This window comes from Drosophila mojavensis, unplaced genomic scaffold (assembly GCF_018153725.1).
Source record: "Drosophila mojavensis isolate 15081-1352.22 unplaced genomic scaffold, ASM1815372v1 contig_36, whole genome shotgun sequence".
Taxonomy (NCBI): Eukaryota; Metazoa; Arthropoda; class Insecta; order Diptera; family Drosophilidae; genus Drosophila; species Drosophila mojavensis.
Window position 1 is genome coordinate 9,609,383 of NW_025318858.1, and position 72,089 is coordinate 9,681,471.

At 34.8% G+C, this 72,089-nt stretch overlaps 3 protein-coding genes and 3 long non-coding RNA genes across 12 annotated transcripts in view; 5 read left to right on the forward strand and 1 right to left on the reverse strand.

Annotated features, from left to right (window-relative positions):
• The first annotated feature begins 8,385 nt into the window (after positions 1-8,385).
• Positions 8,386-10,229, forward strand: LOC6576425 (protein CDV3 homolog). The gene has a single exon (XM_002002379.4). It carries the CDS (start codon positions 8,832-8,834, stop codon positions 9,696-9,698), a length of 867 nt encoding a protein of 288 aa, XP_002002415.1. The 5' UTR covers positions 8,386-8,831; the 3' UTR covers positions 9,699-10,229.
• Positions 10,230-10,977: 748 nt separating this feature from the next.
• On the reverse strand, positions 10,978-11,908 carry LOC26528282. The gene is made up of 2 exons (XR_001449389.3): positions 11,447-11,908; positions 10,978-11,379 (listed from the first exon to the last, which is right to left on the reverse strand). It is a non-coding gene; the product is annotated as an uncharacterized LOC26528282 (long non-coding RNA).
• Positions 11,909-17,172: 5,264 nt separating this feature from the next.
• On the forward strand, positions 17,173-18,100 carry LOC116803938. The gene is made up of 3 exons (XR_004363965.2): positions 17,173-17,227; positions 17,418-17,541; positions 17,713-18,100. It is a non-coding gene; the product is annotated as an uncharacterized LOC116803938 (long non-coding RNA).
• Positions 18,101-46,464: 28,364 nt separating this feature from the next.
• Positions 46,465-47,693, forward strand: LOC122757131. Its single transcript, XR_006357047.1, has 2 exons — positions 46,465-46,565; positions 47,463-47,693. It is a non-coding gene; the product is annotated as an uncharacterized LOC122757131 (long non-coding RNA).
• A 71-nt stretch (positions 47,694-47,764) lies between these two features.
• LOC122757295 (voltage-dependent calcium channel type D subunit alpha-1-like) lies at positions 47,765-53,375 on the forward strand. Its single transcript, XM_044009080.1, has 5 exons — positions 47,765-48,118; positions 49,556-50,489; positions 52,153-52,526; positions 52,557-53,307; positions 53,372-53,375. Exons 1-5 carry the CDS (start codon positions 48,109-48,111, stop codon positions 53,373-53,375), a joined length of 2,073 nt encoding a protein of 690 aa, XP_043865015.1. The 5' UTR covers positions 47,765-48,108.
• The window catches only part of LOC6576426 (voltage-dependent calcium channel type D subunit alpha-1), a 22,905-nt gene continuing 3,344 nt past the window's right edge, over positions 52,529-72,089 (forward strand). For 2 of the 7 annotated variants that reach the window (XM_044008483.1, XM_044008484.1), the window contains exons 1-27: positions 52,529-53,552; positions 53,665-53,878; positions 55,239-55,344; positions 55,592-55,731; positions 55,893-55,999; positions 56,773-56,925; positions 57,568-57,749; positions 57,818-58,337; positions 59,145-59,370; positions 59,460-59,667; positions 59,730-59,939; positions 59,997-60,118; positions 60,179-60,237; positions 60,543-60,669; positions 62,012-62,141; positions 62,292-62,458; positions 62,563-62,650; positions 63,329-63,436; positions 66,369-66,421; positions 66,490-66,636; positions 66,705-67,176; positions 67,272-67,355; positions 67,775-67,837; positions 67,902-68,090; positions 68,180-68,428; positions 68,489-69,148; positions 69,219-69,643. In XM_044008483.1, the coding sequence (XP_043864418.1) occupies positions 53,417-53,552; positions 53,665-53,878; positions 55,239-55,344; positions 55,592-55,731; positions 55,893-55,999; positions 56,773-56,925; positions 57,568-57,749; positions 57,818-58,337; positions 59,145-59,370; positions 59,460-59,667; positions 59,730-59,939; positions 59,997-60,118; positions 60,179-60,237; positions 60,543-60,669; positions 62,012-62,141; positions 62,292-62,458; positions 62,563-62,650; positions 63,329-63,436; positions 66,369-66,421; positions 66,490-66,636; positions 66,705-67,176; positions 67,272-67,355; positions 67,775-67,837; positions 67,902-68,090; positions 68,180-68,428; positions 68,489-69,148; positions 69,219-69,643 (5,345 nt within the window). In that variant the 5' untranslated portion in view covers positions 52,529-53,416. Of the gene's footprint in view, positions 53,553-53,664; positions 53,879-55,238; positions 55,345-55,591; positions 55,732-55,892; positions 56,000-56,772; positions 56,926-57,567; positions 57,750-57,817; positions 58,338-59,144; positions 59,371-59,459; positions 59,668-59,729; positions 59,940-59,996; positions 60,119-60,178; positions 60,238-60,542; positions 60,670-61,418; positions 61,537-62,011; positions 62,142-62,291; positions 62,459-62,562; positions 62,651-63,328; positions 63,437-65,231; positions 65,340-66,368; positions 66,422-66,489; positions 66,637-66,704; positions 67,177-67,271; positions 67,356-67,774; positions 67,838-67,901; positions 68,091-68,179; positions 68,429-68,488; positions 69,149-69,218; positions 69,644-70,292; positions 70,334-72,089 lie in introns of all 7 variants that reach the window. The other 5 variants (XM_044008482.1, XM_044008479.1, XM_044008480.1 and 2 more) reach the window with 5 other exon arrangements.

Sequence of the window (72,089 nt, forward strand, 5' to 3'; positions counted from 1 at the left end):
CTGCCCTTCCTCGCTCACTCTCATGCGCTCTAACACACTTATGCTATCTCAGATAAAAAGTGGAAATATGCAGCATTGGCAAAAATTTTTGCACAGCAACGAAAACTATGGAAAACACCATAAATTTTCCACAGACTGACACAGGCAAAAAGTTTTTAGCGCTGACTCACACACACAGACAGACACACACACATGTATGCTGGGCTTGTGTGTCGGTTGGCAGAGAATTATCCAAATGATGCATTCGCAAGTCAAAGCTGCAAATTGAAAGGTCTGCCCGCCTTTAACAATTAATGCTCTAATGCTGCCAACGGCAACAGCTGCAGCAAGTGCAACAACAACAACAACAACTACAGCAACTGCAACAAGTTCGTCCGCCAATTCGACATAAACCTCTCGATGAATCTGCTGCTCTGCAGAGCATTTGAACTTTACTCGTTCGAACACTCGCAATTGAAGAGCAGCGACCCCATCTTTGACACAAAGGTCAAAATTACAGCACTCATTAGGGTCGCTAGCAATTTGTGCTCTATATGTGCACCACCAATGCCCCACTGCCACGGCCGCCTCCACTCACATGTGGTTCATTCGAGCTGAGTGAGCGAGCCCCTTAATCGTACTTTAATTATGCACAGCCAAGATTCCAGCATTTAGATAGTGTCGATTGGGTGCGAGAGTTCAATTGGATCAAAACTACAAAAAATAGAGAATGAAGAGAACTCACTAGAAATGTACCGACAGTCAAATTACATAATAATTGTGCTGTTCAAGCTGGGATTGAAAACGAATTGTATTGAAATGAAGAGTGTTTTTAGACTTGCTTAAAGTGTGAGCATATACAATTGTAAAATATTATATAAATCAGTTTAATCTGTTGTAGAGTAGCAGCAACAATTGAGTGTATTCGTGCTTGGACTTCTGTATATATTAATTATTTTATTATATTTAAAAAATAAATAAATAAATATATAGATCTAGATTACTAGTCTAACAAAATAAAAATCTCCCTTATAAAAATTGCAATAAAATGCATATTCATGAAAAAAATTTGTTAAATTTTTACAATTATTATAAATTATTTAATATATTTAAAAAATAATAATAATAATAATAAATAATAGCAATAAGAAGGGAAATTATTTTAAATTAAATTATTAAATTATTTTGGCACTTTCGTTTAAAGACAAGTAATTATCATGTAAATAATGCTAATATATTGATTAAATCTGCTTACATAAAATTTGCTGTAATAAATTATGTAATACATTATTCCATCCAATTATAAATATGCATATTTATTTATTTTCTCAACCACTCATCTTAGTTTCTCTCAATATTTTCTTCTACATGTACAAGCTTAAGTTTAATAAACGCCATTGATCAAATACTTATCCACTTAAAATGAGCTTGCAATATTATTTATTTATTCATGTTCATCAAGCGTATCATTTAAATAACATCGACTACGGTTGCACTCACTCTTCAAAAAATGAAATGCGAATGGTAATCAGGTTAGTTGGCCCATTGAAACAACAACAATTTGCATTTACTTTATGCAATTTCCGTATTTGCGTTCATTTTATTTGATTTAATCAAATGTAAATCTCTCTCTTTCGCCGCTCTTCCCCTCCCTCTCTTACTCATTTGCGCTTCAAGCTTTATTTATTTGTATTGACTTTCGCTCTGTCTGTGTTTGTGTGCAGAGCGCGAAGGAAACGGCAATAGCAACAAAGGCAAATACAATTACACTGAGTGCTACAGTTCCTGTATGCCACGCCCACGCCCCCAGCCAGCGCCCGACAACAGACCCTACAGGAATGGCCCCTTTTGGCTAGCAAATTGGCTGGCGCAACAAAATATTCCGCACAGATAAATGTAAATACATAAGCAAACAAATCATTTGGAAAATATTTCTTGCAAAAATCACATCAAGGTGCAAAATATTTACGCATAATATATACACGTATAGAGAAATCGCGAGAGATAGAAAAAAAAAATGACAAACTGCCAAAAAATAAGAAAACGCACAAGTAGAGAGAGAGAGAGAAAGAGAGGGAGAGAGACAGAGAGAGAGAAAGAGAGAGAGATAGAGCATGAAATGTGTAAATATTGCCACAGACATAATATTTGTAAAGCAATTTTTGATTTTTCGCTTGCATTCTGTTGATGAATATAAGCTTCGCTGAGCATGTCCTTAGACTTAAGCAAAGACTTGACTGACTGATTGATTGACTGACTGAACGAATGGCAGACTGTGTGTGTACGTGTGCTGTAGTCTGCTAGAGCTTCAGCTACTTAAAGCTAAAAAAGTCTTGAGGGAATTTTGCTTCAACATTTAATAAACATTAAGCGGATCAACTTGGTTGACTTTTCAGATACTCGGAAAAGAGATTCAATGTGTGTATTCAATATTTAACTTTAGAATTTCCTTACTTTTCAATTTTATTAATATCTGTTTAATACGAATATTTTTTTATTATTTTTTATTAAAATATATTAGTATGTTAAGCTTTTAGTAAAAATAAATAGCTGCATTTAAATTCGTAAGCCACGATAAGAAATCTAAAGTTATATACTTATATATATATATATATTTTTTTTTTTTTTTTTTTTTTTTTTTTACTAAAAACATAGCATAGTAATATAAAATAATATATATTAATATATAATAATAAAAATTAATATTATTAAATTCTATCAAGGAAATGTAAATTCCTAAATTCTTATTTAAAAACTAAAAATAAATATTTAGAAAGAAAATTTTTTGTTTTTTATATTTAAAATACAAAAAATACAGATCTTTTTTTTTATTTATTTATTTTATTTTTTACCTGATATGTATTTTAAAAACAATCAATAACATTTTATATATTTAATATAATATTTACTTGTGCATTGTTATATTATATTTGTAAAACAGTTTATAATTAAGTTAACGTTAAATAAAAATCAGATTAAATTAAACCGGCAGACGCAGTTTAAATATTTTAACATCGGTTATGAATTCTTATTAGCATTTATGATATCTAACAAAATATATAAATGACAGCTCAAAGCAAACCAAACACAGCCAAACAGGTAACAAACAGGTAGCATTTGCGAGCCGCCTTTGGTATCGGCAGCATTCTATCAATAAGCCTATCAATTATGTACATTAATATTAATCTGTTATAAAAGTATGGCTTAAGCCTTTAATTGATCATAATTCTATTAGCCAATTAGACGGCATTTGCGCATACAATCAGGTCAAGGCTCCCACATACACACACACACACACACACACACACATATATATATATATATATATATATATATATATATATATATATACCGGCCTTTAGTTTGCATAAATATTGTTAATAATAATAAAGCAAACAAAAAATAAGGAAATAAAAACAATATTTATGCGGACTGTAAAGCGCAAATTATTTACACAGGGCACAGAAATAACAACGTTGCAAGTTCTTTTTACTGCTGGCACAGATTATTATAATAAAACAAATAAATACACAAAGGACGAGCGCGCTCAGGCTGTGGCTCTCGCTCTGGGCGTCCTCATGTACAACGGGGCGTATGCGTATGTGTGTGTGTGTGTGTGTGTGCCAGCGCGTATTTATGGCAAAAAGTTGCGAGGGTCACAAAATACGCGCAAGGCACAAAATTTTGCAAGTTTTGCTCTACGTGCCGTGTGTGCATGTGTGCATGTGTGACTGCCTTTTCGACTGGCTCTGTGTGTTGTTCCATTGTGGCATGGAAATCCATGCCGCTAATAATGTTTATGTAAAAACTCTTTGGAGTACGAGCTTTCGCAATAATTGCATTGTTTGCCCCCCACCCTTTACCCACAACCGTTCACACTATTTGAATGATAATTAAGTGTGCATTACGTGTGTTGGCTTGAAAAGCCAACAGAAAATGCCCTCAGGACGAAAAACTACCAGTTCGAATTGTGTTTTTTAGCTGGTTGGAGAAACGAAATAAAAAAGGGTGTGGAGTGTATGTGTGTGTGTATGTGTGCAAGAGAAGACTTTCTTTTGAACTGGAAGTGTGTATGCCTTTACGTTTTTCGAGCGAACTCGCAGGCGAATAATAAATTTTTACAATGATAAATAAGAAGGGTAGATTTCTTGGTATTTCCTACGAAAATTCATTATTAAAAGCAATAATATGGAAAATACTAGAAATTAAAAATAACAAGACAAAATTTTTGAATAAATAATTGGGTTGCTTACAAGTGTTGTATATCTTGGTATTCGAAAATTTAGAAAAATGTAAGCAAAATGCTGATTTTCGGCTAAAATTCATTTAAATATATAATAGAAGTATTTCTTAAGTTCAATTTTTTTTTAATTTTGCATAAATAAATAAAAATATAATTTTAATAAATCAAATTTTTAAAATTAAAATATTTAATTTCTCTATATTTAAATTAAAATATAGGAACATATTAAATTTAGAAAACAAAATGTATACAGAATGTTCTTGAACATAAATTATTAAGTTTTAATATAATTCTTATTTCCTCATTGTCTCAATTATATCGTCAAGCGTGTTTCTCCTAATATACTCTTAATTTATATATACATAAAAAGATAACTGTTTACTACGCTATATTTACCGCTTTTAGCCCACTAAACTCGCTGAACGTGTTCGCCGGCAGTTAGCATTAAAAATATGACAAAAGAAATTTCCATTGCATACAAACAGGCGCAGTGCGGCGCGTGTTGTAAAATGTGTTGTAAAACGCGCGTGTCGCGGCACGACAACTATAATTTAAATGCTGCTGTAACACTTTAATTTAATGGATTTACATGCGCCGTTAGCGCACAAGGGGTTCGAGCTGCTCGAAGACAAGCCACAAAATGTGTAAAGCCAAATAGCTTCAAAGTTACGTCCCATAATGAGCATAAAAATATAATGCCCAAATAAATAAATATATATATATATATATATGCATGCATGTATGCATTTACAATGTAAGCTGAGCAAACAACACCAACCCCTGGCAGTCCCTCGATGAGTAAACTGCTGAAAATTGTTTACCAAAGCATCGGGCTGATGATGTCATCAGCTGAGCGTCAGATATCGGAGGAGGGTTGTTTGCCAAATTATGCATCCTGAGTTTACGAACAAGATGATGAAAAGAGGAACAAAAATGAAACCCATTGCAGAATCAATAACAATAAACAGAGCAGCGCAACTCCAGAAACTTCAAGATGCGAGTCAGACGTCGCCTTTCGCTACGGCCAGACGTCCCGTCCAACTGGCGCCAATATGTGCAGACATACATATATACCATATCTATATATGTATATATTTACTTTTCTTTTTCGAGGGTGGCTCTGGTTGGTGTTGCTGCTGCTGCGATAGTTTTGCCCGCTCACTGAACTCCACTTGGCAACAAATTTGAAACAATTTTTTAAAAATATCTCCCAACTTTGCAATTTCGATTTCATTAATTAGAAAAATATCCTCAGGCTTGTGGCGTTAATTGAATTTTGGAATTTTATATAAGTAACAGAAAAAAATCCAGCAAAATATGTAAGCAGTGACTTTTCACAGTTTGTTAATTGGAAAACAACAAAAAGAACAACAAAGGAGTTTTGTTAGAGTTAGGCCGCTGGCCCGCTGGCGTTAAATTCAATTTTCGCTTTCATCTTTTAATCAATTGCGTGTTAATTAGATAATTTTTTAAGTAATTAACAGCCGACAGTTGCAGTTGAAACAGAAGTTCCCAAAGCATTTCTGCTGCAGGTTCGGAAGAACCTAGCCTGGAGGCCTAGAAAAAGTTGGATGCCTCAAAATTGAGCTAATTTAGCTGATTGTGATTACAGCAGCTAACCAGATTGCCACATTTATAAGAATGTGTTGAGCTCAGCGAAAAGGACTTCCTTCCCGGAGAAGCAAAATTATCGCATGAAAGAAGCGAAGGGAAGGGCAGTGTTTTTTAGACTTTTTTATATTTTTAACCACTTCTAATTAAGGTAGGATAAGCGCTAAGCTAACAGAAAAGTGTTTGTTGTTAAGGACTAGTTGAGAGTTCTGATGCAGATAGGAAAACAATAAGACTATTGGCACAATATGATAATAACAATTGGTTGCAGATAAGCTATTAGCCTTGGAGTATAGGAATATATTTTAGCTAGGCGATAAGAATAAGCTAGTGAGCCACACAATAGAGAAATGGTAGATGGCATTGAAGACAGAATGAGAGGAGAAGGAAATGTGAGAAGAAATGAGAGAAATTTAGAAGAAAATGAGAGAGAAGATAAAAGAGGGCAAAAGGAACAGGAAATGAGAAATGATTGAAAGAGATGATGTGAGGATGAGAGACTGAGAGAGAGAGAGAGCGAGAGAGAAAGTCAGCGATACGATAATACAGTACTAAAGGTGGAATATTGTAATGGATCGAGATCGAGAGAGAAAGAAAGTCAAGTACAGCTGGAGATGAATGTGAAATACACATAAGTAGAAAATACAAATAGGTAGAGAGAGTGAGAAAGAGAGAGAGAGAGAGAAAGAGATATTCAACTACAAGGAGAGATAAATTAAACAGAATTCTAATAAAAATTAAAATTCAACTGAAATGGTGCAATCTTTATCCTATGCAAAATTACAACAAATTTGTTTCTAGTGAAATTTGCTGTATACCAAAATATAAATATAAATATGAAAATCTCTACCATCTCAATTTCTGCCCCGACTATCTTTCATTTCTATGAATTCCCCCACTCAACGAGTATTTAGAGTAATTTCACTAAACTAAATATAGCCGAGGCTAGTCCAATTAAAAAACCCAAAGTTGAAGCTCCTCATACACAATATTAAGTTGATATTACTCAGAAAGCTATTAAAATAGTTGATATGAATTTTGTGGAAACCAAATACCTGTCTTTCATTTTAGACCAGAAAGTAAGCAAACTCTATATTGCACATAGATATGTACATTTATGTTTTCAGCTCTTCTCCATCTGCACTAATTAAATAATAAATTTAAGTTCAAGTTGTTTTAGTTGTTGTAGCTGTAATTTGTTTGTTTGTCTGGTTGTTTTTGTGGATAGGAGGAGCAAGAGAAGCGGGTGGGACACGCCTGCATTTGTGTTTTATGGGTGGGTACGACATCGTTGCGGTCGTCATCAGCGCCGTCAGCGTCGATTCATAAAAGCTCAGCGCACAAATACAGACAAGGACAACAAGGAGCGGGGCACCTGCATTGCATTGCATTGCGTTGCGATGCAATGCGTTGCGTTGAGTTCCGGTACTGCTAATTACTCAAGCAGACGGGCACGATGAGGACTCAAGGACCTTGTCCGCGGCAGCACCACATATAATGAACATATGCCAACTGTGCGACACAGTGGCATAAAAAGGTTTTTCCTCTGCTGCTACTCCCAGATTTTTTTTTTTTTTTTTTCGCCACTTCACAAGTTATTTACGACTACGCGGGATGGCGGTGAGCGGAAGGTGCGGGAGGCGTGGCACTTGCATATAATGCACACAACATAATTTTAATTAGTGGCATGTGAAAACCCATAAGAGAGATAGACCAAACAAACACACACACACAAATAGAAAGAGAGAGAGAGTGAGTGAGAAAGAGAGGGGGAGCGGGTGGTAAAGAGGGAGGGACAGAACTGTGCTTGCAACAAAAATTATTATGTTATTACGGCTTTTGAGCACAAGCCGCTTATGCGTGGGCGGCCACAGCGGACCAAAAAGGGCGTGTCCCAGGCAAGTTATGTGGGGATATATACATATATATATGTGTGTGTCTCTGGGTTTTATGCAAAATAAATTGACAACACAAGCAAAAACATATTTGGGTCAGAAAGTTTTTTTTTTTTTTTTTTTTTAAAGGGATCAAAATTTGAAGTTGAAGAAAATGCAAGTGGAATTAGATGATGTGAGTAAAGAGATTACAGTTTTTTTTTTTTTTTTAATTCAGATTTATAATTCTAGAATTAGAAAAATATGGTAAATTGACTAGTCTGCATTAAACTCCTGACGGACGGACGGACAGACAGACGGAAAGGGCTATATCGACTCAGCTCGTCTGCTAATCAAGAATATACATATATACTTTATGGGGTCTGCGATGATTCCTTCTGCCCGTTACATACTTTTTCACAAAACCATTATACCCTGATTTCCCATTTTCAATGGGTTCAGGGTATAAAAACTTAAATTAATTACTTAAATCCCAGTATATGCACTAAATAGTTTTTCACTAGTACACATACTAAATTAATATAATTTCAATCAAAATAAATCAACTCAGTTATGAACTATTGAGCTAACTAATCTAGTTAGCTACGCTAAATAACAACAGTCATTCAACAAATCGAGCTCCAAGTGAAAAGCGATCTAAACTTTCTTTTTTTTTTCAAAAAAAAAAAAAAAAAATTAAGCTAGTCCAAAATTTGTTCATCATTTCATCCGATGCTAGTCAAGTATTTCGTAGTACATTTCAGTCGAAATATGGTTCTACGGCAATAAACATTTGCGAGAGTTTTTCCAAATTCAAGCACTCCATGCTTTCTCATTCAATAAAATTTGTGTCAATATATTTATATATGTATTCGTTGTAAATGCTGCACCACGCGAGGCTCGTAGCAGTTGCTGTCAAAACTAAAAAAAAAAAAAAAAGGACTGCTTCAATGTTGAATGTTGCTCGAGTTTGCACAGTTCCATAAAATTTTTGGTTTCTAAAAGCACAGAACGAAATTCGTGATTTTCAAAAGCCAAGTTCCAAAAAAAATAAAAAAGAAAACGAAAATTCCGAAACAAAGACCACCTCAAAACATCGCAAACATTGTAAAGAGAAGAGCACCATGTGCAGTCTAGACGATTTCTTTGCTAAGAAGGACCGCAAAAAGTCCACAACAAAAACAAATCTCTTGGCCGCCGACGAGCTCTATCGCACACTGGAGGAGACCGCCAAGGCGCCCCAGGAGGTGGACAGCGCCGAGAAGCTGCAAGTGGAGGGGACCAACAATCAGCATCAGCTTGAATTCGGCATACGCTTCTCCGACGAGACCATCGATGAGGAGGATGAGTGGTGTGACTTCACCGAGGAGCACGATCAGCCATTTCCCAATCTCAAACGCAACTCCAAGCTGATATTGAGCGCAACGGCTGCGGCCGCCAACGAGGATGCGAATCTGACTGACGAGAACTGTCCCTACCAGGATACGGGTGGCGATGGCCTGGGCGTCGGCTCGGCCCAAGACGAGCTGGGCAAGCCAGCCTGTCCCTGGCTGAAGCTGGAGCCCACCGAGCTCACCAACATCTCAAGTCCAGCCAAGGAGGACGCTCTGGAGCCTGAGCCGGCACTCAATGCCTCGCAGTCGCAGTTGCCGCTGCTGCCTCGATCCCAATTGAAGGCACAGTCACAGTCTCAAGTACAAAACCAATCGCCGTTGCAGTCCCAGTCCCAGAGTCAGTCCCAGTTGCAGTCGCCGTCTGAGTCGCAGTCCCAATCACAGACAACACTCAAGACTCAGCCAAATAATGTGGTCAAGAAGCAGGTCTATGTGCCGCCGGCTCTGCGCCAGAGCCAAAGCGAGTTTAGTGTTCGTCCACGCAAGCAGGCGAATTCTGTGTCCATGAAGCTGGCCAAGGGCCAGGCGCCCGACATAAACAATGTCGATTTCTTTCCATCACTCTGTCAATCACGCAGCTCAAAGCGTGCCAAGTAGTTTTCGCATTCATCATTTTTTTTCTAACGTTTTTTTTCTAGTTAACAAATTTAAATTTGCAACGATTAAAGCTTGAGTCCCGATTAAAAAAAAAAAAAAAAAGATTAAGACAATCTAGCTTTCTTCACTTCCACTCCCACTCTCACTCACTCTCTCGCCCTCTGTCTATCTCTGCCTTGATCGAATCCCTGGCGTGTCATTAGCTGTAAACAAGCCAAATATTTACAGCCAAATCGTTTGAGCGCTAAATGCACCCCGCGGACTGTTTTACGCAACACGCGCCAAACTTTGCCAACAAAATATGTTCATTTCGGGCATTTATCATATCATTAGATTATCTTTTACGGCCTCATATGACCATGAATAAATAAGGCATAATCAATTTATGTGCCGCAGATTAAAGTATTCGAATGCTTAAGTCGCTTGGCCGAAATGTTATTAATTGTAAAGCCATTTGGTATAGACAATGGAAAATATAATTCATGTAAATTTAAATAATGTAAATTTAAAATAAAAATATTTATAAAAATATATTAGTATGTATACAAATGTATAATAGTTTAATTGATATAAATATATTTTTTGTACGATTTAAATTAGATAATACACACCGGGAATTCGTTGTTACGCACAGCTTCAATGAAAAACCAGAATGAGAAAAGCAACGCCCCGACATATATGTATTTAATATAACCATAATTTACCACATTGTAATTGTAATATGTGGCTACCAGAGTATACTAAATTCGTGAAATTTTTTAATTTTTATTTATTTTTATTTTTATTTTTTTATATAAATGTATTTAATATTTTACACCTTTTTCATATAAATAAAGAAATAAACAAAAGTTCTTACTCGTCCTTATATAAAGAAAATTTTTATTTTAGGCTTAAATTAAAGAAGAACTTCAAGTCACTTATTAATATTTATAGATGTATAATAAATAAATAGTAGAATTCCGAATAAGTCTTTTTTTTTTTTTTAGGTTTTTGTTTACCGAATTATCGAGACTCGACTGTATTTACAATAGCAAACTATGTGAACTATTATTATATCCTATATGAAATAAATTCAATAAATTGAATAAATTTCGCTTACAAGCATTGGAAATATTTAGTACATTCATTATTTCGTATTCTGAAATTGAGATAAGTGGCACCAAATGTCAATTTAAATGTATCAAATATCCCCGTCTTCCTAATATTTGATTGAAAGGACATTGAACATTGACATACTGAAATGCTAGTAGAAAGTAGACGGTTCAATTACGACCAATGCTTAAGAAATAACAGCTTTATATTTGTTTTTCTCCATTTAAAACTGACGTAAAATTTATTTGGACGAACATTTTGCATGTTGTAATAGATAATCCGTTAATGGTTTGCGAGTAACGGGTCACAAGTGAAAGCAGTGTCAGTCAGCGTGGAATTATTGCGATATACGTCCTCTGCCTCGACCAGTTTTTGAAACCTACTTTCCTTCTAACCAGGCTAGCAGTGGCCACCAAAGGGTCCATAGCAGGAGCAACATCCATATGGCCCTATTGGACCGCAGCAGTGGTTGACTGCCCTAAACCACTGTCCATTGTAGGGCCCGCAGAAGCCGCATGGGCCCAGCCCACCTGTTGGGCCGCAACAGGTGCCAGGCATTGAACGCAAGCAAGGATTACACATTTTCGTGCTAAGTAAAAGGAAAACCAAATTTACTTTTTTTTTTTCTTTTTTTTTTTTTTTTTCTTTATACTCACTATAGCCTGTTTACGGAAGCAGGTTATCAAAAAAGTTTGTGAAGGTTTTTTTTTTTTTTTTTTGTGCTGAAAGATGTTTACTCTTCAATAGCCGAGACGATTATGAGAATTTAGAGTTTTGGCTGTGAGCAAGGGGCTTCGTGGCTCAAAAATTGAATCTCAAAGCCTGCTGTGGCAACAATTTTTGAAAAACTAACCGTCTTTTTTTCTAGAAAATTGTTTGTTTGCTTGCCTACTCAGTTAGGCTTCCATTTCATGGGCTGCTATATAAGTGAACTGCAAAATGATCGATGGAATACCCAGTTTTACTCCTTGCTTTAGTCAGTATAGGAAATTGCAAAAACTAGGGATGCTGAAATTTGTGTTCATATGTTTAGAGACAGAGACTTTTTTTAAACTTTGTATAGACATATATTTGAGTAATTTTAAGAGGGTTTTCAATGTTTATTTGATATACGTAAGCTGTACAGGGACTGATTTTGAATTGCTTCAAGGTACAGCGTGTGGAAAAGATTAAAAATCTTTGGCTCAATAAGATACCAGCTACAGTCTTGCCTCTGGCATTCTCGCGCTCCCCAAGTGCCTCGTCAGCTCTTTAAATTCGATTTTACAGTATTTCGAAGCACTCACGGGCAAAAGCTCTCATCTGCATTTCGAGTCTCGTATGTTTTTTTAGCTAAGATAATGCTATTTAATATAGACCAGAGTGAATGGAAGAGCTACTAATTGAAATAACGCTCGAAACACTCTTTATTCACTCAAGTTATGTGGGGGAGCTGCTGATTCTTTGTCTGCTCATGGCTTCAAAATGACCTCCCAAAACATACTCACACACGGACACAACTTTATACCCTTAATACCTTTTTTTTTTTTTTTTTTTTCTTGGGCTAGAAACAGAGCAGCTCTCTTACCTCTTGACTTTACGTTGAGCCCTTAAGGGTGTTCGCTTGACACCTGCTGCTATATTCAGAGAATGCTCGAGTAGTTTTAACTCCCAAATGAACTACTTAAAAGTAGGCCAAGCAGTTGTTATAGCCCTTTGCTGCACTTGCAGCCTTCAACAAATAAGTCTGCGCAGATTTTTTCTTCTTCGGTTCTACATATAATTTGCTCTCGGAAATAAATTTAAGTATAATCTGTAAATGTCTGAGATTTAAGCATTTCTTTTACTTCATACATTTTTCACATTCACTTTCAATTCCCATCGAGTGCTGCCCATCCCCCATCCTCTCCAGTTGGCCAGACTTTGCATTCGCTTTGTTCTGATGGGTCCCCAGGCTAGCCATTAGCATTTGTGCTCTGTTAAGCTTTTGTGGAAATCAGCGCCCACAGACCCACAAATCTGTATAGTCCATGGCTGAAGCATAATATCAAATGGAAATTCACTTGACTGCACTTGTGAAATATTTGCAGTGTCGCTTGCCGCTTACCCCTGAGGGTTTGCCCCTCGTTCGAGCCATAACTCAGCGAGAGCCGAGCAACGCAACAAGTGTAGTTAAACTCCTTTTGCTATGCTCGGGTTTTTTTTTTTTTTTTTTTGCTGTTGCTTCTTTTGATTGTTTTAGCTATGTAGTTAAGATGGAAACCACTTTTCTTGACTGTGCATTTTATAGGAGAAATATACTGTTCCTTTACCGCGCTGCCTCGCCCACTAGAGTAGCTCTTGCTCTTGTTTACTCCAAGCCGGATTCACAGTCAAAGCGAAGTAAAGTCATTTGACAAGTTTTGTCACGTGCGTCACATGTTGGAATGTGCCCAGCTCAGCGAAGGCAGCGCTGCCTTCGTCCTGCCCTCTCTCTCTCTCTCTCTCTCTCTCTCTGGCCTCGCCCGGCCTCGTCCTGCCTTGTGCATTCATTCTGGCTTCAGCACATTTCAAGCAATTTTCCACACAGCAGTTGTCGTCATTGTTTCACAAAATTATTCTACTTGTTGTCGTTGTTGTTGTTGTTGCTGTTGTTGACCTGGTTTTTCTGCTTACACAGCGCCCAACACTTTTGTTGTTGCGCCGTTGTCCTGCTGTCGCCTTGAATCTGAGAGTGTTGCTCTTGTCGCTTCCGTTGTATGTTTAAATGTGTTTGTGATTATTTAGTTATGGCATCTAATTGAGTTTGCTGTTGTTATTTGTTTTAGTCATTGTCTGTGTGTGTGTGTGTGTGTTTGTGTGTGTGCTTGGCGGTCCTTGTGCTCTCTGGCTAATTGAGTTGATTACCTCAACATCTTGTCAGCTTGTCCATCGACAGAAAGAACTCAAAGTTTAAAGATTGAACAAGGCTGTTAATTAAGAGAATTTGTCAGTTTGAAAGGTCATTGAGCTGGAATAAGGACATTTCCTTCAAGGATCTGCTCTAGAATTACATTATATAACGAAATGTTGGAGACGATCGTAAAGCCAATCAAATTGTTTAATAAAATTCCATTGAACTAAAGTTTCCTATTATACCTATTATTATTCTTATAATATTCTTATACATCTGATATATCGATACACCCGCTCTAGCCATTGTGAATTGCCAAGGGTATGCCGCATAAATAAAAAACATAAATATAAACTTGTTTATCAACTTCAACTAACCCATACAAAAGCCAAGTACCAGCCCACGCACACACACACACACATACACATTCACATTGAGCGACTCACGTTAATGCTCCTTGAATCGTTCACAATAGACGATTGGCAATAGACAAACTCCATTTGAGCGTATAATTGCATGCAACGGCAACGACTTTATAAGTCAGCATCCGTTCGAATCGATGACGTCTTTACTCACTCTGGGGTTTTGTGCTTTTGATTGCTCAATTGCTGATGGACTCAATGACAGACTGACTGACTGACTGACTGACTGACTGACTGACTGAGTGATTGACTGGGCGCTGGACTGTATGGGCGAGTGACTGACTTGGCAGACTTGTTGTGCATTTCAATAAAACATTCACCGCATAACTACAATGGGCATAAGTTATGCTCCCCTGGCGTCGACATCGAAGTACTTGCTCGGATTTCAACGGCTCACGGCTCAGCAGCAGCTCCATGAAAGAGACGGCCATAGAGAGATAGCAATAGAGGCAAACAGACAGAGAGTTAGAGATGGCCACAGAGCACTTGACTCGCACTAATTCCCGCAGGATGATAGAACCTGCATTGACTGGACTGATTGATGGTATCCGCTCAAACTGCTTTGTGTGGCATTCAGCGGCTTATTTAAGTTGGCCTAAGCACGCCTTCAATGCATTCAAGTACATCCAACAATGGTCATAATCGATAACAATGATGTATAAGAACCTTTTAGATCCTACATCAACTTATGGAAAATAATTATTAGATTCACGTCGATCAAATAATTACTCATTTAAAAGTATTCCAAGTACTAAAAATAAATTAAAATGATTAAATTTTTATATATTTAATACTTATATATTTTTTAATATTTATATTTTTTCATTGAGTAATTATTTTACTTTTTTTTTCAAATACTTTTTATTATGTTGAAATCAACTGTTATCAATCAAAGTTTATATAATTATATGTAATTATTTTTTATAATTTTCTTGAATAATTGATCATTTCTGATATATTTCTCATTGAGTAATTATTTTATTTTAAATACTTTTCATTAAGTTAAAATTTCTTTTCTTGAATAATTGATAATTTACTTTTTTCTTATAGTTTTTCTAGCGGCTTTTCTCCCATTAATCAAAACGAAAAATTACAACAACAACAGCTAAAGAGTTATCGCTGGACTTCCGCTGCACGGTTGGCGCTTTGAATGGGGACATTGAACTTCCTCAATTTCGAGCAGCTTGAGGCATTCCATAGCACAGCTTTGATTCAAAAGAAAACTGCTGCAAGCACGTAACATTAAACAGGCAACAGTCACAACATGAGTTTATATATATATGTATATACTTGTGTATATTTTTTTAAAGCTCTTCAACTTAGCACCGCAACAATGCAACGAAATATGAAACCAACACGCGATGTACAAAATAAACAGAAATTGAAATCCGGCAAAGCTTTAAATATATTTAAAACATTTCTATAATGTGTATTGGAAATAAAAAATTCTCTTTTATATTTCACTTTCTCTTTGTCTGGCATATCAAAAGGCAAGTGCTATTCGGTCAATGGTTCTCAATGGCCGCTTCAAGTCTCGCATTTTCTCATTCATATTGCGATCAATTAATTAAATTGAGTTTTGCTCTTGCTGCAATTTGCAATTATACAAAAAGGTATTCAAGAACAGTAGCAACAGCAACAGCAGCAGAAGCAGCACCAACAGCACCAAACTACAAATCAATCAAAAATGCTTGTTATTTGAATTTAGAATTCGTGAATTACACTTGGCATTGGGGAAAGCTTTGAATACTTGCCATAAAATATGTAAGACATTGCCTTCTACGTCAAAACATTTGATGATTGGAAAGCATGAATTCAGATAAAATACCCTCGCAAAATTGATGCTTTATTATATAAATGTAATTATCATTTTTCGTATAAATACTAGGAAAAGAACCAATTAATAAACCTTTAGATAGAATAAACATTTTTTGTATATACATGAAATTACCAAAGAATTACAGATTTTTTTACGAAAACATATGGTATATTTTTTAAATATTTATTTTCTTAAATAAATCGTATTTCTGTATTCAACTTGCCATACTTCGTCCATTCATTTATCATTTCTATCAATGTATTTGAAATATCTCAAATTGGAACTCATTTTGCCGGCATTTAAGTAATTTAACTTTTCTATCTAGGCTGCTGCAATCAAATTGAATTAGATGTGCTTAAATTGCTCAGATCATTTGAAAGTTGTTTGGGCCTTTTCGGATTTTGCCATAAATCATTAAGCTAATTAATTTAAATACATGTGCCAAATTAGAAGCGTGTAACAGCTAACAGCTGTTCCACCTACAAACGCATAAATCTCGAAAGCAATTTGTCCTTAAAGTGTCATAAAATGCATGCAGCTCCAGCTAGTTAGCAAGAGTTGAAGAGAACTTCAAGTAAAAGTTTATAATTAAAACTTTACGCACGTTTTGTCTAAGTAAATACAACACACACACGCACACACAAAACAGATAGAGGGCGAGAGCGAGAGCGAGAGAGAGAGAGAGATCGAGTCAGTCTAACAACATGGCAACTATTTGGCTTTGGCCTTTTCGTATGCGTGATGCGCATAAAAATTTTGTGTTGCATACTTAAGTGGGCGAGCTGTTGCCCCAGGGCTGCATTCGCAATGCCGGACATCTGCTCAAAGCGCGAGCATATGTCCCATTTCCCAACGGGCTACGACTGACACTCATTACGTGGCAAGCTCACTAATTTCAACAGATAAAATGGTAAGCGAAAGAAATGAATATAAATGAATAAATACTATATACAAACTATAATTTTAAAAAAGAATAAAAAGAAAATATATATAGACATGGAGAAAAAATTTTGAAAATTCCACTCAGTTAAATGAGCTTTAAAATCGTCTTAAGTATAAGTAAATAAATTTTGAAATTCAATAAAATGATATATTAGTAATTTTAAAGAGTAATAATAATGCAGTTTATGTTCCTTAGAGCCAATTAAATATAAGAAGTCCAAAAACTTTAGCTTATATGAATTAATATAGCAAGCAGGAACCTTTGAGTAAAAACTCATATAAGCGATATCTAAAAAATATATATTTACGTAACAAGAAAAAAATCAATATAAGCCTGTATGAACTAAACTAAATTTTAAATTAATATATTTATAGTTAAAAAAAATAAATAAATTAAATACAGGTAAACAAAATTTGTTTAATTCAAGTGGAATATATATTATTAATATATGCATATATATTTATTGTTATTAATATTGAATATTCCGATATAAGCGTGAATATTTCAAATGTCAAATACTCGCTTGTTTTTCCATTACATAAAAATGCGCACATGCACACACATATGAATAATATTTATAAAATAATTCCAGGGACAACAGCAGAAAAGTGAAGCAAACAAGCACAACTAAACGAAAGTTTAAATGCAAATATTTGCCCAATGTTTGTGCTCTACTCCCATGAGGCTGGGCCAACAAAATTTGATATGAGTTTATGGTCAGTTGATTCAGTATTTTTATTTTTATTTTATTTTCCAGCTGCTGATTTACATAAAAGACAGTGTCCGTCGGACCACTAGTTTATTTGAATTTCATTAGCTACGAATTTTAAATTAATTTAATTAGCACTTTTGGCTCTTAATTTCTTATTTTACTTGGTTCTTTACAGGATAATAATTTAATGAAAAGTAATTGCAGCACGTGCGAACATATCCCAACATGGCTGTTGCAACTTAAAGCTGCCGCAAAATGTGGCACACAGATATTGGCCAACAGACCAGGACCAGGCATTCATTTGCGTGTTAATTGTCGAAATGATTCGTCGCCTGACGACTTTAAAAATTGCATGTAAAATATTGTAAATTGTTGCGGTTTGCAGTCAACTCTGAGGGAAATACCCTGCACGGATAGGCGACGCTTGCAAAGATGCTTTGAGTTGTAGAGCAAAGGATTGTTCAAAAGAAGTTTTTGTAAAATTCCAGTTACTATAGAGTAGCAAATGAAGAATGACGAATTTTGTTATAAAATTTTAAATATACATATATACATTTTTGTTATTTATTATTATTTATTACTTTTATTAATCTTAATTTCTATACAATTTATTGTAAATACATGTTTATTATAATTAATTTATTTTTTAAATAGATCAAATTAATTTACTATTTTTTATTTTTAATTATCATAAATAATTTTTATGTTTATCTATATTCTATATTATTTTAAGACCTATTTCCGCAATATGAGACCACACAAATTATTTTTATTTAATGACTCCCCACTGTAGAGCATTAAATATTCGTTGCCTTGCAACACAATGACCCAATTATTTTCTGGCATTAAATTTCACAAAAATGTCGCATACTGTTTTTATTACCATTATTGCCAGAGCTCTGTGGAGATTTTGTTGTTTTTTTTTCGCTCTGCCTCTTTTGCTTCTGTTGTTGTTAAAACATTCATTGAACAATTGTCGCGCGCCATGTTTATTTTTCCGCCATAGTTTTTCAATTTATTTGCATTATTGTCTGTGTATATATTATAATTACATAAATACATATTACATGTGTTTTCCTGATGGTTTTCTGGTTAAATTATGGTTTATATGATTGGCTGATTAGATTTAATGATTTTATAACAAAGCAAATAAATTTAATTATAATTTGAATTTTTAATCGTCAAAACTTATTAGTGGAACAGCATTTATTTCGCATTCATTTCAGCATCATAAATCCGCTCTGAACCCATTGAAATGATAAATCAAGGGTATATTAATTGTGCTCCAATTTATGTAACGGGCAGAAGTAAGCAGAGCCCATATTCTTGATCACAATGACGAACTGAGTCGGTCTTTCTATGAAGATCACTATTATTATAAATATGCTTTGTATTTTCCGTTCAATCTCTTATTTTTCTTAAACTGTCGTATTCATTCGCACAAAGTCCATTATACCCTTCGTTTTCCCCTGACTCTCAGGGTATAATAAAATTATCATTCAACTGTCATCAGCAGACGCGTCGTCGCCCGTGACAATGAAAAAAATGCTAATGCAAATAAAAGCCAGATAAAAAGATGGCTGAATCGCTTTCGGCCAGCAGCTGAATGTCATTATTCACATGGCAGAAGTGAGCATTATCGTGTCCAGCAGAAGTAACAAAAAATAAGAATAGATAAAATGCCAGAGAGTCAAAGCATTAAATAAGTGAAAGTGGACACACACAAAAAAGCAACGAATAATTATGGCAAAGTACGAATAAAACCAGGCACATACAAAAAAGGCAGAAAATGCTTTACCTGATGAAGCAGAGGAAGGTAGCTAAAGCCACTTGAGATAGCAAATGACAAGCCGCACTTTCATCACAATATATATATATATATATATATATATTTATTTTTTTGTAGTCGTCTTAAATGCGCTTTGTTTGTTTTTGTTGTTGCTGTGCATTCGAAACTTAAATGGCTTAGGTTGACACTTAAAGTCTTTGATAAATGATGTTTAGCTACTGCAAGATAAAATCAACTTGCTAAGGCTTGAGCCACAAAAATGAACAGAAAATATTGACTTAAATATCTTAAAATAATCTCATAGAATTTTTATTATAAGAATATTTAAAGAGATGAAAAGATTTGCATTTAATTTAGTTTTGAAAACATACTGTATCTGCTTGGAATTGATATGAAAACCAAAATATGTATATTTGTTCTTCAAATTTTACTCGGTATAGTACTCTATAATTATATATTTAATTTTTATTTATATATAGTTGTAGAGTTTATAAGAATTTCTCTTGAATTAGTTTTGCTGCTTGTAACAGACATATAAATATATATAAGGGAGTTATTTAAATTTTTTTTTTTTTTAAGGAATTGCTAGTCAAAGGGAGCTCGATATAGAATTTACAAATTTCCAACAAATATAAAATTATAAATACTGCAAATTGCAATTTATATGATTTCTAAAAGCGTTATCTTTCCCTCTTCTTTTATTTAGTTCGTATTTTGACATCACCAATAATTCGATATTTAAATTTTACCTCTTCAGATACTTTGATTATCTTGCCTTTAAGCTTATATAACTCCTAAGGCCATAAAGCAGCCTTAAGCCTAACTGGCGGCAACTTCAGCTAATACCAAGCCAAATAGGACAGCTACAATGCCAACAAATTATCAGTTTCACATTTCACTTTGTGCAATCAGTGAGTGACCACAACAACAACTCGAGGTTAACACTTGCACCAACAACAACAACAACTATCGTCCGGACAACATCGTAAATGACGCTCAGCGAAATTGTCGAGTTTGCAGTTGGCCAAGCCAAATGTAATGCAACTAATTGATATCATTAATATGGCTTAAGCGTGGCCAAGATGTACATACAGCTATAGCTATATATACCTATATACTATATACCGTAAACTACTATATAAGTGTATGCATATATCTCTGCCTTATCGGCTTGCGTGTTAGCTAAGCTGGCATAAGCGAAGTGAAACGCAAGGGAAAACTAAAGTTTTGGTATGCGACTGTTTCTTTTTTTTTTTATTTTTTTTTTTAAATTAATAAGTGCGTGCGTTAAAGTTTCGACCACAGAAATTTAAATGCAATTAAACTTTAATCAATCGCCAAGCAAGCTGCGATCAATGCATCAACACGAACCAGCGGCCACCCCGATTGCCCCTGGCCACTCCTCGGGCTGCTGCCAGCGAGCACAACAACTCACACTCGCTCGCTGGCTGACTGACAATGCGAGCGACGGCAACAAATAACCGCAGGATAACTTCATTTGCATGCAACACACACATGCCCACACACACACACACACATTATATGTGCGTATATGTATTTGTATTTACACGTTACATGCCCAACACATTTCATTGCATACTTTTGTGCGCTGCCGCGGCAACGCGCATAAAATGTTTTTCATCTGCATATAAGTATATGATATTTATATATCTATAAATTCACACATATGTAGTATAAACGTGTATATATACACATATATGTTTTATCTGTTGTCAAAGAATTTTTATTATTGTTGTTCACTGCGTGTATTACAAGCCGGCGCACATATGAGAAAAAAGTTGAGTCTTTTATTAACAGATAGTTAAATATGCAAAATGCAAAATGAAAAGTGCATCGAGGAAGACGAATATCAAATGCTCTATATAATCATAAAAATTACTTATAAATTTATAATGCTCTGAAATAGTAGGAAATTTATTATGAAAGAAGACGAATATCAAAAGTTCTTTAAAACTTTATTATTAATAAAGAGGAATATGAAATAATCCAAAAATATACAAATATATATACTATTCAAATAAAATTACTATTACCTTCAAATACTATTCAGCTTAAAATTACTACTATTGGCATTAAAAATAAAAAAAATAAAAAAAATAAATAAATTAATAAATAAAAATAAATAAAATATTTGTTTATTTTACTTTTAATTTATAAAATAAATTTAATAGTTTTTAATAAAGTATAATATAAATATAAATATTTGAAAAAGCGTAGTAACAAATTAAATCCACTTTTAATCGCTTTATTCACAAAGAGAAAATAATAATTAATATTTATATAATTTTTTTTAGGAAAATATATCCTTTAAAATGCCTTCAATATAAACCAAAACGTAGCCCAAATCTGTCTATACTCTGCTTCTCGCCTCCAATAAACTTGTTGTCCTCAATATTTTTCATAAACTTAATCACGTAACTAATCAACTTCATTTTGTTGTTCAGCCTCGAGTACTTATGCACTGGCACTGGCAGCAAATAAAATGCTTGCAAATGAATAAATAAATACAAATTAAATAAAAATTGTGAAATTTTTACAATAACAACACATAATTGATGTCCAGTTCATTCGTAGAGGATGTGCAAACATATAAGGAAAATAAATAAAAAGTAAGCAATGGCAAAAATTTAATGAATCAGCCGCGTAATGAAGCGTCTTAAAGAGGAAGTCCACATAAATATAATGTGAGCAGAAAATATGCATAAAATTGACCAAAAAAAGACCATTAATAAATAAACTGTTGTTGTATTTGGCATTTTCGAAAAAAAAAAAAAAAAAAAAAACGAAAAGGGTTTACGGGACTATTCGATTTGCATGGAACTCTCATAAATTAGAAACTAACTGCCTCTGTCGGTTGGGTTAATGGGCAACCACGTGCGATATATGGCCCAAGCGGACGTCAAATAAAGACAGAGACTGCAAACTCGAGTCCGTTGTCCTTAAACTTTGGCTTAAAGGCGAAGCGGGTTGCCGCCACTGTTGCTGCCACTGCCGCCTGTTATATGTCACATCATTATCGACATTCACAACAAAAAGCACTTTATTGCCTTCATCAGGCGGCAGGTGCAGCAGCAGACGCTGCTTGGCTGCCAGGGCAACCCAAGATGCAGCTGGGTGGGGTGGGGGTTAGCTTGAACTCAACTCAACTCAGCTCAGTTCAGTCCGGTTCTGCTCAGATCGGTTTACTCAAGCCTATAACGGTCTATTCGCAGAGATAACGGCTATGGAAGCCGCCTGCCAGCGGCTGAGTCACGGCAATCAATAGCAGCAGCAGCAGCAGCAGCAGAAACAACAATTCGCTGCAACTATACACTGATAATAATTGCCACGCCCATAACGCCTGTTGCGGTGAGTAGCTGGCGCTTGCAGTGTGTGGCTAAAGCAATATATCTCTGTGTGTGTGTGTGTGTGTGTGGCACATGCAACACTGTGTAATAGGGGTCCACTGCTCAAAAGCTTTGCGGTGTCTATGTGTCTGTCACTGTGTGTCTGTGTGTGTATGCGGCTGCTATATAGCAGCACGAATGACTTTCAATGTGATTAAACTTGAAGAGAGAGGGAGAGACTGAGCTCTAGAACTTGCCAGCATCAATAGCAACTATTTAAAGCAAATTACGAGACATCATTCGATGGCGACATCAGCTGATAGCAGCTCTATAAAGTATAAAGAAATGAAAATATGTTGCTTAACATTTAACTGGACATTAAGTATATTTAATTTTATAAACTTTACCTTTGATTTGTATACCAAGTGCACATCATTCGGAGTGGTTCAGGGTTGGTTAACTCAGTATGTGATAAGAGTGTGAATAAATGCTTCTATTTAAGGTATTACTTTTCAAATTATGCTTGCCAATATTACTGTTCATCTTCTTATTCTGTTTTTCCTATGTCTGTTTATAATATTGTATTTATTATATTATATTATATTTATTTCACAATATCTCTCTCTCTCTCTCTCTTTCAATCACACATCTACAATTATTTCGTTGCCTCTCTCTCCCTCTATTGCTCTCACAATCAATTTTTCTGCTTAATGCTCCCTCTCTCTATCTCTCATTCTCATACCATCACTATATCTCTCTCTCCATTCGGTCTTTCTTTCACTCTCTCTCTCCCTATCTCTCTCTTTCTCCCTATCTCTCTCTCTCTCTCTCTCTCTCTCTCTCACTCTCTCTCTGCCTATCCCTCTGTCTCTCTTCCTATCTCTATCTCTCTCCCTATCTCGCTCTCTCCCTATCTCTTTCTCTCTTGATGTCATTATCAATATTTCTGTTCATCTCTCTCTGTCGCCATTTTTCTCTCTCACTTTCTCTCTATGTCTTTCTCACTCTCTCTCTCTCTCTCCCACTCTGTTTCTTCGCGTTACCCTTTTACTCTCTCCCACAGGTTTTAATCGCTTAATTATTTTAAATAGATTTTTGTCTGTCCACTTGACCTCGACAAATTTAATATTCAATATTGTTTTTCTCAACCCAGGCATAGATTGCCTATTGAAAAATGATCTGGAAAAACCGGACGCGTTGTGCATATTAAAAACTCTTTTTCTACATTTAACCCAAGCGGCAAAAAAAAAAAAAAAAAAAAAAAGACTGTCTGCTGCACATGTTTGTAAATCAGTTTACAAAATGCTGCTAGCCTCCATATCAAAGCCATAAAAAGACAGAGAGAGAGAGAGAGAGAGAAAAGTAAAAATAAATAATAAAAAAAAAAAAAAAGAAATGTGCCCGAGTCATAAACGGAAATCAAGTGAAAAGGTCAAAATACAAAATACTCGTAATTTGCCAGGCTCGCTCACTCGCCATGCAAAATGCTGCCCACAATGCGACCTTTGGCCCCTGTCAGCCGCTTCAGCTCCGCCCGCTGCTGAGCCCCTGACCAGGCGTTAATTTATTTGTCGATTGATTACAACGCGCTTCCGGCAGACGACAGCGGCGGCAAAAAAGCAAATTAATTTTTATGTCTCTATGTTTGGGGCGCTGCAAACGTTTTGAGTAATGTGACGGGCACCTCCTAAGCGGAAGTGTATTAATTTCCGACCCACACAGCAAACGTGAGACCTGAACAAGAAAAAAAGTTGAGCATGAACGTAATATGCTTGCCAAATCGTCAACAACAACAAATCAGAATATTATAAATGAATGAAATGGATGAGCTGCACAGAATTTTCAAATGCAATTTGATAATATTTCAAATTTAAATAAAGAAAATCGATTGACAGATACCGAAAATAGCTGCCAAATGAGAATTATAAATATCTGTTTGAGATGAATGAGTTTGTGCATAAATTAGCAATGGCTGTGAGGAAATTACTACAAAAATCGAAAAGTATTTAATTAAATACAGATAATTGGAGTGGACAGAATAAGCTAAGGTAACTGTGGCTGGGATAAGACTTTCAATTACGTTAATTACTTTTACTAATCAAATGTATTGTAAATTGATAGATTTTGTTTAATACATTTACAAGTTTATGTTTTAATATAATAATGCACTCTGTTAATCAGGCTTAAATACAATAGGAATAAATAAATAAATATATATTGTTACAGATGTCAAAATTATTTATTCATTTATTTAAGTCAATTTAGATTTTTTATAGAAATTTATTGAATAAACTAAAGTGATTAATTTCTTAATAAAGATAGATAGAAACGAAAACAAATTATAAATTGATTTATAGAAAAAAAAAAATTATAGTAAGTCTGCATGCAAATATTTAGAGATACGACAGTGGCAGCCTACTCAGAAGATTAACATAGCTCGTCGTCCTGATAAAGGATATTTGTTAAAAGGATCCTGTCACGGCATATAATAAAAATAATATAGTAATAGATATTGTAATTAAAAATATTAATTATAACGAAACTTAAATAACTTATGATATATAAGATAATAATTTGCATAATAACATAAAACAAATAAATAGTATAAAATAATTGCTGAACGTTTTCTACATATATATAGCTTACGCCTTTATTTGTAAACAATTCTTAAATATAAATTTGTTAAGCAAAAAATAACTTTTAAATATTAACATAAAACTGAAATTCCTTCAAGAAATTTCCACTTAAAACATTACATTTTACAGGAAAGCCATAAAGCTTTTTAAAAAACATTCCCGAGTACTTAGTCTCTGTGGAGAATATTTGCTTACATCATATATAAGTGTATATGTGTATATATAAATTTTTTTATTCGGTAGAAATCAATCATTCGCTGTGATTAGCTACATACTGCTGTCTTTCCACATCGAATTCACAAAGGAATTGCACGTCTGCTCTTTACGATGCCCAAGGAGCCACGTAAAGTGACTTTATAACACACTCAAACGCAGGAGAACATACGCACACATACACACTCTCTCCCACTCTCACTGTCTCTCTGCTGAGACTTTTAACGCGCCAGCTATAAATGTCAAGTCCCGTGGGTAGAAGCTCATGACAAAGAGGCAAACGTTAAACCACAGCAGCGCGCAAAGCGCCAAAAGAAAACAATAATAAACAACAACAGCAATAGCGGCAGCAAATGACACACACACACACACGCATGCAGAGAGAGAGGCACAACAGCGCAACATTAAGAAATTTGTTGAAACGAATGCGTTTTATTTAATTTTTATTGCTGCCGACGACGCTTGAGCTAAGCATGTGTGTGTGTGTGCGCGCGCTAAGTATGTGTAAGAGTAGCTGTGTGTGTTTGTGTGTTTGCTATAAAGCATTTAAGAATTATGAGCAGCAACAAGCAACAAGCTGCAGCAACCGCAGCACCAGCAGCAGCAGAGCAGAGAAACAATTAGCTGCCGCCGCACAAAAGTATGCTACGAAAAATTAAAATGCCTGCAGGAGTGTGGGTATAAGAGGCTGCTAGTACATGAGTGTGTGTGTGGCAGTGCAAAGTGCGCAGATTGAGACGTGATGCCATTAAAGTGCATAAGCGTGACCTGCCAAAGCAGCAGCCACGCCTCCCTCGCCTCAAGCGTTAAGGCTTATGATTAATGTTTGCAATAAGGCGGACACAAACAATAAGTGGGCGAGACAAAGAGAGTAAAAGAACGAGATAGAGAGAGAGAGAGAGAGAGAGAGAGGTAGGGGTCAGCATGGGCTGACTTAGACTGCAACAGCGTGAAATACCGCACAGGATGCAAAGGATGTTGCGCATGTTGAGGCCAAGCCGACAAAGTTTTGCATGTGGCAATAGCAACAGCAACAACAGCAGCAATAGAGCAACAGCTACACCGACAACAACAGCAACAACAATACAATACCAACAGCAGGCAGCAAGTGCCAAATGCACATGAGCTGCAGCCGGTCTCTGCCGCTTGAAAATCCCTCAGCTCGCTGTGTGACCGTTGGGCTTCAAATTAAAGCGCAACATTTGCCACAACGCTGCGTCATGCAACTGAAGTATTTGGCCGCAACAGCAACAGTAGCTCTATCCCTCCCTTTGTGTGTGTGTGTGTGTGTGCGCCTCTCCTCTATGACATTGGTGGGCGTGGCGCTGTTGGCAGTTTTGGTCATTTCATTCGCTTGGTTTTGTCTGTTTGCTTCTAATTAAGCTTAATGTGCTCACATGCTGAACATTTAAAGCATGTATTTGTTGGCCAGCTTGTTGCCGCTCTTGTTGTTGTTGCTGGTGTTGCTGATGTTGGTCATGTTGTTGCGTGCAGGTTTTGCCCCACAGCACACAATTAACGCAAAACTTTAAAGCGGACCTAAACCAAAAAAAAGGCAAAAAAGGATTTCGCATACATTTTATGTGAGTCAGTGAGTTAGTCAAAGGGTTTGGCCACAGAGACTAGCCCAGTTACTAAACAACAAACAACAACAACAAATGAACTAGAGAACAGAAGTGAAAAACAGTGGAAATCTATCGCCAAAGAACTTTCCATGGAAATACTATCGTGAGGAGATGTAAATTAAAACAATTTAAAATGTAAGCAATAATATGAGAACTGAAATAAAATATCATGATTGATATTAATATTTCATTCATTATAATATTGCATGACTGTGATTTTTATAATATTTTTTATTAGCTCTTTATAATTATATATAATATAATAAAATATTTAATCTAATTTTTTATTTCTGTTTAATTTGAATAAAGGCTTTATGAATTTTATAAAATGATTTTTTACTTATTTATCTTTATTATTATTTTTTTATTATATATTTTCATGTGTATGTATATTCAACAGTATTAATACATATTTTTTATGTATTTATATACGAAATTATTATAATATTTATGTTTGCAGATTGTTAGCGAAAAAATCTATTATCCTTAGATTGATTTATTTTTAGCTTACGATACACACGAATATTTCATTAAAATAGTTTATTTATAAGAATGTTCCTGTTCATATAGAAATTAAAATAAATATTGTGTTAGAGTGTTGTTTCCCTTATACTATTATACTTATACTAATATATAAATTTTATGTATAATAATTTCGGCCATCACAGGGAAAAAAAATATTTAATACCTTTTATAACAAGGCTCATGGACACGTGCACTATAAATCTACTTCTCAAATATTATTTCTCTACAGTTCCTAATAAACTGTAACTTACTTTTTTTAGTATTTTCAAGCTGAAAGAACTTTTGCAGCGCAAATGATGCGGACAAAAAAAATAAACAGAAACAAAAACATTCCAGCATAAAACTTGAAGGCGTCACAACTTACGCGAATTTCACGCGAGTTCAGCAATGCCACGCCCTCCCCTACCGAAAAAGTTTCGTGTCTAAACAGCAGAAAGGCAACGCCGTCCAAAAAAATCTATCCGGAAAACAACGAGGGCGTGACAGCGGCGAAGAGCAGAAGAAAATAAAGAACAAACTCAAACAAGTCTCGAGTTGAAATTTTATTCTCTGTGCGACATGAAAACCTATTAAAAAATTGTGGTCTCATTTCTTGAGGTGCACCGGAATGGGCGGAACACGTTTTTTACGAGTGCACTGACCCGAAAGCAAAAGTTACACAATTGGCATAAACAAACGGAAGTATGCTCAACAAGATGACGTATAGGAAATTCAATTTTGATATATGACAAGGTCAGGGATCTGAAAAGTTAAGATACTAATGAATATAGAATGTGCGTAAAGCGAAAAGTTTAAATAATAATAAAGAATACAAAATAAAAGAAATTTATGTAGAAGATGAAATAAATAAGTCTATATTCGAGGTGTCCATCACGAGCGACAAATAGAGAGAGAAAGTATATGTGTGAGAGGGAGAGACAGAGAGAGAGAGAGAGAGAGAGAGAGAGAGAGAGAGAGAAATAGTGAGAGAGATAAAGAAAATAGAGAGAAGGAAGATAGGGGGAAGCCGCGTGTGTGAGATTGTGGGCGAAGTGGCGTGAGATATAACGACAATGAGGGGGAAATAACAAATAAAAAGAAAGTTAGATAAATAAATAAAAGATCACAGACGCGGTGACAGAGAAAGAAGGCAGAAAGAGCATGAGAGTGAAAGAGAGAGATAAAGAGATAAAGTTAGAGAGAGAGAGAGAGAGATATTTAGAGTGAGAGAGGGAGCGGCAGGACGAGATTGAGAGAAGAAATTATAAAGATCTAGAGAGAGTGAGATTGATAGAGAGTAAGAGTAAGAGAGAATGAACAATATTCATGGCCAGATTAAGGAAGAAAGGAAGCGTGCGAGAGACAGAAGTAGATGGCATCACGGAACAAGAAGAAGTAGAGAACAAATAAGCATGTATGGCAATAAATACTACAATTATAATGTAAGGATATTATTAAAGTAGGGCTCAAGTTAAGAGCACGCTTCTTATTGCCCTCCAATGGGTACGAGAGTGAGATGGCTGTGGCTGAACTTGATCTCGGGTGTTGCGGGGAGAGAATGAGATAGCAGGAAGACCTCTTGTCGAAAAGAAATCGTAAGTTGATATAATAATAAGGGAGCAAGTGAAGAACAGGAGAAGTACAGAAGCACTGGGAGCTCGCTATAGAGCGTAGCTATACAGGGGGATAAATATGGAATATCGTCAGAGCACGCCCCAACAAATTTGACTTCTTAGACTACACAAACTAATTGCAATTCAAATTTTAAAGATTCATAACTTATTCAAGTTTCTAAGATGTGTGTGTGTGTATGTGAATGAGTGAATGTGTGCGAGTGTCTGTGTGTGTGTGTTAATTAAAACCGAATGCGGCTTTTAATTGAAATTAACCTGGCGATGGATGCGATTGCACTGCGCATTTGTCTGACAAATGTGTATGCGGTTCAAAATGCAACACATAAATCACAAAATGGCGGTAATAATCAGACAATGCGCACACACACAATGACACATAGAATCGTGTGCATAAAGTGTGTGTAATGTGTGCTTGCGTGTGTTTGTGTGTGTGTGTATGTTTGGACTTCAATCTCTCAAGCCAATTGACAATTGCCGCAATTCAATTGAAAATCTGCGCGATTTCCGTTAACGAGAGTTGAAAAGGCGCCCGGCAACAAAACGCATAAATAACTTGGCATAAATGCTTAAAATTTATGCTGTGAGTACACACACACACGCACCCGCACCCGCACACACACATACACTGCCATACTCCCACACAAATTGCACACAATTACAAAATGCAATGGAAATTGATTTATCACGCAGACAACATTTACGGTCACGCATCCAACATAAATTTTCATTCGCTGTCTTTTTGGGGGGGCAGAACCGAAAATCTTTGTTGTTGTTGTTGCTGTTGTTGTGAAATTGTTTTGTGCCGAGCATTAAATGGCAATTTCATATAGAAACCTTGCTCGATATATATAAATAAATGTATATATGGCAGCTACTATATGGCCCTTACACTGCGAGAAAACAAAAAATAGACAGTTGTCTGTGCGTAACCCCAAATTAAATAACAATAAAATTTATCAAATATATGTATATTTCGAGTAATTTGCGGTCAAGCCCGGCAGCAATTAAAGTCACATAAATTGTTTGCTACACATTTTTTGCGTGACATTTAGTCAAGTATTTAGCAAATTTTGTGGCGAGCGCATTTTAAATTTATTATAATTAAAATATAATATTAAATTTAAATGGTGTTTGTAGGCAACTTTTTGGGATTTTTTTTTTTTGGCTTTGCTAATTGCTTTAGTTGCGGTAATAAATACTACATTCAAATGCAATCAACAATTATTATTTAGCATTTTTAGTATATTAAAATAAATAAATAAATTATTTTAAGCTAAATAAAATATTCAGAATTATTATTTTTTTAAAATTAATTTTAATATTTATTAGAAAGTCTACAAACTTCCTGATAATTAAAATTAAAGCTTCTTAATAATAATAGTTGGAGTTTTTATAATTCATAAGCTAGCATACGATTAATCTAATCAAGTATGGATTATTTAAGAGTAATAATTAGGACTAATTTATTATAATAAATGAAATTATAATTATATACTATTTTTCAAAGAGATAAATTGAGTCATCGCAGTTTTATTGTGTCTATGTAATATGAATAGTAATTTTAAACATAATATATATTCTACGTTGAGTATATAGAAGATAATGAACACATGAATATATAATCCACCCATGCCAAAAGTATTATTTTCCTAATAATATTTAAATATACGCCAAATCAGACTAGACTTTTCATTTAATTTAATGTGTTTTATATTTAGCAGAGGGTTGCATAATTTAAGATTTAAAATTTGCTCATAATTCTATTATATGCTTAACTGTATTTGCCAAAAATATTTAAGATAGTCAAGTTTTTTCACAATTTTGCTTAAAATTTTGAATTTTTCTTTTTTTTAGAGAAATGCGAATCTTTTTATGTACTAGTTTCAAAACTTAAAGTTCCGCACAATTTAAGTGTGGACCCCACTTAAAGTTTACGCTTCATTACAACTCGTTGACTCCTTCTGCAGTTGATTTTCGCAGCTCAAATTGAAAATTGACTACAAACATTTTGACTGTCGCTCAAACCTGTCGCAGCAACAACAACAACAACAGTGACAGCGCAGGTGAGAGAGAGAGAGACCCTCAATTGCGCACATTACATGCGAGATTTACATGCCGAAAATTCATTAGCACTTAAACAATGACAATTTATGTAATACATATATAAAGGCACGTCGTTTATTATTTCCGATGGGAGAAGGCCGACTCAACTAGGCCTCAATGAAGTTTACATATATGTATGTATGAGTGCATGCATATGTGTGTTTGTAAGACGTGTGTGTGTCTGGTGAATCTAGACGGATATTAGATTACATTCTGTTCATAATTATTGCATCCTGAGGTAACAATGCGCATTGCATTATGCATTTCAGATGGCCAAAACTGTGAGAATTCAATTTGAAGCAGTTGAATGATTCATTGTAAGATTCATACACACCAATTCGCTCAATCATTTATGCAGCTGCTTGTGTTTACATTGCTGACATTGCTGCCTGAGGTATGAATGCGCATTGTAATGTGCTAGACGAACAGAAGCATTCAATTTGAATGAATTAAATGATTTGAGCAAGTCATTAAACTCTTTCAATGATTCATTCATTCATTCAGTTATTCACTCACTTCTTGCTGTGTGCTCATTGTCTGCGTTTAATTCGTTTTTAAATGACTCTGTCGCAGTGTCGCTTCGCCGCATAAATCAGTGTGCCAGATATTACGTATACGCCGTGCGGCACAAGGCTTGCTTTCGACACTTTTCCATTTTCAAATGTCTCCCAAGACACCACTAAACAAATTAGCGTTAATTTAATGACAGACATTCGCCCATTTTGCGACAAACATGCAATTTATTGGCTTCCTCGAAAAGGAACCAGGAAAGAGAATTCTGTGGAAACGTTTTCTAGCCCTCCGAGCGAGCGAGCATTGTGAATTGTGAACTCTGTTCGTTTTGTTTGGGCTGTCCATAAATTTTATTAGGCTTCCAGATGTGCGGGCGGGCAATGTCAGCAGCAACTGTTGCACAGGCGTGGCTAAGCGACTGAACGAATAAATGAATGACTGAATGAGTATATTAGCCAACCCCTAGTGAATAAGGCCACCGATCAACGAGATTGTGTGCGTTGAGCGGCTGCGCTCCCTTTGCCTTAAAGAGACTCCCACTTGGGTAAATTTAACAAAAGTTGTAGAATACAAAGATGTTTATTTATAATATAGGATAGCCCAACTGAAATATTTTATAAATGTTTGATGTTATATATACTGATATAGACTGTAATCAAATATTTTAATATATTACTTTACAAGCTATAATTATACATATTTACCCACATGTCATAAAAGTCGATTGGCTCGCTCACGTGACTTTAGATCAATTTGTACCCGAATGTAGCATCATGTGGCAGTTGCACAGCTCCATTGCAACTGAATAATAAATCTTGCTCACTCCTCCTCTATCTCTCTCTATATCTGTCTCTTATTCTTTCTCGCTCTCACACAGCTTGCACTCCCACTCTCGCTCACCTTTTAGAGCAGGTCATGCACCAGACAGCCAAAAACCTGCCAGACTGCCTGAATTTTCGATGCTGCTCTACTTAGAAATCGTGACTGGTCTACAATAGCTTTTACAATTTACATGCATATTTTCAACTTTGGTTGAGCTGCCAGAAAATTTAATCATACCAACGAAAAATAAAATTGCTAACACGGAGAAAATATGAAAATTGAAATGCAGGCTACAGCGAAGACGCTACTTTGCCAAAACTATTCAACAACTTCCAATGTCGAGAAATTATTAACAACAGCAACAACACAATGGAGGGTGAAAGAGAAGTTTGAAGATGCACTTACCCGACTGATTGATACACTGTTCGACTTTACTGAATAATGTAATTATTAAATTGAAAGCCATTTGGAAGTTGTGATATACATAAATTTCTATATCTGAGAAAAAAAAAATACATTTGCTTGAACAGGTCTCTCAAAAAAGTATTGTAAATTAAATTCAATGAATTTATTTAAATTCATATGTAATGTTTATGAGAGTTGGCCTAGGTATACCACATATAGTGCTCCACTTCCGATTGCCATGTCCAACAGGAAAAATTAAAAAAAAATAAAATAAGTAAATTTCAGTATTAAATACTACAACAAATATACCCCAAGTAAATACAAAACAGTGTATTAAAAAAATGAGCAAGAAAAATAGTTTGAACCAAGAAAATGCATCGAAGTTTTTGAAAGCATTTTTCGCACAGGTGTGCACAAATTCTCGCACCTTTTTGCGGGCTGGCTCTCAGCTCTCAGCTCTCTGCCCGCAGCGCGCTGTAGTGTTTCGGCCTGTTGGGCTACAGGTCCTGGAGCCAGCTGACTGTCAAGCATGCTCTACAAATTTCTATTTGTTGGGCTGCTGTACATAAGTTCAGCTGGTCTCCGTATTCCCCCGCATTCCCTAACCCCATTCCCCTCTTTCACATCCAGCTGTATTGCTTCGGCAGCTCCTTTTTCATACCTTTTGGCAAAGTGCAAACTTTTGCATACAACTAATGTGCACTTCCGCTTTGCACGCCATTTTGTTTTCTTGCAAAACTTGCTAAAAATGCGATGTTCTCCGATATTATTTTCTGTGCTTCGAAATTTCTAATGGGTCGCATTGAGGAACTACCAAGATCTGGGCTCTTAGGGGTGGTCGCTGAACTATGCGCATTGTTTATTGTAAAAGTTTTGCCCTTTTTTTTTTGGGAAAATAATAACAATAAAAACATAGTACATAAATTTTGAACAGAAGGCGACCTTTAAGGCTGTTATACTATTTTCAATAAATTCAATTTATGTCATTTATTATTATAATATTACAAGTAATTTTAATTAGTAAATAATCTGGAACGAATGAGAACTACAGAAGATCATTAACGATTTTTATATTTACATACAGTATTCATTTGGTTTTAGTATTTGAGTAAAACGAAGCCAGAATGCCTAAAGCAGCAGAGAGTGTTCGCTCCCATTGGTCACTAGAAGATCGACTGCAACAATCTCCTAACTGACGCCGAGTTCAACAATTGAGAGCGACTTACTGTTCGAGAGAAAGTCAACTTATATAAAGAGCAGCACCTGTAGCACTTCTTCAGTCAGTGGAGATCAGTCGTGCAGTGCAATAAAGTGATGTGAGGTCTATGATCGGACAGAAATACTGAGAAAAAATACTTGGAGGATATAGAATAAATATTTAGAGAAAATACTTAGAGGAAATACTAAAAGAGAAAACCTTGAGGGGCCTGTGACCTTGATCATAGATCGATGCGTTCATTCATACGGACAGAAGGACGGACGGACTGAGAAACAGAGGAACAGCTTGTCGCTCTGATCCAGAATATAAATACTTTGTGGGGTCTGCCACGCCTCCTTCTGCCTGTTACATACTTTTAACAAAACCATTCTACCCTGATTTTCCATTGAAAATGAATTCAGGGTATAATTAATGTTAGCTTTCCATAAATTCTTCTATCTAAACAAAGTCTTAGACATAAATTCATAATACTTCAAACTCCAATAAATGCATTTGAAATCACATTTGTGAGCTGCAACAATTATCTTATAGCCTCAATGCATATGCCTACTTAAATAGCTTAACAATCAGAAGTTGCTATTGTTGCTGTTGCTGTTGCAGTTGTTGCATAGCACAAAGTCTTTAGTTTTGCATAGATTTATAGCGGATTTAGGCGTAAGTCAAATTGCATAATCAGGCTCCCAAGATGTGCTCAAAATGTGCTGACCTTTTAGCATGAATGCAACTCAAGATATTTGATGGCTCTACACTCAGCCGCAATGCGTAATTATACACATATGCACACCGACATACACACACACGCACACATAAATCATAAGCATAATTGCAACACTCGAGCTATATATGAGCTGTTGGGCCAGACCAAGCCAGCCGTTGGAAATGCTTTAGCAGCTAGTCGAGCGCTTTACCATTGCTTAATTAAGCGACGCCATGCGGCGCAAATGGCAGCGACTATGACTGCAGACATACACACGCACATACATATATGTACATACATATATTCACACACATATGCACACAATCACACTCTGCCTTGCAATTATTAGCTCGACATGATAACAGTTTTTACTTCATTGCCACAAAAACAAGCAACGTGAAATTAACACGAAGGCATCGAATATGTCTAAAACAGTGACTGTGACAGCTGTGAATGTGATCGTTGCCGTGACTACATTGTATGTGATAATTGAACTCAAGAAATGTAGTCACATTGTATGTGATAATAGAACTTAGTGAAGATAATATTAAATATATATTAAGTGGAAATTACATAGTAATAAAATAAAAATAAATAAAAAATTAAATAATAATAAAATACATAAAAAAAACACATATACATATTTAAATCAAAATATAAAAAAAAGTGATTTCTCGCTCCCTCTAATTTCAACATAATATCACAAAATAATTAAAGCTTATTTCTAGCTGACAAAAATACATATTAATGTAAACAATCTGAGATCTGAGGTTTTGTCAACAAAGTTTTCCTCACTTACACGATTTTAAGGTACGAGTATTGAATTGTTCTTTTTATTTTGCTCTTATAAATTTTTCCCACCATTTAATACATAAATGCTTTGCTAAAAAATCTATTCTCGGCCTTTTCCAGTCTCTGTTTTGCCTTCAAGCCTCACTTCTTGCGGTAGGCCTTGCGTCTACATTGCACATTTTGCTTTAAGCTCGACTTGGACAGGGCACTTATGTAGCAGGAGAGAGAAAAATTGTCACGGAGAGGAAAAAGTTGCCGTTTTTTTTTTTAATAAAACATATACATTTTTTCCTTATTGCTATTTTGTATTCTTTTTCTGTCTCAGGTCGAGTTTTTTTTTTTTTTTTTTTTTTTGCTGATACTTTTTTTGCTGTGTTGCAAGTCCCCTTGGACTTTTATTGACACTGATAAGTGTGCCCAGAGCACAGCAAAAGGTAAGCAAAGCTGGCAATTTAAATTGAAATTGTTTGCCGCATCGCAACAGCAGCATACACACTCACTCGCACACACACACTGTACAAAAGAAGAAAAAATAGTACAAAATCTAGGAAAGTGCAGGAGAAAAAATCGGCAGCAGAAAAAAACCTGCCAGAGAAAAATTAAGTGAGACAAAGTGTTTTGTGACAATGCAGCAACAGCAACAGCAGCAGGAACAACAATAACAACAACAGCAATGCAAGCCTCGACAAAACCCGTAGACCAAACGAACGTCTAAAGTTTTGTATGGGGTACCAAAAGGGTTGCCAGTAGGGGCCCAGTGCGTGCTAATTCCCTTTGGGCAACAGTTTTATTGACTGACCGCACACGCACACACACACACACACGCAACATTGAGATCCATTCAGATGCGAATCGATGCCTTCGATATGCGTGTCCTGATTGTTTTTGTTTAACATGCAGCTGCATCTACATCCATCCGCATCCAGCAGTTGAATATACCCAAACATATACTCGCAGCCAAACTGACAGATATACATTTATCTATATACATATACATATGTTTATATATATATATTGGAGCTCGCATTGAGTTGTTAACCAATTTCGGACATTGCCTGCATTTCTTCGTTGAAAAGAACTGTCTACCATTGCCAGGACTTTTTCGTTTTTGGTTGTAGTGCAAAGATTTTTTCGATAGTTACAATTTTTTCACTTGTATGAATTAAACGAGATAATTGAAGGAAGTATATCAGAGAGCTGTAAACATCGACTCTTTAAGCGGATAGCATACAAAATATTTAAAATTTAACTGATCTACCAAAGTACTTGAAGGAAACTTTTATAAATTTTTCTTACGGACAGGACATGCTAAAATATAATACGGTCTCAATATATAAATTTTCTTATAAAAGAATCCATAGATGATAGCAGATTAAGAACAACTTGGTTAAGAAATTGACCCATTTAATTTTTAAAAACTAATTCAATAGTTTAGTAGTAATACAAAGTGGATTTATTTAGTTTTATAATTTTGTCAATCTAATATGTAAATCAATATTCAACAGGCAAATAAATTCAAATGCAAACAGATTGTGGAATGCCAGAAAAAAATTGAATATGTATAAAAACAAGAAAATCCATAAACATACCCATAAAGATAAATAAAGTAGAAAAGTTAAGCGTGTTGTTTTGCATTTCGATTAGCAAAGACAAAAGAACGTCAAGTCGTAATACAAACACATATCTATAAAAATATATGTAACTATATAAAACAAACTCGTGCATCTCCCCTTTAAGATTTAATTGAAAACCATAAATACAAGCTCCACAGATATTTGACTGTTTATTTGATCAATTCGACTGCAAGACATAGCAAGCTATGTAAGTTAGTGGACCCAGCTTATTGGGGCCAAAAGGTTTTAATAAAATGTCTCGACATGATGAGCTTGTGAGGCCAACAAGGCATAGCTGTTCCACTGAGCTTTGTTTATCTACTTTTGTGAACATGTCATAAATAAAAAGAAAATGAATCCGAAATGCAATGACTCAAACTATGAGCGGTCACAGTTCTGACAGCATTGAACATCATTTACTATGGGACAGAACAGACTCATATAACAAGTCTCAACCATTGGCAAAAAAAAAAAAAAAAAAAACAAAATTGAAGCCAGAGCAAAACTAAAATATACCAACTGCTCATAATGAAAAAATTTTGTAAAGCCGAAGATTATGTGCGGAAAATAAACAAAACGACAAATGTATTGCGAGTGCAATATGGATAGATAGCTACTGAGAAGAGAGCTATTACTAGAAAGAAAAGCGACTTATGTTGTATAGCTGTAGCAGCTACATGAATTTTAATCCTTTTTTTTTTTCCCTATTTAAAGAATGAATGTATGCCAAATTTGTATCTCAGTTCATTTGTTAATACTATTAAATTAATTTCGTAATAAATACAATTAAATTAAACTTAATTATTTAAAATAAAAATAAGAAATAGCCGAATATGGCTTTAAAGCAGCTAGTTTAATAAAAATTATAATATTATATTTAAACCTAAACTGATTTTTTTTTTTTTTTTAACTCTACTACTTTTTGCAATAAATAAAAATTTTAAAAAGTGAGAAATAAAAGAATTAGTATATTATATTTATTAAGTTTTGTCTAAATCTTTGACTTCGGGCGAGCATTGGGTAATTTTTTACCAACCGCAGCATGCAAAATTGATGTTAATAGAGACAAAAAAAAGGAAAAAACTAAACTTAGCATCTATGCCAGAGAGAGCATAAAAATAGAGAAAATGTTTTTTGGGAAGGAAAGAGATATTATTTCATTGTAAGCGGAGTGCGTCTACTGATAATAAATTTTTATAAAATGCGTTGCTCTTTGGAGTAAGGCTAAGTTCAGCTTTGCACAGAACGCATAAAGCGGCTGTGCTCGAATAATGTATACTCTACATTAAACATAAACGTTTAGTCCATCTACTATGATAAATGATTGGCTGTCAATCTCGGCAGTAGGTTTAATACATTAGAAAGTTCCTTTAAAAGGAGCTCTAACATAATTACAAATAATACTTGATCAACACAATATCGCATTTCAAAGAATTACATTTTTAACTAAACTTGTTCTTAAAAAACTTGAAAACTTTATAATATCAAGAAGTTGATCAAAATTTAATAATTTAAAATTTCATATGCTTAGTTAGTTATTTGATTAGGAAAAAAATATAAAGGAAATACAATAATATAAAATACATTTTTATATATATTTAATTCTGTCTTGATATTTAGTCCTTGAAAGAGAGAACTTTAAATATGACGTAGAGAGAAATACCGCAAGGGGAAAAGAGAGAGAGAAACAGAGAAAGCGGGATAGAGTCAGAGTGAAAATCACATTTTTAGCACAATTTTCAGATTGCAACACAAATTAATTTCCTTTGAGAATTGCCCCTTGCGCAAGTTTATCGAGTGTCCAGGCCAAACGGCTGCCGCCGTAGCTGCAGCAGCTGCAGCTGGCATTGCCACAGTTGCTGCAACTGGCAGAGCAACTGCTGCAACAGCGTTTATGTATTTTGTTGCAGCTAGTAGACCAGCACCGCTCGCTCGCCTTTCATTCGATAGCCGAGTCGGAGAGATTTCAACCATGTCAGTGCTTGACTTCATAAATTTTGGCAAAATTAAGAACCTTAACATGCTGTTGGACTTGCCTGCAACTTATAATGATCTCCGTGAGGACATGAACTGTTTGAGTGTGTCTGTTAGTTAGGTTATTTAAATGCAATTAGTTTAACCATTGCAAGCAAATAAAAACTCTTGAACATCTGCGTGTGTGCAAAAGCTGTAATTAATTATTTAGTTGACAACGCGCATACGCAGCGTGGTACCAAACGAGTTAATGCTGAAATTACGCTGCACCGGCATTCGCTCTAAATGCCTTTCAGCATTTTCAAAACATATTCTGAATATACAAATTACGCTTTATTTATGCATTACCTTTTTAATACACTTTCCATGCGGCAGGCGTCTGCTTGGGGTATGCCAGTTGAACTAACTTTGGAAAGGGTCTGTATGATGGGAAGATGAGAATAGCTAGCTGAATGTAAAGAGATTTTATATTACAAACTGCTTAAATACAAAATTATTATATAAACTATAAACTTTAAACAAAGTAATAAATATGATAATAATACTAATAAATAAAAGTATTAATAAAAATGTTGATCAGGCAATCTAAACATCCTGTGGTTACATGGCTGTTGATATTTGATAAAAAACTTGATTCTGCTGATTCATTCAAAGCCCAAGGCTTGAAAAAACTTCCTCTAATATGATGGAGTATATAGCAAAAGCTATAGATTTTTCCAGGACTCAGCTACGCTGATAGGAATCTCCTTTTGGATCAATGTTGTATTTTATTGTTCTTCATTGATTTTATTTCTAATGCGCAATCATGAACCTGGAATTTACGACCATGCTCAGCAGACAAGATCAAAAATAGAGAATTGAATAAGAAACTTGTGCCGTGGGCGTCATAGCAATTTAGGAAATTTATTTGAAGACGAAGAGCGGTATTAAATTCTAAGAAGAATGTTCCTGGTTGGTCGCTTTTCGGAGCAACAAGCAGTTAAGTAACTCAAACAGCAAACAGCAATTAAACAAGGCGAAGCTGAGAAGTTGGCTTATCTATTTAAGGTCATTTTAAGGCTATGTCATTGCTTTAATCAACAGTTACTGGTTCTTCTTTTAGTCTATGATAATATAGACGTATATAATAATATAATAAGCCAATTTTAAGAGATACAAAGTGAAAGGAACACAAGGAGAAGCTAGACAGTTACCGCTTCATCCATGTATTTATCAGTATAACCCTTTAGATTGAAAGAGAGAGAGAGAGAGAGAGAGAGAGAGAGAGAGAGAGAGCGAGAAATTGAAAAAAATAGAGAGCGTGAGCCTTGTTCTGATTAAACACAGAAAATAAAACCATATAAAGCCTTTATTCAACAATGCAAAAAAAAAATAAAATACAAAATAGATAAAATAAAAATAATTTAATATATAATTAATAATATTTATTTAATTAGATATATACTTAATAATTAAATAATCAGATACATATTTTTTAATTATATCACTGATGATGAAAGGCCTTCTAGACCTTTAACTGTAGCTAATCAGCAAAGCGAATATTTTCACCACTAATTGAATCATCTGGTAGAAAGCAACATAATATCTGATAATCTATTGTTCAAGCAATACTATTCTCTATTTAACTCTCAGGTATATAATAATATAATAAGCCAATTAGGTAAGAGTATTCACATTTCGTTGTATCTGATTTGAGAGTTATCCTTATGCTTGTTTTTTGTTGTATCATTAACATGTGCATAATTATATGCAACCAGATGCCAAGTGGCTTGTCGGCGGCACAAAGACAATCTGTGAGTCGTTTCCTGTTGGCCCCATTTATTGTTGTTGTTTGTTTGTTTGTTTGCCTGCCTGTGTGCCTGCCTGCTTGCTTGTTGTTGTTGTTGTTGCTGTTGCGTGGTGCTGCTTACAAGTTCAACTCCTGTAAATATGCTCCAGACACACACACACACACACACATACAGAGAGGGAGAGACAGTCTCGCAGAGCGACAGACAAAAGTTGGTCTGGCTTTGGGTCGGCATTCTACCGACAAAATCATACATAAATATTGTTTTTATATGTTTATGTGAGCTCTCTCTCACACTCCCTTTCTCTCACCCTCTCCCTCGCCCTCTCTATTTGTCTCTCTGTATGTGTGACTGTGTTTGTGGGTATTGCCATTTAGATTTTGCTGCGCTGTTGTTGTTTTAGTTGGTAATTATGAAAGTTTTTTGTGCATGCTACACAGATTTAAGCAGGCAGCCCCCAGGCAATCGGAAGCCAGGTAAATGAAAATATGATTATTATTATAGTCGCCCAAAAAACATATACACATATATACAAATATACACGCATGTATATCCACATATGTATGTATATGTGTGGCTGTTCATTAAATTAATGAACGCCAACCTTAGGTAGCGGCCCAAAGACTTTACTTAATATATTAATAGTGCTTAATATCAATGTAAGCTAGTTAAGTCTATTAATTATTTAATAATATAATAGCTTAATAGCATCATACATAGCCCTTTGCAATGGAAAGGCTAAAAATTAAGGGATAGGTTAGGTGCCTATTAAAAAAGCTCAGCGACGGAAAGCTTTCTGCACGAAAAGCACAGGGTTGGTGTTCTGTTATCTGCTAAAAGCTTGCGCTGTTTTGTGCTTTGTGCGAGAGAGAGATATACTCTTTTTTGCACTAGATATAAAACTTATTTCATTTACTTGGCTACGATTTTTATCGCCATAATTAATATAAACCTATAGAGCTTAGGTTGGGATTATGAAAGTTTTATAGAAAGAAAAATTTGTTTGACTGAAAAAATATAAAATAAATGTAGAAGAAGAAATTTAAAAAATATATACAATAAAAATGTCGATGAAATGGAAACAGAAAGCACATTAAGCGATAGAAGGAGAATTAGTTCGAGAGAGAAAGATAGAGAGAGACAGACACTGAAAAAGCGTTAGCTGAATGAAAAGCGTTAGCTGAATGATTTATTGGCATGAGCTAAGCTGGTCGACTTATCTAGATATTCGCTAAAATATAAATATTCTTGGATTTAATTCCACTCAAGGGAGTCAAGGAAGACAGAGACACGAAAAGACAGAGGGATAGAAAAAGTGAGAAAGAATGAGAGCTTGGTGAAGAGGTGGTAAGTGAGGAAAAGAAAGAGATCGATAGTCATTCAAACACATTTCACAACAAACTACTTAGCTTACATATCTATAATTTCCTTCATATAGAAAAAAAATAATATTGAAAATTAATAACTTATACAACTTCTTCATAAAAATTTAATTCATAAATCACCTAAATAATTCCAATTTTTAGCATATTCCAAATAAATACTAAAAAATACTAAAAGAGGAGCAACGAAAAGATCTCGCCCCATCAACTGACAGTTCTCGGCTGATCGTTGGCGTTATTTGGTCTGTTGGCTCGGCGCATTCGCGTTCTCCCAACCGCCGCGCAACGCGCCCGTGTGTGTGTTCAGATTTATTTTTAAGCTACACACACAAAAAGTATATGCTCTGTGCGGGTGAAGTGAAAAGAAGGAAGGAAAAATAGCAAAAATTATATATTATTAAGTTAAACGGGATTTTCCGAACCAACAAAATTGAGTCATATTTTGGTAAATCAATTTCAAATTCAATTTCAACTGAGCAATACTATAAAATCGATCCAAAAAGTTTAAAGTGTTTCAGTGATATATATGTATATATAGATGCAATATATTAATACTAAGCATATGCAGTGCGCTGTCATAATCACATATATAAAATATTTTGGCAAGCATTAAAAATAATTCAAGAATTATTCATATTTTGTGGTTTTGTTCAAATTGCAACACAATTGTTAATTTATAATATTACAGTGAAGAAATATCCATTTCTTAGCTAGCGAAAAATCAATATAAAATCATCAGTTCGCATAAAAATAAAAAATAAAAAGATACAAAATAAAGAAGAATACGTAGAGTTAAAAATATCAACGCCACGTATGCTGTGTGCTGGCCCATGCCTTTGGCTCGGATTTGTATTTGGACGGACAGCCGAATAAATTCTTTTGTTGTTATTGCTGCCACGAGGGAGTGAATTGATATCGTGTAAGTAAAATGTAGAACATGCGAACAGCTATTTACAATATATGTATCTATTGTATTATATATTTAATGTACTTATTTGGAATGCAGCATCTGTTTGGCCTCATCGAATATTCGAAAATCTTGTTTAGTGCTTGCAATGCATTTATGAATTTTCGGTTCAATAATTTTTAATAGTTTTAGTTGTTGTTGTTGTTGTTGTTGTTATTGTTATGGTTGTTGGCCTAAAGGCAATTCAATTAAGCTAAATTTAATTTCATTGTCTGCTGGCTACTGAGAATCGGGGCCAACAACAATAACAACAATGGCAACAACAAGACGATCGCATCGACAGATCCAACTACGTGTGCTTGATCTAAATATAGAAGTGCGGGCAAGGAGAGCCGCAAGCAGCATCATGCCCAAGCAAACTAAATGAATTACCCCACTAACGCCGGCCCCAACCGTTCCCATATACTCCCCCCTTCCCTCCCACACCTCTCTGCGTCCCCTGCCTGTCATTTGCTGGCAGCTCGCTGGCGTTTTTCTGTTGCTTTCAATAATATTTAGCAACACATTTTTCATTCAAACATGTGAAGCGTCGCACACACAATAACCACAGTTTCTTCGATACAGTTACTAAGCCAAAAATGCCGCTAAACCAAATTCTTTTTGCTATATAGCCGCATAAAATCTGATATACAATTAAATTTTTATTATTATTTGGCTATAGCTGGCCTTCAAAGCTAATCAAAATCTGTGCGAATATTTAAAGAAAAATATATAAGATATTAAAATTGTTTTTTATTTGATGAAAGTATATATAACACATATAAGTAATAAATATATAATATAAATATGTTTGAAATATAGTATTAATATACGTTGTAAAAAGTCTGCAAAACAATTTTGTTTTTAATAATTAAAAATGTTTGATATAATTACAAGCACAAATAGAAAAGAATATTGATATATGGAAAAATTAATTAAATATACATCAAATTAATTAATTTATTTATTTCTTACAGAGAATTAATTTTAAACAGTTTAGATTAAGGCCAGAGCAACAAAGACTTTCAGGCTAGATAATATTAAGATTTATTAAAAATAAAAATAAACATATAGGCGAAATTAAGATAATAATATATAATCTTGCAGTTATATTAACGAAATTTGTTGTGGAGCCATTCTCTTATTTTTGTAGAATTTATATACATAGTGGAATATTTTATATTATTCCACAACAGTTATAAATTTGAGAATAACCAAAACAATAATGATTAAAAAAAACAATAAAAACATAGAATGAAATTAGCAAAGATAATTTAAATTAAATAACATAGCGAAGAAGATTATTGTTTAAATAAAATGGGTATAAGGTAGCTTTAGTCATGTAAGTTAAATACAATATATTTCTCTAAGATATACATATATACTTTGACTCTTTTATTTCATTTTATAGTTTTCTGAATTTACCCTAAATATATGCTGTCTGCAACTAAATATATATTTCATTTTATTTACAACTAAATAGGCAAATGTTTATGTTGTTTTTAGAAAACCTGCATTGAGCAGTGTTAACGGATAGAATAGAAAATACTGTGCACAAAGCCAAAAAGCAATTACACTTAAACATTCAACAGCTTGGTCTATGAAAATTTCTTAAAGAAATTCGCTGACTGCTCAACAAATTGCTTACACGCTCGAACATAACGTTAATAATATTAATGGGCAGAGCTGAATCGTTTCTGCAGATTTCTTAACATTTGTTTTCCCTAATTCACACTAATAAAAAAAAAAGGGAGAAGAAAACTGTAGGAAGTCTGATCCGCACCTAATTTCCAGCCGGATGTGGCTCATTAGCAAATTTTGTAGAAACCGCACGATTTATTGCCAAGTGTCAAGGAAACAGCGCTGATGACTCAGCTGTGAAAGGCGAAAGGCGAAAGCTAGAAGCAAAAAGAAAAATAATCAACGAAATTTCTTTTTGAGACCCTAAAAGTGTCAAACACAATTTGACGATAGCAAGCGAGTACGAGCGCTCTCTCTCTCTCTTTCTATCTCTCTCATCCTTTCTCCCTCTTAGTCTCTCTCTCAGCAACTGTCAAAGCAACTAGCAAAGCTTGCGGCGCATGCGTCGCTCACGAACAGCTGTTCACTTCGCATTTAACAACAAATGCAAGTGCGAGCGAGAGAGTTAGATCTGTTCAAATACATATATCAGAGCTAATTTTATTATATATACATATATAAAAAGTGGCATAAACGTGTTTGGAAACGAAAATCATTCTGAAGCAAAACTGAATATGTGGGAGTAATATTTGGTGTGCGTGTTTTTTATATTATCGCAATTTGTTTGTAAACAAAGCTCGATGTTTTGATCTGAATTCTTTTGATTTTTTCAGTTTTTTTTTTGTGTTTTTGCTGTCTTTAGAATAAAAAAAAAGGCCATGTGTTGAATTGAAATTGTTATGTTTCTAGTATAGATTTTATATTATCAAATGAGTTTATAAATTGCGCTGCTATGGACTGGATCAGTTAGATGAATGAAAATTAAAATTAAAATATCCGGGGTTTCGGGAATAAAACTGGTATTTTATGAAAAAAAAAAACACGCTTGATTAAAACTCTAAACTTTTTATACTCTTTCACTTTCATTTAATTGCCTTGGATTTCAATAAATACTGTAATATTTATGTATATATCTTTGTCTACTTTTCTATTATGTATTCCACCTCAAAATAATTTCAATAGTTCAAACTCAAAGTCTGAATTCAAAACAGCTGCTCCTAAATATCCTTATCAGCTACAGCAACCCCTCAAGTGACTGCCTGAACCCAGCTGCCTAAGCCAACGGGCAATTCAACAGCAATCGATAAAGTGAAAGTTCTCGGAGCTTGCGAAAGCTCAGCTCGTTGTATATCAACACATTTTCACGGTTGCCACGTGAAAAGCTAACAAAGGCTGCACAGTGTGCTTTTGTGTGTGATTCCTTAAACGCGTTCACGTTGCTGAAAAATAATAATACAAATACTAAACCGATAATAATACGATTCGTGACCAGATAATGCAAATGTAAGGCCCCGTTAAGAATGCTCAAAGATAAAGCCAAACTCAAGTGTTAAACGGTCTCAATTGCCTTGGCTGCTGTGAAAAAAGAATGAAAAAAAAAGAAAAAAAAAAAACGAAGAACTGCGTCTGAAATTTTTCACACGTGTGTGTGTGTGCAAGAGTGTGTGTGTTGTGCATGTGCATGTTTCTGTATGGCTGTGTGTGTGCGTGTGAGTGCTTATTACATATGCCTGGGTAGGTCAATCGGTCAGCATTTGCTGTTCCAGGAAAATGCTTGCGGGCGCTGAAAACTGTGCTATGCATTTTCCCCAGCGACTCATTAGATAAACGCGCAAATTAGTTTATAGCCTCGCGCACTTGACCCCGATACGACTAAATGCCAAACGACAAGCCACTACGCCCCCGTCGGCCGTCGGAGTGCGGTTGGCATTTTAAGCAACTTGAATTTCAGTGACGAATGCCAGTGCGGCTCGTGGCGGGGCGGGCGGAGTGGGCGGGGCAGTAGAGCACTGGAGTAGCTGTCATTCAATGAAAGCCAACAGAGACAAAAAAAAAGCCTTCGTTTGGCATTTGGCTAGAAACTTTTTGGATGGCTGCTGCAAAGCTTGACGGTGCTTTTGCTGCAAAGAGAGTGACAGCCAGAGAGAGAGAGAGAGAGAGAGAGAGAGAGAGAAAGAGTAGTCAGAGAGAGTGTTGGTGTGTGTGCGTGCATGAGAGAGCCTTGTAAAGTTGATTGCCCATTTGACAGTTCGGTTTGGCCAAAAAATTGTTGCGACAACAAAGAAAATGTAAACATTGCGTATGTTTTTGTTTTGATGCGCACGCACACACACACACACACACACACACACACACGCACACATGGACTGACTGTGTCAAGGGTTTCCATTTTATATATAGAGCGCCAATCAATGATAAGTTATCAGCCAGCATAAAAGGCAATGCCATTCGCCTGGAACTAAACAAAATTCGATAATTCTAATGAATACGCTGATAAGGAGGAACAGGCCACAGGAAAATAAATCAATAATTAAAATAAAGCGTTAATCAACTGCACCGAACCCCCTCCCACAAAAATACAAAACTGATAACAGACTTCAACAAATGCCAAATTTTAAATAATTTAGTAAACAATTTAAAGCAACAACAAGAACACAAAACGTCCAAATAGCAACAAATGCACCACCGTCTAAAATAAATAATAAAAATAATATTAATAATAATAATAATAATAAATAATACATAACAATCATAATAAAAGAAAGAAATCAAGTAAATAAACCCAACTGAAAGCTGTTGAGCAGCTGAAGCATGAGTGTGAGCCAGCCACAGTGAGCGAGCACGTGAGTGAGAGAGAAAGACCAAGAGAGACAGAGAGAGAGAGTGAGAGAGCATACCATTTGCATGCGGGCATATGTCAATGGAAGACTGAGACTTGGCACACCTGTTGGACGGCTGTTGTTGACCGCCTTTGTATAGAGTCGTTCTAGCCAGCAAAGTGAATGAAAGCAAAAATCAATTTTGTCGTGGGAAGGAAACTTCAAATATGAATACAGGTACCAAATGACATGGCGTATGCGTAATATTCACATTTTCACTCGCCCCATCGACTATCGAATCGCCCAACACATTCATCAAACTTTGTCAATTGACAATCGTTCATTAAACACAATCGAAGATTGATATGTTCGCCGAGGGCATTGAATGACGCTGATAAGCAGTTTATATGTAAACTCTCTAGAAAATTCATTTCCATTTTCATTTTAAAGTATAATGGGGTATTGATAGTTGATTATGTTAAACTAATGAAGCTGATAGAAAACGTATGTAAATATACATATTTTTATAAAAATTAATAGCTTTTCAGCATAATTTTAGGGCATTCTATTTATTTCCAGATTTGTTGTTTATTTGGAAGTATTTTTTTCTAAAAGACACCTGAACGATAAATCTAATAGTGAATTAAAAAGAAATTGTACAAAAAATAGAACACAAAATTATAATAAAAATTCATATTTTGTAAAACTCTTTAAATAATTCATATAACAGAGCAATCAATTGAATAGGTAGCTCTTTTTATTATTTTTATACTATATATCTTAAAAAAAAAAAAATAAATAAATAAATAAATTTAAATTAAATACATTCTGTTACATCAGAAATTTAATTAGCTATGAAATAAAAGTCTGTAATATATCGATTGATTTTTTAATAATAAACATTTTTTTTAGGAAAAAAACACACATATATTTTTCGGCTATTTTAATTTTGGCTATTAAAATACTTTTTTGATTTTTACAAATTTTAATTTTTCAATTTTAAAGGATTTGTTGTAGACCCGAAATAATTTTAATATTAAAGTATACCATTTTTGTCATAATTCAGAATTTTAGTATGTCTCTCTTTATAATTTTGACTATACATAAATAATAAACCAAATGGTAAAGAATTTTTATACATTTCGATTTTAGCCGAACGAAATTGTTGTCTAGGCTTTTTTAACTGTTTCAGCAAATAAGCATATATATATTTATTTGATTTATGATCTGGCAAAGAAAATTTAAAACTAAAAACAAAAATAGCCAAATTTATGGTCTTTAATCAAAACTATAATTTAACAACTAGAATATAATTATCAAAATGATTAACGATGGCATAGTTATTTAGTTTTTATTTTTTTAGCTTACTTTTTTCTTTACTTTTTAGCTTTCAGAGAACTCATATTCCAATATTATTAGATATTTCAACTGAAACACCCTGTATATTGAATTTTGGGCATATTAACCGCTTACTTAACTCAGCTATCGATGCCTTCTATTGATTATAGGATAGTTCTAGGGAATTTATGGCCCATCGAGGTTTTATTTCTTTAGCAATCAAATAACAGATCTATATTCACATATATATTTCGCACACAAACTCATAAAAATCACATAATAACTGAAACTAATTAAATTGCGCATTAACATTAATCGTGAACGCATTAAAATTAGGAGAACATAAGGAGCATGCAACGTCAACGCAGCAAAAGCAACAATCGCCAACAGCCCAGGATCAACAACAACAATACCAGCAGCAACAACAACAGCAACAGCTCCAGCAACAGCAACACCAACAACAGCAACAACAAATTAACAAATACGATGCCTTGGATAGTTCTAGTAATAAATTAAATCATAAAAACAATAACAATAAGGCTAAGGATAAGGATAGAGCTAAAGACGCGTGCAAAGATTTGTCACCCAGCTCCACTGATGAATCATGCCTGAACAAACAACAGCAGCCAGCCAACAACAGCAGCAGCAGCAGCAACAGCAACAGCTCGCGCAATGGAGCAACAACCTCATCATCCCAGCGTCGACGTCAGCTACAATTTCAGCGGCAGAAGGAGGCGAAAGTTTATGACCACAGCGATGAGCCGACAGCAGCAGCAGCCACAGCGACAACAACAGCAACAACAACTGCCACAACGACCAGTCCAATGGGTGGCGGAGAGTTGGTCAACTGCATAGCCTACGATGATAATACACTCATAATCGAGCGCAAGCCATCGCCCACTTCGCCGGCCTCAGCCAGACGCTATATGAAAGCGGAGACACAAACCCGCGGCAGTCGCAAATACAATCGCAAGTCGAGCACAGCCAGGAGTGAGCTGGAGGTGATAGTTGTCAAGCCCGAGCATCGTCATCAGCATCGCTCGCCAACGATAACGTTGCCGGTGCCAGCAACATCAGCAGCAACATTGGCAACAGCAACAACTCCAGCAACAGCAGCAGCAGCAGCAGCAGCAGCAACAACAACAGGTCCCACTGTGCTACAACAAAGGTATATGCAGCTCCAGCTGGAGCACGATACTAAATTCATTTACAATGCAATCCAAGACTTTGATTATTTGGAACATACAAATTCTAGGAATTCTAGGGCATAGTAAGTTAGCCAACGATAACAACCAAAAAAAAAAAAAAAAACAAAAACAAAAACAAAAAGCAACCCCCAAAACTAACCTCAATAACTATCGTATACTAACTATCGTAAAATATGTGTTGTAAATCTCTGTTCTTGTCCCACTGTGCCAGTTTATATGTGCCTGCTGTGTTTGTGACTCTTTGTGCATAAGTCAAGCATGCTCGAAGCATGCTATAGCATATGATCTAGGATAAATATATATATATATATATATATATGTATGTGTATGTATGTATAAATATAGGGATTTTAGGTATGGGAATAACAGAATAGGGGAGAGAGGGAAAGACAATAATGCAAAGTCAGTTTTATATATTCGTATAGTTAATATCTAGCACATTTTCAAAATAAAAACGAATTGATATTAAATTAATAGAAATTAATATAAATATGAAATTTCTTAATGAAAATATATTCATATTAAGAATAATATAATGGGAAACTTCGTTTAATATTCCTTTTTGGTATAATTATAATTATCTATTCTTTAATTTTATGTTTTTAATACTTGAATTAAAAATGTATATATGTACATATATATTACATTAAATTAATAATATATTATTAACTAATAATTCATATCAAATTTTTTATTTAATTTGATTTATATTTTTTTTAATTTTATTTAGAATTATTAAACTATTATAAAAATTTTTACTACAATATCATGTGTAATATTCAGTTCTACAATTTTAAATATTATTATTATAATATGTAATAAAATTGCTCAATTTCTTATTAAAGTTTGTTTTAATTTTATTTAAAATGTATACTATCTTCAATTTATACATAAACCTTTTTTACGCTCTCTTATTTTTTCATTTTGTTAAATATTTTATTAATTTATATTTTATAAATTTATATAATACTTGTTAAAATTGTTATTTAGAAATTGTACCAAATGTTAAAAGAATAATTTTACGCATTAATTTATTCTATGTATGTATATATTATTTATTATTTATATGTTATCGTTATGGTTATCTATTATTTTGTATGTTTAAGTATTCGAAATTATTTTAATTTAGACATAATTATTTATAACTTACTTATTTTTGTCGTATCTTAATCATGGACAATTCATGGCATTGCATGGCTATCATTTTGTGAATTGGGATATTCAAAATGTTGAATTTTCAGTCTTACGTCTAAAAGTTCCCCAACAATTTAAGGCCCAATATCGAAAAGTCTTTAAAGCCTACAAATTTCTTAACATGATACTGGGTATATCTGGACTTTTCTAATTGCTGTCTGTATATATATTCTATATAAATGCAGATTTTTCAGCGAATTTACAGTTCTAAAACTGACAACAAGTAAAACACATGCTGAGGATATTTTTTGTCAGGAAAATCTATATTGAATATATATGTATTATTTATATAATATATGTTAGGTATCAAAAGGTATTCGGGATCGTCGTTAGCCCGTGTCAACAAGTATTTTATTTGTATTGTAATTCCTCCTCGCCGAACCGTTGTAAAATTTCTAGTAAAAATGTATTATTTAGCAACTGCATCCAATGAGTATTTAGATTGAGTATGAATATATACATACATACATACATATTGAGAGCATTCAACTAAAGTACATTATTTTTGCTTTATCCCGATTGACACCACAGCTGCAGTCCCCGTGAGGTAATTGCGTTCAGCGAGGAGACCCCAGCGAGCAGCTCCAGTCGAATCCGTGCGGCTGCCAACAATACCGAACTTGCGCTGAGCACGGTCACTAGCCAGATTGTTAACAATACGACCTATAAGCTTGACTTCAAGCAGCGTCGACACAAAAGCAACAACAACAACAACAACAACGGCAGCGAAGCGCACTCGTCGAACGGCGGCAGCAAACGGCAGCGACGCAAGTCCAGCTGCAATTCGTGCGGCGGCACCGCCAGTCAACGTCTCACGCCAGAGGAGGCGGCAACATCAGCAGCAGCAGCAGCAGCGCCATCGGCGGCAGCAGCGACTGCAGCAGCAGCGCAGTCGGCAGCAGCTGCGGCAGCGGCACTTGGCTGGCAACAGCAGCCGCAGAATAGTGTGACCAGCGCTGGCAGCACCAACAGCAGCTACAGCAGCGGCGCCCGGGACGAGGAGAGCAGCTACAGTGCCGTGGGCGGCGACAGCAGCAGCAGCAACAGTTGCAACTGCGACATCACCGGCGACAACAGCACCTTGCATGGCTTTGGCGTTGGCGACATCAGCAGCTTTATAGGCGACGACGACTGCGAGGAGGACGAGGACGACGATCCGGATAATCCGGACGCAGCTGACGTCAGTTCACAGACTTTGCGCACAGCGGCCATTGTTGCCGCCGTTGCGGCAGCAGCCAAGGAGCAGCAGGGAGCAGCTGCCTCAGCCACAGCCACAGCAGGATCTGCTGGCGGCGGCAATACCGATTGTGAGAGCCTCAGTGAGCGGCGACAGGATGCGGATGATGATGCGGACGATGAGATTCGAATTATTGCAGGTGCAGTGCGCAGTGGAAACGATTCGCTCGAGGATGTTGGCGATGTTGATGACAATGCGGATGTCATTGTAAGAAGGAATACACGCAACCAACGGCCCTCCATACGGAGGACATGTAGAATAACCGAGGAGGACGACGACGGCGCTGAGATAACCGACGACGACGACGACGACTACGACGAAGAAGACGAGCCCGAGGGCACAACCATTGATATTGATGATCAGGAGCAGCTGGCACAGCAGCAACACGACTATCAGCATCACGACGACGACGAGGAGGTCGACGACGACGACGACGAGGAGGCTGACGAGTATTACGAAGAGGAGGAGGACAACACTCAAGCATTCTCACCCTTCTACTCCAGCTCCGCGGAGCTGATCGATAATTTCGGCGGCGGAGCCGGTAAATATTTCAACATCATGGACTTTGAGCGAGGCGCCGCCGGCGGAGGCACCTTCACGCCCAATGGCAATGGAGGCGCTGGCGCCGTTGGCGGCGACATGTCCAGTGCCCATAATCCGCAAGCGGATATGGGTGGCGGCAACAACATAATGGGTAAGTTCACCATCTCCTCAGTACCTCACTAATTCGCTCTTTGAGCCGCTAACTATCGCTATCAATGCCCCATCACCTGCCGCCACACACCTGTTGCCTCCCACCTGTACAGGCATCGATTCCATGGGCATTGCAAACATTCCGGAAACTATGAACGGCACCACAATCGGACCCAGCGGCGGCGGTGGACAAAAAGCTGGCGCCGCCGGCCAAAAACGTCCGCAGCGACGCGGCAAGCCACAGCCGGATCGACCACAAAGAGCGCTCTTCTGCCTGGGCCTCAAGAATCCTATTCGAGCGCTTTGCATACGCATCGTGGAATGGAAGTATCCTTTTTTTGAGTAAACATAAAGGGGATCATAAATTCTAAGAGCTTATTTTAGGCTGTAAAATGGTTCAATATGAACACCTCTTGTTTGAGTACTTTTTGAGCATTTTGATAAGCAAGCGCACTATGATCAAGTTGATGCTCTCCTAATGTACTTTCTATGTATGTATATGTGTGTGTTACAAAGAGAGAATGAGCACTGCTCTCAAATAACTGTTGAGCGTTTCTTAATGCTTGCCCACGATTGAGTGATGTCTTTGAACACTCACACTTTGAGAAAAAACTCAGACAGCCACCGATTGCGTTGGTTCTACGAGTGTTTTTTTCCCGACCGTTAGGTTGAGTTAAATGTAGCAAAAAGTCTGTTGTGCATGTATTGATCTGTATTTATGCAAGTGCTGTGTTGTTCACTGATGCCACTTCAGTTTTTTTCCCATCAGATCGGGTTCTTTTTAGAAGTCAAAGAGCGAGTGAAAATTTCGCATTTTTTTTATTTTTGAGAAAATAAGTGAGAATACACATATGCAAGCATATATTACATAAAATCTCAGATAATGTCCTAATATTACGATACAGCTTTCTTAGTTGTCTTTTCTGCTAGATCTAGCATTTTCTGCTTTAGAAATAGGGCAACACTAATCACATCGATAGTGTATGTGTGTGCATGTGAAGGCCCTTTGCATTGCTTTTGAGTTATTTCGGCTCATACTGATTCTGATTTAGGTAGCAAAACAATTGACACTTGTGTGAGTGTGAGTGTCAATTGTTTTGCTACCTAAACGATGCTGCTTAAAAGTGCGTCACACGAAGGCGCTCAACAAAAAGCAATATCGAAAACAGGCGAAAGCTGTTGATCAGAGCGAGAGGGATTGCTTATGCTTTGTTCGGTTCTTTTCGCGGACAGAGCATAAAGAGTAAGAAAGTTTACAGTTTTTTGTGAGGCTATGAGTATAAGTAGTATTTGTAATTTGGAGTGTGACACGATTGAGTGACACTTCGAGTCTTCTAACTGTGGGAGCTTGTGTTTGTGAGAGTGGGTACACTAATCTCTCACTGGTCGCGCTCTCTCTCTCGATACTCTATTGTGAGCCCGCTGCAACGGAGAGCAATAAATACCAGTGTGAAACGGAAAGTAAAAGCAAGAGGTTCTGTTGTTCGAGTTTTCATCTAGAACTAGAAGAAGGCGCTACAAGTTTCTACTTAACACTTTAGAGCTTTGTTGGATAGGCTTCTAATAAACTTGTTTCATAATGCATAAAAATAACTTTATTATACATTCAATGTTTGTTTTGTTTAAACATTAATCATTATACAATTTTAAACCATGCTGATTTTCCTTAACTGAAATCAATCTCTAGACCATTTGAGTTCCTTATTTTGTTAACCATATTTGCCAATTGTATTGCCTTGGCCGTTTATACGCCTTATCCGGGCAGCGATTCGAATGTGACGAATCAAACCTTGGTAAGTGAGATGGGGTCTACTCAAAGAGCCTCAACTATTTAATTGAATACAGCTGATATTATGGTTTATTAATATATAAATATCTATATTTCTTTCGTCTGTCTTTTATGTATCACCACGCCTCATTAAATCAACTCTCATTCAATCATATCATATCATTCAATCATATCATGCAAACATATCATAATACACACACACACATCGGCACACACGAAACGCCAACAAAATTACAAAAATCCAAAACTAGGAAAAAGTTGAATATATATTCCTAGTTATATTCACGGCGGAATGTGTTATGAAGATTTTAGCATATGGTTTTGTGTTACATAATGGTGCATATCTAAGAAATGGATGGAATTTATTAGATTTTACAATTGTAGTTATAGGGTAAGCATATAAAATATGCCAGTTAAAAGCGTTGAGCGCCCAGGCCAAAAAATATATATATATTCGGCCTAGTTTTAACCATTTTCTATGTTACCTTATATCCAATTCAATCGAAACTGAGACACGTATGAAATTGTCTGTGCCAAATCACATTTTTACAGAGCGATAAGTACAGCACTGTCCCATCTGATGAAGGATGCCTTCGATGTGAAAGCGCTACGAGCCTTTCGTGTGCTGCGTCCACTGCGACTTGTATCGGGTGTACCAAGTAAGAGCTTTCTGCACGAAAACCGAAAAAATAACACACAAATGCGACGAATCCAAATTTATAAAAATAAAAAGAATCCATTTATGTCCTTGTAGTGCAAATTAAAGAATAAACTACGGTCCATTAACGTAGTTAAGATGCTATACAGAAAAGAAGTCGAGAGCGTGCAAAATAAAAGAAATATATTTAAAGTAGAAAAATATTTAGTAGATTTGATAAAAGTATAATAATATTGCAACCATTTTATTTACCATTAAGGAAAGGCAAAAACAAAAAAAATATATATATAAATTTTTAAAATTATTTGTATTTCATAATTTATAAAAAATGTTATATCTTTGAAAATTTCTGTGGTCCGTTAAAAAATATTAAAAAAAGTACAAAAAATTTATATTAAAAAAAAAAAAAAAAAATTAATAAACAAAAAGTTCATAGTTAAAAAATAGTTAAATTATATAAGTTATAAATAAATAAATAAACATACAATTGAATAAAAATATTTTAAATTCTTAACAGATTAAAAAAAAATCATATAAAAATTTTTCGAAGAAAATAAAATAATTAAATATATATAAAATATATCATTTTAGTTACAAAAACTAAATTCTCTCGACCTCTCTCACTATTCATTTCTGTGCATCATAATAAGCTTTTGTTGTGTATGTGTAGTGTAAGCCGCACTTGATGTTATTGTAAACCCCAAGCAACCACTCTGTTTACTCCTGTCTAAACATACGTAAATTGTCTATTGGCTATTCAAACGCTTTTCGCAGGTCTACAGGTTGTGCTTAATTCAATTTTAAAGGCCATGGTGCCACTGTTTCACATTGCACTTCTGGTCATATTCGTTATCATAATCTATGCCATTATTGGTCTAGAGCTATTCTCTGGTAAATTGCATAAGACGTGTCGAGATGAGGTAACAGGTAAGCGTTAATATCAAAACTAAAAAAACAACAAACAGTACAATCTTTATACGTTGTACGAATATCATTCAATGTCTTGAATGCTACCAGATATGTCGCATTAAAATTCAACGTCCTGTAGCTCTATTACTAGTAGATTAGTGCACGGTTTTGCGGACAAGCACACAACCCAATTAGAGCCACAACAGTTACAATAACAACAACATTCAGAACAAATTAGAACACCGTTTCCACACATCCATACTAAGAAAGATATGCCAAAAATATTTAGCAAAAACCCACAAACACACACAAATATATAAACATATATATAGTTATCTATATTTATATATATTTTTTATATATATTGTCCAATTTTCGCCGAGCTAATAAGCTAATCTACTAGTCAATAGAGCTGTTGAAATTTTATATACATGGGACTACTGAGCGTCATATTCCGCAATTCAAAAACCCAATCAGAAACAGCACACAAACACAAAAACAACAGCACAATGAATCATAAACATTATCATCCGCATATATCATATCATATCTCATCTCACATAGTACAACTCATCAACTAATGCATGAAACCTAACGAAAAAAAAAAAAAAAAAAAAAAAATGAAAAAAAAAATCCCAAAACAAATAAATCGGAATCTAGGTGAATACGAGGAAGATGTTAGACCCTGTGGCATAGGTAGACTCTGTCCCGAGGGCATGAAGTGCTACGGCAATTGGGCCGGACCCAACTCTGGCATTACGAACTTTGACAATTTCGGACTGGCCATGTTGACTGTCTTCCAGTGCGTCACACTCGAGGGCTGGACGGACGTCTTGTATTATGTAAGTAGTCGAAAACGAAGTAATCTCAATTGAAATGAATATATATTTAATTTGTACTCCCTATTTAGATACAAGATGCCATGGGCAGCGACTGGCAGTGGATGTACTTCATTTCCATGGTCATCTTGGGCGCCTTTTTCGTGATGAACTTGATTCTCGGTGTGTTGTCCGGCGAGTTCTCCAAGGAGCGTAACAAGGCCAAAAATCGCGGTGATTTTCAAAAGTTGCGCGAAAAGCAACAGATCGAAGAGGATCTGCGCGGCTATCTCGACTGGATAACCCAGGCCGAGGACATCGAGCCCGATGCCACGGGTGGCCTGATGCCCGATGGCAAGAGCAAGCAGCCAAATGACATGGACTCCACCGAAAATATGGGCGAAGAGATGCCCGAAATGCAAGTCACGGAGTCACGTTGGCGCAAAATGAAAAAAGACTTTGATCGGGTGAATCGACGCATGCGTCGCGCCTGTCGCAAAGCGGTCAAATCCCAGGCCTTCTACTGGCTCATCATTGTGCTGGTGTTCCTCAACACGGGCGTGTTGGCAACGGAGCACTACGGGCAAGTTGATTGGCTGGACGAATTTCAGGGTGAGTTCTAAAGTGATATAGGCTTTGATAGATGTGATACAAGTAGAACAATATAATTAAATAAAATTTTTAACAAATAGTTATTTATTTTTGCAAATAGATTATTAGGTAAACTTTTTTTTAAATCCTACCTATATATTTATAATATATTTATATGTTAAAAATATTTCGACCTGGTAAGACTTGCCAAAATAGAAGCACAATGCTGATACTTATCCCATATCTTTCTAACTATATCAAACGTATTTAAATAGGCGAGAAGGAGGATAGGCTCTTCTCACAAATATATGAGAGAGGAGTAGAGTCAACAAAATATGTATTGCGATGGTAAACATAGACTTATGAATAATTGAAAAATGGTTTAAAAAGCAATCAATAAGATGATGATCACTTTATTTTGAAAAGACATAAAGATTTAATTGTTTATAACGATTTAAAGCCGTAAATAAAGATATTTTAAACTTGCTGTGATTAAATCATACTCAGTATAGATTCTTATTCAATGCATTACTTTTTCTTAAAAACATTAGGTCTTACCCAAGTCTCGCCTGTAGCAATTTCTATTCAAACAATGAACAATGAACAAATAAGTTATTTATTTTAGTCTCATCTCTACAACCATATGACTCTTAGGGAAGACTGAAATTTATGAATTATTATTAATTTGTTATTTATTAATTAATTTCAGCAATTAAAAAAATAAAAAACTTTATTTCTGTCAATCTGTAACACTTTTAGCGATTTTGAGCTTATTCCATTTAAATATTTTTTCCAATTTTAATCTCATATTTTCCAACTTCTTTATAGAGTACACAAATATAGTGTTCATTGGCCTCTTCACCTGCGAAATGTTGCTGAAAATGTACAGTTTAGGCTTTCAGGGCTATTTCGTGTCACTGTTCAATCGCTTCGATTGCTTTGTGGTAATTGGCAGCATCTCGGAGACGCTCTTGACCAAAACTGGAATGATGCCGCCATTGGGCGTCTCAGTGTTGCGTTGTGTGCGTCTGTTGCGTGTCTTCAAGGTCACCAAGTGAGTAAAATTTCAATTCAAATTCAATATAGAATTATTTACTTGACTTTAATCATCGAATTTACTTGACTTTAATTATCGAATTTCAGATACTGGCGTTCGCTTTCAAATCTAGTTGCTTCCCTATTGAACTCAATACAATCAATTGCTTCGCTATTGTTACTGCTCTTCCTGTTTATTGTGATATTTGCATTGCTGGGCATGCAGGTTTTTGGTGGTAAATTTAATTACAATGAAGAGGAGAAATATCGCACGAACTTCGATTGTTTCTGGCAGAGTTTGCTCACCGTGTTCCAGGTAAACATTTCAATATAAAGAAAACTTTTTACAATTAAATAATTATATATCTTTTGATGCAGATTATGACTGGCGAGGATTGGAATGCGGTCATGTATGTGGGCATAAATGCTTATGGCGGAGTCTCCTCATATGGCGCTCTGGCTTGCATCTACTTTATCATATTGTTCATTTGCGGTAATTATATATTGCTGAACGTGTTCTTGGCCATTGCTGTGGACAATTTGGCCGATGCCGACTCACTGTCGGAGGTGGAGAAGGATGAGGAGCCGGTAAGTAATGGATTAGCGCTATAGTATCTGATTGATAACGCACTTGACTATCCCTAGCATGATGAGGGCGCCCTGAAGAAAGAACATAGCCCCACGCCCACCATAGATGGCATGGATGACGAGCACCTGAGCATAGACATGGATATGGATATGGAAAATAATGATATGGACGATGATAAGTTGTGTGCGATCTCAAATGGTTGAAGGCATTTTATCTGATATTCATTATCATTTTCTAGGGATCACGAAACACTCTCCGATGAGGAGGTGCGCGAAATGTGCGAGGATGAAGAAGAGGGTATGTTAAACTGTATTGAATTCAATGCTCTAAATAACTAGACTATAAGGAATAACTAGTATAAGTATCTGAGTATTAAGTGGTTAAGTAAGTTAATCACACACATATTACTGCTTTGGACACTTACTCAACAACCATATTCGAAAGAGATATACCTATACATATATACATATATATATATATTGATGATATTCATGCTACTGCTACGCTTTCATTTGCTGCCTTGGAAAACACTAAAAAAAAAAACAAAAAATCAAACAAACAAAATCAAAAACAACAAAAATCAATTTGATATTAATCGAAAGACTCCCATTCTGAAGTATCAGCACGTGTTACTGCACGACCCCGGCGTTTATCTGAAGTCAGCATGAAGACGACTAAAAAGCCCATGCCACGCGACAGTGCATTTTTCATTTTCAGTTATAAAAACAGGTAAATCAACAACAACAACTACAACAGCAACAACAACATGCACAACAACAGCAACAACAAAAGATTATACGCACACTAAATACAGTTGTTTGATTCATGTGTGTGCTAGCATAAATATATATGATACTTATATACATATACATATACATATATCTATTAACGTTTTTTTATGCACAATGGTTTTTCATTTACTGCATGCTGGCATTATTAAATATTAAAATATCTATTTATATGTATTTGATATTTATATATAATTTAAATAAATTCACTTGATAACTTGCCTATCGAGCTCTAAATTAATTGCATATTCTACTGTACATAAATTAATTTTCTATATATACAGCCAAAGAAAAAACCGAAACAATTTTCCACAGCTGAAAATCTTTTGTTTAAACACAATTTTTAATTTGCAATTACTGTTTTAAATGTTCACCGATTAAAAAAAGGAAACAATTTTATATATATATTTATATATATATATATATTTTTTTTTTTTTTTTGTAAAAGTATCAATTTATTTAGATTTTAAGCAATGGTATTTTGTAGTTCTTATTTAATTTAGGTTGTTTTTTTTTTTTTTTTTTTAATATATATAAGTATTTCATATTTTAAGTTAAGCATCTTTGTTATTTTACCATGAATATATATGTCTTTATTATTTTTTCCACATTGGCATATGATTAACTAAAAAAAAAAAAAAATTAAAAAAAAAAAAAAAAAAAAACCAAACAAAATTTAATTGCATTTAGTGGATGAAGAGGATATAATAACGGCACGTCCACGCCGTATGTCTGAGATTAATACGGCCACGAAAATTCTACCCATACCGCCGGGCACATCATTCTTTCTTTTCTCACAAACGAACAGGTTTTTATGTTTTAGTTAATCCATAAAAGATTAAACAGGCTGATTATATCAGCAGTTTTAATTTTAGTTAATTTCTGTGTGCTAAAAATTTTATTTTTATATTTTTTTTTTATATATTTATTTATTAATATATTTTAATATTGTATTTGTCTTTTGCTTAACAATTTTTGTGTATATCCTAGTCATATTCCATGTGTGTCTGTATGTGTATGTGTATGTCTATCTAGTGAATTAGATTTACAATGGCTTATCCTAAAAAAAAAAAAAAAAACTGTTTTTGTCTTTAGTTATATAATAGTTCTTGAAACTATATAAGACAAACTCCTTCTCTTCCTAGGAAATGCTTCAAAATGTTTTGTTTTATAATTGTTTTTCTGGGTAATAACTGCATGTATTTTGTTTGCTGTTTATTCCTATGTTAATTGTTAACATCTAAATTTTCAGAATTATTAAATACTATTTAATTTATTCACAGATTTCGCGTCTTTTGCCATTGGCTCTGCAATCACAGCAATTTTGGCAATATCATCCTCTGTTGCATCATGTTCTCATCCGCCATGTTGGCCGCTGAGAATCCGCTGCGAGCGAACGATGAACTGAACAAAGTAAGTAGCTCCCGATCCGAATCTGAATCGAACGTAAGTCTGGTTCCAGAAGCGTTTTCGTAGCGAGTGTTATTCTTTAATCACAATTTCTATTCTGTGTTTGTTAAACCACTTTCTTTTCATGTTGCCATTGAATCAACTATTTTACAGGTCCTGCTTAAATTTGATTATTTTTTCACGGCAGTTTTCACAATAGAACTGATTCTGAAATTGATTTCATATGGCTTCGTGTTGCACGACGGAGCCTTCTGCAGATCCGCATTTAATCTATTAGATTTAGTTGTGGTCTGCGTCTCATTGATATCTGTTGCATTCAGGTAACAAGTAACAAATATCTAAACGCTACTCTAACCCAGTAGCTGGATATAAAATATAATATATTTTTAATGGAATATATAATCATAATCGATTTCAACTGCAGTTCGAATGCGATTTCAGTCGTGAAAATTCTACGTGTTCTTCGAGTTTTGAGGCCCCTGCGTGCCATTAATCGAGCCAAGGGTCTAAAGGTAAGACACATCTGTTCGTTTTGCTTTCACAGTTATCTTGTTATCAAATCTTTGAAATTCACCTGCTTCTATTAAAAACTATAATATTTCTTTAATTATATTTTACTTTATTTTTATCAAGTTTTGTTCTTATAATTTCTATAAAAATTAAGCTACAAAGAAAAAAGTGAAGCTTTCTAATCATTTTTCTTTTTAATGCGAGCTAATAAATTTTGACTTTATTTATTGCAATAACCCCATACAAAGTGCAGTTAATATTCAATAATAAAAAAAATAAAAAAATGAGTAAAGAAATCAGTTGAAATTAAAACCTTGAAATGCTGGGTGTAGGGTGCACCACTATAAAGCTCTGCAAAAAATATATATAATATTAAAAAATAAATATATAAATAGCTCAACAACTACTGTTCAATTTTGAGTTCAACTTTTCTTTTAACACCTAACGAAAATGGGCGTGGAATAAATGCTATGGGCGTGGCGCTTAGGCACAAACTATGTGCCATACATGTTGATACTAAACCAAAATGCAATTAAAAAATACAAAAAACAAAAATAATCTATGGCCACACATTATATACATACATATAAATAAACATACATATACATATCTAGCTAGCGTATGATTTATCGTCTTTTATAACTTATATAAATACATATATACCGTCGTATCACATACAGCATGTTGTTCAATGTGTCATAGTCGCTGTTAAGACTATCGGAAATATTGTGCTCGTCACATGCCTACTGCAATTCATGTTTGCCGTGATAGGAGTCCAGTTGTTTAAGGTATGATTTTGTTCTTAAGTGCTTATCTCTATTAAGTTAAAAAAAAAAAATAAAATAAAATAAAATAAAATACTTGTATAAATGGAAAGAAGCCTATATTATAAATTATTTCCTAGTTAATTTAAAGACATTTTCCTAGCTTCCATTTTTCTTAATGAAAACTAAGCCAAGTTTTAAGAATTCTACCATAGTAACTCAATTGTAATTGTAAAGCTCTTTCGAAGGACTTTATTTGTACTATAACTGCACAAACATGCAGCAGTATTTTTTTTTTGTCTCTCAAAGTTATAAATAACATTTTATTGTTGTTTTCAATTTGTTAAATGTTCCAATCTCCATACCTAACAATTATTAAAAAGTTAAAAATAACCCTATTCCTTAATTCCTCAAAATTATTTTTGTTGTTTTCTAAAATTGATTTCCTTGCCTATTTTAATACTAATAGCTAAACAGTTATACAAAATGTACAAAATAATTTTCTACAAAATTTACTTGTAAATAATACCATATATATGCTGCCCAGTAATGCTTATTAATGCTCAGCATAACTATATAAATATATATATATAAATACAATTTATTCAATGAGAACTAAAACTATATAGAGCTAGGAAGAACAGAGCAGACAATTTAGTTGGGCTAAATCTAATCATAAATTAGGCTGGTTAAACAACACACACATATGTTTTTTTTACAGTGCACAGGAATTTTCGTAAACCTCTACCTTCCTCTCGTCGATATGCAGACCTAACACAACTCACACTATTAAAACAAAAACAAAACAAAAATCGTGTAAACTTGTCAACTCCTATATTCCACACCCATTTTCTGCGTCAACATGTATAGAAGAAACTATATATAAATGTGATTGTAAGACCATAAGCACAACAAACACAAGCAAACACACATACACGCATACACACATACAATATAATGTCAAAGCACATTGAAGTTACCCAATAGTTATATAATATCTCAAGCTGCGATCAACCTTGCACCCTAGCATCAAGGCAAAACCCAAACAACCAAAGAGTAAAAGAAAAAAAAAAGAATAAATATATAATACTATATATCTAATAAATCACGATTAGAAGAATTCTGTTGTAATAACAAACCCGCTCATAAAATACACATACATACTTATTCATGCTCTAACATATATTATTATTATTATTTTTATATATATATTTAGTTTTTTTTTTTTTTTTTTTTTCAATTTATCATTTTCATTTATTTTTTAATAATATTAATTTTTATGATTTTTTCACCCACTGTTCGTAAGTGTCATTAACCTCTCATAATAATTGTATAAAGCAACACACAAAGACTCACACTCACACTCACGTGCATACACATACATACACTCATTTATTTATAGCATATACAATACAATACAATTTTCAGAATTGAAAAACCCCTTACAAATGAATTTTCCTCTTTTTTCTCTTTTATCGTTTCGGTTTTTGCTCAAATGCATTTGCTTTGGCAAAAATGTACCAAACAAAAAAACCTAAAATTGAACATGAAAAACACAAAAACAAAAAAAAAAACAAAAAATAATAAAATCAACAACTTTTGATTTCAATGAAACTATTCCAAAAATGTGGGCACAATAACAACCGAAAATTCCACTGATTGATGCTGCATAAACACACACATCCAAAAATAATAATAAAAAAATACACACACATATATACACACGTTTGAATACAAATCATACACGCCTGTCAATTCGATTGCTCCTAAACAAAAAAATACATATATTTATACACTGCGAAAAAAAAACCTGTTACAGTACGTGGTCAAGTGCGTAGTAGTCGCAATTAAAACAATTGGTAATATCATGTTGGTTACATATTTATTGCAATTCATGTTCGCGGTTATTGGAGTACAACTCTTTAAGGTAATTTCTTTACAATTTTATAAAAAAAAATATATATAAAATTATATTAAAAAAAAAAATAAAAATAGAAATAAAACGTCTGGTAAAGGGTAACTAGAATCGGCTTTATGTGTGCGCTTTTATTGACAGAATTTACTCGCTGCTTAATATGTGTGTGCTTTGAACTCTCTTGATGTATCTACGGCTAAATTTCTATAAACAAACACAAATCAAAAAGGAACTCTCTTTCTCTGTCTCTTTTTCACATTTGGGATATTAAAGTATGTTAGGTATATAAGCTTTAAATAGTTCTCTCTCTCTCCCTCTCTCTCTCTTTCTGTCTTATGATCTTATGATTTAGCTACAACATTGGTAAATTGTATGAAAATATAAATTCTCGAAGCTCATTAATTATACAAATAACACAAAGATAACTTCATTTAATCGTTACAAAAAGCTTTCAAAAGCTTGCCTCGCTAGCTTTCACTTAGCTTTCTAACCTCTGAAAACACCTAATGTACGATTTGTAAACCCTCCTGCCCCAAATGAGTTTAATAGTCTAATTAGCTAAGTAATTTCCTCAACCACTCAACCCAACTGAAGTTAGTCCAGCTGCTCGCTAACACTTTGTACAATATATAAATTTATATGTATGTATTATCCATTTAACAACTCGATAACCCTTGTAACCCTTGTCTGTAAATAAATCCCTTGTCTGTGCCGACAAAAAAATAACACTCTATATATATATATATATGAACATATCATCCTTTGTGTATGTAAAAAGTTTGTTCATGAGAGACACCCTGTATATGTACGTGTATATAGACTAGCTTAGTCTATTGTATTTTGCTGCATAAAACATATAATTAGGCTTTATCAATACTTTTATCAAGCTGTTTTAGTTAAGTGCGCTCAGCTTGTAACAAAAAAAAAAGAAGCAAAAAAGCTTAGCTAACTTTACATAAGTTGAAAAATTCCCCAATTTCATTTTACCATTTTAATAATAATTGCAAAAATCTTTTGTGGCGATCGAAAAATTTATAATAGGGTAAATTTTTCTCCTGCTCCGATGGCTCCAAAATGGTGAGAGAGGAGTGCTTGTAAGTATATTTAATATGATTTTAAATATTTAAAAATATCATATTTAAATACTTTTAATATATTCAAGTGGAACGTATTTGGTCTATGAGGGCGGCGATATGAACAAGCCGCGTCTCAAGGAACGTGAATGGAAAAATAACGGTTTTCACTTTGATGACGTGGCCAAGGGCATGTTAACGCTATTTACCGTTTCCACCTTTGAGGGTTGGCCATCGTAAGTACTTGGCATCAGCTGTCCAATATTTACGCAATAATAAATTAAATTTTGGCTTTCCCAAATAGCCTGCTTTACGTCTCTATTGATTCGAACAAGGAAGATGGAGGTCCAATACACAACTTCCGTCCTATAGTTGCTGCCTACTATATTATCTATATCATTATAATTGCCTTCTTCATGGTCAATATCTTCGTCGGTTTCGTTATTGTCACATTTCAAAATGAGGGCGAACAGGAGTACAAGAATTGTGATCTGGATAAGAATCAGCGTAATTGCATAGAGTTCGCATTGAAAGCGAAGCCGGTGCGACGCTACATACCCAAACATGGCATACAGTATAAGGTCTGGTGGTTTGTGACGTCTTCGTCGTTTGAATATACCATATTTATATTGATTATGATAAACACGGTCACACTGGCCATGAAATTCTACCAGCAACCGCTCTGGTATACCGAATTGCTGGACGCACTAAATATGATATTTACAGCGGTGTTTGCCTTGGAATTTGTCTTCAAATTGGCAGCTTTTCGATTTAAGGTGGGTTTTGGTTATAAAAGTATAGATTTATGTTATACTAAAAAAAAAAAAAGAAAAATTATTTAATAATTAAAAAATTTGTTATTAATTTACAGAACTATTTTGGCGATGCGTGGAATGTTTTCGATTTTATAATTGTGCTGGGCAGCTTTATAGACATTGTCTATTCAGAAATTAAGGTTTGTTTTTATATTTATATTTATATTTATATTTATATTTATATTTATATTTATATTTATATTTATATTTATATTTATATTTATATTTATATTTATATTTATATTTATATTTATATTTATATTTATATTTATATTTATATTTATATTTATATTTATATTTATATTTATATTTATATTTATATTTATATTTATATTTATATTTATATTTATATTTATATTTATATTTATATTTATATTTATATTTATATTTATATTTATATTTATATTTATATTTATATTTATATTTGTATTTATATTTATATTTATATTTATATTTATATTTATATTTATATTTATATTTATATTTATATTTATATTTATATTTATATTTATTATTTTATACTCTATATTCAGTATGTTTCGTATTCCTTTTTTTTCAGAGCAAAAACCCTCCGCAGACCCATTGTGATATAGTTGAAGGCTGTAAAGCCAAGGTCAAGGAGGTTCGTGTTTTCCCACGATTTGCCAGCCAAAATAGTTTTCTAACAATTGCCTTTTCTTTTCCAGGCTGGCTCAAATTTGATTTCCATAAACTTCTTTCGCCTGTTTCGTGTCATGCGTCTCGTCAAGCTGCTGAGCAAGGGCGAGGGTATACGGACACTGCTTTGGACCTTCATTAAATCCTTTCAGGCACTGCCCTATGTTGCGCTGCTTATTGTGCTACTCTTCTTCATTTATGCTGTGGTGGGCATGCAGGTGAGTTAACCTTAAACGGCCTTAAAGTTTGCTTGATATCTAGAGCTTTACATTTATATTTTTTTATTATCTCTCCTTTCCCATTGCAGATGTTTGGCAAGATCGCCATAAATGGCGGCACGGCTATAACGCGCAACAACAATTTCCAAACGTTTCAACAGGCTGTCCTGGTGCTCTTCCGTTCTGCCACCGGCGAGGCCTGGCAGGATATTATGATGGCCTGCTCAGCACAGCCGGAAGTGAGATGTGACGAGCTGTCGGATACGCCAAATGCCCAGTGCGGCTCATCCATTGCATATCCCTACTTTATATCCTTCTATGTGCTGTGCTCCTTTTTGGTAAGTATTATATTATTATAACAAATCTTTGCATAGCTTTAGCTATTTGTTTTCCTTCAGATCATCAATCTCTTTGTGGCCGTCATTATGGATAATTTTGACTACTTGACTCGGGATTGGTCTATCTTGGGCCCACATCATCTGGATGAGTTCATACGCCTGTGGAGCGAATACGATCCGGATGCCAAGGGACGCATCAAGCACTTGGATGTGGTCACATTGCTGCGCAAAATATCACCGCCTCTGGGCTTCGGCAAACTCTGTCCGCATCGCATGGCCTGCAAGCGTCTCGTCTCCATGAACATGCCCCTCAACTCCGACGGCACGGTGCTCTTCAATGCCACGCTGTTCGCGGTGGTGCGCACCTCGTTGAGCATTAAAACGGAGGGCAATATCGACGATGCCAATGCCGAATTGCGCGCCACAATCAAGCAGATTTGGAAGCGCACAAATCCCAAGCTCTTGGACCAAGTCGTTCCGCCGCCAGGCAACGACGATGAGGTGACAGTGGGCAAATTCTATGCCACCTACTTGATACAGGATTATTTCCGGCGCTTCAAGAAGCGCAAGGAGCAGGAGGGTAAGGAGGGTCATCCCGACAGCAATACGGTCACACTGCAAGCGGGCCTGCGCACGCTGCACGAAGTGTCGCCGGCGCTGAAGCGCGCCATCTCCGGCAATCTGGATGAACTAGCCGAGGAACCGGAGCCCATGCACCGCGTAAGACTACCAGGAGATCTCTTGGAGTATATTCTCGCTCTAATTCTCTACCTTTCTGTTCCTCCAATAGCGCCATCACACGTTGTTCGGCAGCGTTTGGAGCTCCATACGGCGCCACGGCAACGGCACGTTCCGTCGCAGCGCCAAGGCCTCTCAGAGCAACGGCGCCCTGACCATTGGCGGCTCCTCGCTCGCTGCTGCCGGCGTTGGCGGCAGCACCATGGTGCTGGGCAGCGCCGATGCTGGCGGCACAGATTATCTCTACGACAATCTCAATCGCAGCGTGGCCGACGGCGTCAACCACATCACGCGCAACATTATGCAGGCGCGCCTGGCGGCCAGCGGCAAGCTGCAGGACGAGCTACATGCGAGCAGCGGGGGCGAGCTGCGCACCTTTGGCGAGAGCATCTCGATGCGGCCGTTGGCCAAGAATGGAGGTGGTGCATCCACTGTCACGGGCACTTTGCCGCCGGAGGCAAATGCATTATCTTATGAGTGAGTATTGGGCGTGGCAGGTGGGGCGGGGTAGCCAAAACGTAACTGAAGGAGGGTTCTAGAGGGGCATAGCAGGGTGTGGCGTGCACATGGCTCTAGCTATCTGCTAGCCACTGAGAGTTGGTGCTTCAATTTTATTTCATTTTATTTTGTATTTTTATTTTCTAAATAATATCTTAATTAGCCGCACTTTGAAGCTGTCAAGTTCTTAATTTGTTCCATACCATACGATATACTTCCTGTTACTATGGCTTGCTGTTTAGTGAGAACTATTCTGTTTGATTTCATTTGATAAGAATATATATTTTAATTGTCATTAAATTTGTTGAACACTTAGTGCGCCGTAAATGTTTTTGTAATGAACAAAAGGAGCCCGGCCCAAACAGGTTCCTCTCAAAATCATTTCATTGTTGCAAATTAGCGAACTAGTCGACCAAAACCCAAATTTAAATTAAGCAAAATTAAATATTTATATATACAAATATACAACCATAAAATATATAGTTTAAACAAAAGTTAAAAAAGGTTCCTTACAAAAAAAAAAAAAAAAAAAAAAAAAACAAAAACAACTAACACTGAGAACCGAAAAAGTACCGTAAAACAGCAACAACAACAAAAATTTACTCAATTCCCCGAACATTAATTTCAGCAACCGCAATCGTGGTATTTTATTGCATCCATATAACAATGGTAAGCGCAAAAATGCTGCAATTGCAACAACAACTACTGCAACAACAGCAACAATTGCAATTGCACTAAAAACAATTACAACAAAAACATTAAACCTAGTTTCTTATAATTTTGTTAACTTTTCTAAATAACAAACCTTATTCGTTTCTTTGTTGTGGCATTTCTGTTTTTTATTCTGTTTGGAGTTATTTTTTCTAAAAAAAAAAAAAATTAAAATAAAATAAAATCTCGATATTCTGTAATTATTATTTAATTTGCGCATACTAATTAAATTTAATTTTTGACCATTTTCGGTATATATATATACAAACTCATCATATTTGTAGCGCATTATTTGAATTACTTTAATTGTACATTTCGGTTTACGCCAAAAGCCACTAAAAACAAATATCAAACACCAAAACAAAACAAAAACAAACAATTCTGAGTTGTGAGTTCTAAATTTTGCCTGCGGCATGCCAAAAAAACAAAAACAAAAAGAAATAATTTAAATTAATTATATTAAAAAGTAAAAACTAACTAATGCGCGCAATTGTAATGAAGCAACAAACTTAAATTTGTTTTCAATGTATTTTTTGGCTGTTTGTTAAATGCGGCGAAAATCAATTAAAAACATATATATTATATAACACTCATCTGTATGGTTATCCATATCGATTCGTAGTACACATTAATAGCCATAGTTAGCAATGTAATTGTAGTTAATTTTGTAGTTTAGTTTTGGGCTAATCTAGAAACGCTTTTGCTGCCAATTATATTTATTATATTTATATAAATACATAGTATACTCTGCCATAGCTCACAGTCACACCAAAACATCATCTAAAAACAAAGCATTATTCAAGGAGAATAATTAAGCTATAATAATGTAATCAATAATAATTAAAAAGTATGTTAAATTTTTCCAGCTAATGTGCAACAATTTTAAGAAAATAATTACTATAGTAATTACTTTAGTAACTGCTAAAATGTCTTTCTACAGGAAATAGTTACTTCTTTGGAATATTGTTTCCCCAGCATATTTCTTCAGTAATTTTTTTTTTATGAATAATTACTGAAGTTTTCTGTTATTCAAAAAACAAATTCTTCATATTTTCTCAAATATTTCAGTAATTACACTAAGCAGCTGAAATTACTTAAACAATGTTGATTGTAAGATACAACTACTTAAATAATTAAGTCTCTCGTGCATAATTACTGCAGTAATTATTATTATTATTTATAAATACCAATGAAATTATATACTCTAAGTGACAGTCTCTTCAGCTATAGTATTTTCTATACACTATTACTCTAACAATTAACTCAGCGAAACATAATTACTTCAATTACTGAAGTAATTAAATGAATAATTGTTACTCAGTAATTACATTTATCAGTCACAAATAGCAAGGTAATTACTCAATAACTATCAGCAGGTTTTATAAGAAAATGGATTCTTCTCGCCGAATTACCGAAATAATTAGTAATAATTTATTTATTTATTTTAGTTATTTTAAGTTCTTTACAAATATAATTATTTCAATAATTATATATTATAAATTATACTAATATGTCTATAATTTAAATGAAATCTTGAATGAAAACAAGTCTCAGTATGTATATAGGATATTTTAGTATAAATTAAGGATTTACAAAACTAATCACACTCAGTTAGAAGGTCCCCCTTTAAGATGAACGATTGAACCCAACTAACATCTAACTTTTTCAGCTTCAACGCGTTTGTTTGTTAATTTAACCAACAATGCACATGGCT

Coding starts and splice junctions, on each gene's coding strand:
- LOC6576425 (XM_002002379.4), top strand. CDS start 8,832: ATGTGCAGTCTAGACGATTTCTTTGCTAAGAAGGACCGCAAAAAGTCC.
- LOC122757295 (XM_044009080.1), top strand. Junction 50,490..52,152: donor TCTAGGAATTCTAGGGCATA/GTAAGTTAGCCA, acceptor TTGACACCACAG/CTGCAGTCCCCGTGAGGTAA. Junction 52,527..52,556: donor AGCGCAGTCGGCAGCAGCTG/CGGCAGCGGCAC, acceptor GGCAACAGCAGC/CGCAGAATAGTGTGACCAGC.